This window comes from Callospermophilus lateralis, chromosome 1 (genome assembly GCF_048772815.1).
Source record: "Callospermophilus lateralis isolate mCalLat2 chromosome 1, mCalLat2.hap1, whole genome shotgun sequence".
Classification (NCBI taxonomy): Eukaryota; Metazoa; Chordata; class Mammalia; order Rodentia; family Sciuridae; genus Callospermophilus; species Callospermophilus lateralis.
This window is the reverse complement of record NC_135305.1, coordinates 12,096,595-12,149,101: the sequence shown is the minus strand read 5'-3', so window position 1 is coordinate 12,149,101 and position 52,507 is coordinate 12,096,595. Positions and strand designations below refer to the sequence as shown.

Sequence of the window (52,507 nt, the reverse complement as noted above, 5' to 3'; positions counted from 1 at the left end):
GTGGCTCAGTAATGCTCAAAGCTGAGCAGCCTCTCCTGCGTGCCAGCACTCTTAACTTCTTCTTCTTCTTTTTTTTTTTAATTTCATATTTAAGCTTTATTTTTCTTATATCTTACATTTTGGGGGGGGTATTTTTTTCTTATATCTTACATTAATTGGTTATAACTACAAAATCTTTTATCAAAATAGTCTTTCTTTATACTTCATTTTCTCTAAATATTTTTTCACAGATATTACTCAAACTTTATCCTCTTAGTATTGGCTATACTATGAGTTATCCATACTGGAAATTTTCTTCCTTTTCCTTTCTACTTCTAACTACCTTCTCTTAATTTCCTTACCAGTCTCTACCTCCATCAGCCTCACCCCTATAGTAATGTGCTACATTTGTTCTTAAGACTCTTGAGAGTATTTTAATTGCTCTAAAAGAAGAAAGGCCCTTGCACAGCTTTCACCTTAGAAAAAAGGTGCTTTTTGCAGAGTGAGAGTGCAAAAGTAGGTCTCACATCAACCAAGGCGCTGTCAGTCAGGGATACAAGATGCCTGAGGAATGGAACCACAAAGTAAGAGCAGAATAAAGATCCATTAAGAACTAGGGGATGAAAGACGGTGACTGGTATGGCTTCTGGCTTACGTGGCATTGCTCACTCAAGGTGCCAAACCCTAGACCCTTCCTTCCACCTAGGGGAAAACCATCTATTCTACAAAAGTCAATATATTCTCACTGGACACACATTCTTTGAGGCACTCTGGCAGACAGAAATGATATTACAGTTGATAAATCTAGAGAAATCTGAAGTCCATGAGTCGAGACATCTGGAGAGGAGAGCTGATGTGAAAGCGACCATTGGGTCTATTTATCTCAGCATCAGGTCAAGTGGTCACGTGTGAGTAAGTGGAAAGGAAGATGCACTCATTTCTTATCAAGAGATCAGGGAAGAACTTGCAGAGTAGGCAGCACAAAAACAGCCCTGAAAAACATCTAGGTGTTTGTGGACAAAGGGGTGGGGTGGGCATCACAAGATGAGGCCACATCTTATTTCAAAGCCTGGAGACAAGATGGAAAAGCTTCCTTTGAAAAGGACAGAATGTTCTTTATCACTAAAATTTGCTCATATTTGTTAATAGGAACTTGAGCAATGCTCACTCTAAGAAGCACTTGCTCATATTTGTTAATAGGAACTTGAGCAATGCTCACTCTAAGTCCCCAGGTTTTGAGGGACTTTGGCTGTCCTATCAGAGTTTGGTTGTCTTCTACAGTCTGAAGGCATTTTAAGAAACACCATGTAGCACACACTGTGGTTGCTCCCACAACATCTGTTCCTTACCCCTATTGTCCTATCTTACCAAATCTCATTTTTGTTGAGATAATCTATGCCTCCCTCAAAAGGTTCAGGGGGAAATGAATCCATTTCCGGTTCCTAGGGTGGATATGGGTAAGCTTGAGTCAAGCAGTCTTGCCTAGGCCCTTTGTACTGCCCTGGCTGTGTGTTAGCCATCTTGTCTCTGTGACCGAAATTCCTGACAAGAACAACTGAGAGAAGGAAAACCTTATTTGGGACTCATGGTTTCCAATGTCTCAGTCCACTGTCAGCTGGCTTTCTTGTTCTGGACCCGAGGTGAGGCAGAGGAGAGAGTCAGAAAAGGGTGAGGGATGAAATATGATCCCCTTTTTCCAGCCATGACCCACATGCCTACATTTACCACCCAGTAATCTATTCAAACTCTTAATTGATCCAATGGATTGATTCACTGATTAGGTTATAGTTCTCACAGTTTAATTGTTTCACCTATGAACATTCTTGCATTGTCTAACATGAGCTTTTTAGGGAACACCTCACATCCAAACCACAAGAACTGGCTATTTCTACATTATATAAAATAAATAAATATAAACAACAATATTATACTTACTTTCCCAGAATACACAAGAGGCAAAAATTGGAATTGCTATTTTCACTAGTTGCATGGTCCACATTTGTCAAATAGAGGCCAATCCTTGCAGTAATTCCCATTTATCACTAAACCAAATGCAGGGGTTACTTCATACATAGGCTTCCTAATTGTGGGCTAGAATTAATAGTCCTTGGCCACTTTATCCAATTATTTTTAGTCATGAGTTCAGCTAAAGTAGTCATGAATATTCTTGCCCTTGATAGCCTGGAAAGGATTAGACATACTCTAATTTAGGAATGGAGATGGATGAATCCACCACCGTTGTACAGTCACTGTTCTGGGTCACTGGGAAGGTTGACCAACTCACTATTTAGGATGATCCAGAACAGGTGTCTACAGCTGTTTTGAGAATAAGTGCTGGGGTGGCCTTGAAGAGGCTGATCTCAGGTTTCCAACTGCAGGGTATGGAAGTGCCAGGCGGCCCCAGCTGGTGTGTTCTGGAATCCTCAGTCCCAACGCCATGCTGCCCAACGGTTTCTCAGTTTCTTGAGCGATTTAGAGTGACAGGGATCATAAGGCAGGCCCAATCCTTGGTGACATAGGACCCTTCTAATGGGTAAATTGGGCTCAAGAACTCCCCAGTGACCTTGAAGGGACCTTGAAAGACCTGCACTGTGCTATAGTGTGTAGTGTAGGCTGTTCCCTTGTCCTGTCTCTGCATCCCAAGGGTTAAACCTGCACTGCAGTCCCGGCCTCCCCTGGCCCCTCCTCAATGTCTCCACACAGGCGTTTCCCTTAATAAATCTCTTGCACATCTGATCCTCTCTGGGCTTCTGCCTCCTGGAAGACCCAGAATAACACAAGTACTGTTATAATTATAACTCTTAACATTAAAGTGTTCAAGGGAACTTATTAAAATTGTGTTGTAGTGGAAGTTGAGAGCAGAGTCATTAACTTGAGGGTACTCATTAAAACACTGTTATGTGTTTTGTCCTTTGGTACATTTATGATACCTTTATTGAAATTATAGCATAGGCTATCTGCAAAGGCAAGTTCCTGTCTGCTGCATCATTGAAAGCAATGACACTGGAGTTTTTTACTTGACAGGTGGCTAACCCTAATTCAGTGTCACAAAAGCTTTCATATTTTCCTTTGATGTACTTGTGAAACAAACCTGGGCCCTCATTTTTTTTTAAAGAGAGAGAGAGAGAGAGAGAGAGAGAGAGAGAGAGAGAGAGAGAGAGAGAGAAAGAAAGAGTGTTTTGGGGCGGACACAACAGCTTTGTTTGTATGTGGTGCTGAGGATCGAACCTGGGCCGCACGCATGCCAGGCGAGCGCGCTACCGCTTGAGCCACATCCCCAGCCCATGGGCCCCCATTTTGTTATGTTTATATCACACATGCATAGAAAATCTGTGTGGGAGCCAGAATTATTCCAGCTACAGAGGCTGTCTTGGAGCACATTGTCACCATGCAGTGAGAACTATACTGAGATCTTCTTCCTCCATTACTGGAAGGAAAAGGAAGTAGATCTTCTATTTCCAAACTCTTTCTCCAATCTCAAGTTGGACATAAAATCTCTGGTTTCATTCTGAAGGTTTCACCTGTTGGGCAGCCAGGGAAACTAAGTTAGTTTAAGACTGAGCACGAAGGTTCTTTCTCAGGTTCTGAAATATCAGACTCAAATTGCACAACAGACCTAAATTGCACCTGCACCAGTGTGATGTATATGTCTTCATGCACAATCACACACGGGTTGCAGTTATACAGATACCAGAGAAGATAGGCTATGAGAATCGGGGGGCTGTAGATGGTCAAACCCTGGGAGAAAACTCCTTCAGGGGAAAAGTAAGTCAGAGTTCCTGGACCTACAGAACCAGCACCTATCGTTGCTTTGTTTTTTCTCTATAAATATAAACAATTATTGATTTACTCCAAAGTTCCTGTGACTTCAAGGTAGTTCCTTCCCAAGGCCTTCAATTATATTTTGAGACCTGTGATCCAAAGCTTCTCTAATTTTAACTGAGGACAAATGGGTATCATTCAGGCTAGTGGGGTGAGAGATGGATATGAATGAGAAAGAGAATAACTGAGTCTGATTTCCCAGTACTCTAAACATCTGTCCCAGTAGACTCAATATGTAAGACTGAAACTTTCATTGCTGTGCAAATTTAATTCAGTTGTTTCCAGATAATTCTCTCCATATGAACTTGGTTCCACACTCTACTTGTTATTGGATCCATCAGGCCATTGATAAGGAAACAGAATTTTGTATATAAAAGTTTAGAGTCATGTTTTTTGTTTAGTCCTTTTGGTAGAGGATATAGCAGTATTAAAACCAGCCCATTTTGCTCCTTAGTCCTGGAGGAATTTCAGAGGGCATTTACTATGAGATGTGACTTGATTTTTGAAGTTTCCAGAAGTTGTGACTTTCCTCTAGGTCAGTGTGTTAGCTCTGTCACTGTGAAACATACACTTGAGATACATCAGTTTAAGAGGAGGAAACATTTATTTTGGCTCACAGTTTCAGAAGCTTTACTCCAGGTCAGCTGGCTCCATTGCTTTGGGCCCTGGGAGAGGCAGAACATCATGGCGGGGAACACGTGGTGGAGCAGAACTGCTCGTCCCAAAAGCAGAGAGAGGGAGAGAAAAGGAGGATCCAGACTCTGGGGTTCCAATATCCCCTTCATCACCCTTTATGACCTCTTATCAGCCCCCATCACCTGTCATCAGTGCCATCATCTAGGGACCAAACTTTCAACACAAACACTGCTGGGGAACACTTATGATTCGAACCATACCATCACTGATTTCTGTCATAAGGTCAAGCCAGAAATCTGTGATCAAGCTATACATCTAGGAAAGCAACTCTTTCTATAGGGATGAAACTCACAAATGTCTGCCTTGGCACGTCTTGAACATGACCCACACGTTTGTATCTCCCTTGGCTTTAGATGGTCTGCGTGGTTTGCTCTATTAGTCCTTTTAAGAATGTACTCAATGTCACCTCATCAGACAGGCTTTCCAGGATCTCATTACATAAAATAGCAGGTATGCTCATTCTGTAGCCACTCACCCCAAACACACTCTTCCCCATCCTTACCTAATTTTTCTTCACAGCACTTACCAGTCCCACTTGTTCATTTTTATGTTCAGAGTGCAACATAAGCACCATAGGACAAGATCTTTGTTTATTTTGTATTTCTAGACCTTAAACAGTGAGTAGCTTATAGTGGGTGTGAAATAAGTCCACATAATATAGATTTATAGGTGGCCCAATTGCTAGATTGGAAGAGGATGTTCAGGTTGTGGGATATGCGTGTTACAGAAGCCAAATATGAATGTTTAAGAATGTTTAAGAAACGTTTGTGTGAATGTTTCCTAAAGGACGGCAGATAAGAAGCATTTTAATTTAACTTGGGAATACAATTTCCTTAGTGGCTCCATCTAGTTTTGTGTTAAAAGATGAGTCTTGATGAGGCTATAGACCTTTACTAGCTTAATTTCCCATTACACAGAGATTATAAATTCCATGAGGGAGGTTTAGCACCCCAAGAAGTTGTTTTCTGCTACTTCTTTAACCAAAACATTATACTACAATGGAAAGGCATCTTTCAGTTTTATTTTATATTTCAAGTCCTTCTGTGTGGATTATACAGCAGTTAGCAAGTGAAATCACGTGGACACTACAGATGTAGCTATTCCTTCTACGTACAAGCAGGCTGCTGGCCTACTAACTTCTCCCTGTTCCTCCTTGGAATGGCTGAAGGAATCTATTTGAGAAATGGGGATGTCTTACACAATAAGCAAGTGGCCCATAAATATTGACTTACAGCCTCAATTTCATTTTGGTTTACCCCAAGTCTTCTGTCAAATGGAAGCATCCTTTCCCAGAGTACCCACTACAGATCTTGTGATGTATGTATGGTTTGTCTCTTGTGTTATGGCAAGAAGAATGTAGCTGTGAATCATTCTAAGAGGAGCCAGCTCTTCCTCAAATCTTTTGTATTGAGAAATTAAAAAAGGCGATCCCTAACATGCAAGAATTTGTCTGGCACTCACAAGTAGGCCATGTTTTCCTATTGTACTTAAATGATTTCATAGAACATCAGCATCACAATAGTCACTATGAAATAGATGAATGGATAAAAACTGTGGCATATATACACAATGGAATATTACTCAACAATAAAAGAGTATAAAATCATGGCATTTGCAGGTTTGGATGGAGTTAGAGAAGATAATGCTAAGTGAAGTTAGCCAATCCCATAAAACCAAATGACAAATGTTTTCTTTGATATGTGCAGGCTGATTCATAGTGGGATAGGGATGGGGGGGGCGTGGGAGGAATAGATGAACTCTACATAGGGCAGAGGGGTCAGAGGGGAAGGGAGGGGGCATGGCGTATTTAATGATGGTGGAATGTGATGATCATTATTATCCAAAGTACAGGTATGAAGACATGAATTGGTGTGAATATATTTTGTATACAACCAGAGATATGAAAAATTGTGCTCAATATGTGTAATAAGAATTGTAATGCATTCTGCTGTCATATATAAATAAAATAAATATTTTTTTAAAAAGAAAATTCTGTAAAAAAAAAAGAATAGTGACTCTAAGATCATAAAGTGCGACACAAACAAGTTTACTGTGCAACCCACAAACATACTCCTCTCTTCTCTATAGCCAGTATCTACTACTTTAAAAAAAAATAAATCAGGTGCAAACACATACTAGCATATGCAAGGACCTGGGTTCAATCTCTAGCACATAGACACACATTATAAGATCATGGTCATTTTTGTAAGCAAAAATAACCCAAAAGGTTTCAGCACCATGATGAAAACACAAATAACTAGGATGGGAGCAGACTTCATGGATCAGCTGTGCCTTTTATTCAGCAGTGGAGTCAGTCAGTCAGGCATCGGAGGGGCTCACTTTCTGGGTAGAAATGGCCTCTGGTTACAGGAGGAATCTGTGCTTACATAGGTTACACTGAGAAGTGATTTAACCATTGAAGATTTTAAGAGAAATATCAGTTGGGGCACTCAGGAAACAGGCTGTGAGAATTTGAAACTTGTTTTAACTGGGCAATGATATTTACTCTTCCCCCTGGGCAAGGATGGAGGGTCCCGAGTTCAGCATTCAGTGCGTATCTCTTTCCCTCCAGGGTCTATTGCACTGTCACTGGGAAAGCGTTTATTGGGAAAAGATTAATGCTTGTCCTTTTCCCAGAGGTTGTCTTGTCACTGGATGATGTTTGGTTCCTTCACAGGGATTTTCTTGTCACTGGGAAACGATGTATTGGAAAATGATTAAAGTTATCCATCTTTTGTCTTCTTCCTCCCTCCCTCTTCTCAGACCACACTGCTTTGGGGGTTGTCATGGTCATATTCTTCAACTTTCAGTACCCTGGATAGATGGATAAGATGTACTGAGATCTCAACCATTATAGAATTGCCCCTGTTTCTTGACAGTATCTAATCCAGAATAAAGCCTGGCTTCCTGAGACTCTCCCCCAAATTGTTTACCCGAATCTCCAAACCTATAGTAGGTTCTGTTCAACACCCTTTGGCAGAGATGCCCCCAATTACAGAGTGCATTTTTCCTGTCTGCAATGAGTAGTAGATCCAACTTGTCCAACTCCAGGTGTGTTCTTACAGGTTCTGGATGGTGGTTCTGCAATCACTTCTATTCTCCTCTTATTTATTTATCCATTCATCTATTCAGCAATTCTGAGAGTATTCTCCCTCCACATTAAGAGGCCCTTCTGTTCCCACGACTGGGGATCCATTAGGCTTTATGCCAAAGGCCCCTCTTGCACTACAGATGTGAGTCAGCTGCTTATCTTTTTATAGATTATTGTGGTTCCCATGAGGACCCAGGATTTAAGTCTGCTCTAGGTATTGAGAGCAAGCCACAAACACCATCTCTTTGTGTCAGTTTTCTTGTGAGTAAATGATAAAGGCCTTAATTATGGTTTATTATCAGTTTCTTTATAATTCTTTGTCTCGAAGGCTACAAAGACAGCTAGAATAAAAGGAGAAACCCTATGTTTATAAAAAGTGCTGGAGTTGCCACTCCAACCTCTATTTACTTTGGTGAAGAGTAAAGAAAGTTAGGACCTCGCTCCAGGTTCTTGGCTCGTGTTGAAAGCACACACCCTACAGACAGCAGGCCCAGGCATAGGTTCAGCCCAGTGTGCGTGCTGGGGCCCAATCTACGAGTTTCATATGAGATCGTAAAAAAAAATATGAGTTTCATTCAGGAAGGGGAGGGGTCGTTTTTCCATGTAGTGGGGCCTCCTCTGGACCCCTTGAAAGATTATTTGTGTATTGCATCTTTGATCATTTCACCCTCCTCCCTCCCACCCTTTGGGCACTGTCTCAGACTTTAAACTAAAAATTTGGATAGTTTGTGAAAATGAGCATTATGTCAAAATTCAGACAATTAATGATTTTTAGTGCCTACATGTTCATATTTCTTAAATAATTATGTATATTTAAGTTTCTATGAACAGATGGAACTTTAATGGCCCTTGGGTGCCCAGACTTGTATTAATATTAACCTTGGTTCCTGACATTGTCATTACTGGTCAAAACATGGCTTTTTTTTGTTGGTTGATTTTTAATCACTTCTATTCTCCTCTTATTTATTTGTTCATTCATTTATTCAGCATTTCTCTATTGAATGAGCAGTTAGGAAACCAATGACCCAGCCTGAGGTAGGATATTGAGTTACTTAAACTGCCCTAGATCTCCTCTCAAAGAAATTCGTCTTCTATACAGCACTGAAATGTGCCAGAATCCAAAGACATAAATACCATTTCTGTATTGTCTCAATTTAGATGTAGTATTTTGTGCACGTTTGTGGTTAGAACAAATATCTTTAGGAAGCTGAGAATTTTCCACTACCCATTCTCTACTGTATTTGGAAGATTGATCCTGACAATGTGGGAGATCGAAGGAAGAAACCCTTTTCAAATTGGAAGCCAATAGGGAATTTATCCACTAAGTATATTAGAGGTTGATCCTATGGAGAGTGGAGAGAAAGGGTTTGTTACAAATGCTCCTGTTGAAGGTTGGCTGTGAGGTTAGTACTCATTAGAGAGCTTCATTTGATCTTGGGAGTGAGACAATAGGGAAAAAGAAGCTAATGGTATATTTCAGTTTCCTTTCACAGGAATGCAGACTAACTGGTGTGGTGGAAGACAAAAAAGAATTTTGGTTTTTGCTGTGACAGTAACAACCTGGGAATGACTCTCATTTGTGAGAGTAAATCTCGGTTCCAGATCCTGATACATGGATCATAGGAGAGATGCTAACTCAGGTGTGTGGTGGGGAGGTCTTCTATGTAAATATTTATTTTAAGACAGAAATGTTGGAAGGATGGAGAAGGAACAGCTACTAAAGTAGTAGGGACAGTAGGGCACAAGAAACTTGGTAGCCTGTTTCTCTCAAGTTCAGGAGAAAAATAGGTGAAACAGATGATAATGCACAGGGAAAGTGGCAAGGGACCTAGGAATGGGCTGACAGGTGGACAGAAATCCTCTGACACCACCAGCTGGTCTTCTGTAGGACTAAAATTTGTTAAAGCTGTCAAGTGAATAAGAGTGCAGAAAAGGTTCCAGCCCTAGTGGTTCTTCTTGAAGTATTTCCCAGAATAGGGGTGGACTTCACAGCCTTGAAAAGAACACTAGCTGGCAATCTTCATCCAATGCCTCCTTGAGCATTCTTTCATTTAATAAATATTGCAAACCTGCTGGACAGCAAGCTTAATCACTAGGCATGGTGAGGCCAGCAGAAGGCTTGCTTTCTGTGGACCACCTGTAGAAACAAGGGAAAGCGAAGTGTGCTTGAATTGTTGGCATATATTTGTGTGGTTAGAACTGCAGAGTAATGGGGACATGTGACGATGAGCCTGAAGATATCGGGGGATCCATATGGTTGAGGGCCTTGTAAGCTATGTTAAGGGTTTGGTTTGATTGATTGTATCTTAGCCAATGTGAAGCCACAGAAGGATTTTTATTTGACTTTATTAAAAATGTTTCAAAGTAATACATGCACAAGGTAAAAAATTAAATAGTACAGAAGGACTTAAAATGAAAATCACAGTTTCCCACCCGACCCCTTAAACCCTAGTCCAGTTCCCTAGATACTTTTAACAATATTTTTTGGATCTTCTGGTAACTAACTTTCTACTTTAAATAATGTTTGAACAATAATTTCTTGATTAACTTTAGACAATCTTTGATAATTACCCATTACAAAAGATAAGGATTTAGCTTACACTCTCTGTACTTTTCCTTTGCCCATACTTCTCCAAATATTTGATAGATATGTTATTTTTAATACTTTTGTTGGTTTAATTTATAGCTTTGATCAATGCACTAATTGTCTATTTTTTTGTTTTATTAATTGAATACCTTATCTTTTTAACCCCCACTTTGAACATATAAGTAGCCCTAAACGTCCTTTCTACTTTTCTTGCCTCAGCTAATTCTCGACCTCTTTCTGGTTTCTTTTACCCTAATTTGTCAGCATTACATTTAGCTTTAGTTCTGAATAAAAACACTTCAGCCATTTTTACTTTGTCAGTTAGTTGATCAGAACACTGGAGACAATAAATGGCATCTCCAAGATTTGGGGTACGAAAATACTTTATATTGAGAGCCAAGTAGCAGCCAGGATGTCTTTTCACCACACCCCTAATGTCATGGTGCCTGGATCACTGGAAAGGAGACATACCTACCGTCAATGTCAACTCAAGTCTTCCTCCACACTCTGAGTAACCAAAATCATGCCCCATTTTATTTTGCTTCATAATTGGACTGGAATTTCTTGACATTTTCTATTCAACTTTCTTTTTTGTTGACTAAAGACTGTGTTTCTTCTCAAACATTCCAGCTTCTCAATGATACTACCTATGGCCCTGAATGCACATTCTCCATAGAGCCGAAGACTATGCTCTCTCATCCAAAAAGGGTCTGCTGGACAACTGTCACTCAGAGAGATGTCCTTCCAGGTGACCATCACTCTGGAGTGAGACATCCTTCCAGATGAACATCACTCTAGAGTGAGACATCTTGGGGTGAGGTCCATATGGATCCTATTTCATCTTCTTTCCTGGGTTTCATCATTTTTTTCTGGGAAACTTCCTCAAGGTACTTCCTCAGTGAGGGTAAAAGAAGGTAGACTTTGAAACTTGCATGCCAGAACATGTCTTCATGTTGCTGTTCTTCTTGACCGCCTGCCTTCTACGGAATTCCCAAAACCAAGGTTTTCTAGAAGTTGTGTGAAAACATTGTTCCCATGACTTCTTGCATTCAGGGTCCCTGATGAAAACTCTGCTGTCAGTCTATTTCTCATCCGATTTTAGTTGAACTAATTTTAGTTTTTTTCTCCTTGGACACATTTCTTAAGAATCCAAAATTCTGGAAGGCTGTCTAGGTGTAGGTAGAACTGGGGTTCCTCAACCTGTTCATCTACTGTTCAATTCTTTCTCTATGTTCTCCCTTCTAGGAATGGCTAGTGGTTGATATTGATTGTCTAGGTCTCTCCTTCCTTCATATTTTCTCTTTCTTTTTGCTCTACATCTGGGGAGACCCTCAACTTCACTTTCCAGCCTGTCCACGGAGGACTTTTCAGTTTTATTTTGCTTTCAAGGGGCTTTTGTTATCCACAGCTTTCCCTTTCTTTGCAGTGTCCCGTTACCATTTTACAAATGCACCTCTAATCTCTCTGAAGATAGGGTGTGAATTTTCAGTTATTCTTTCCCTCTGGAGTTCATAGTACGTTCAACACCCCTAATTCTACATGGTTAGTTTTCTTATGTTTCGTCCCTGCTCTTGCCTCCTGCCCTCTGTGTGTGGGATTTCCTAGCTAAAAGTTCACATCCCAGAATCAATATTAACTACTGACTTTGGTAGGCGTCGGTGGGTTTCCTCTGCTGTCATGTGGACAGGTCTGTTTCTCCGGCTGCTTCTCTGCATGGAAGCCCTGGGCTCTTGGGTAGCGGTCTCAACTTTCCGAAGAAAATTAGCTGATTTAGGCTGGCAGGGGGTTGGGGGGGGCACTTGTTTCCACAAAAAGAGCAATTTTATTTGGAGCACCGACTCTTACCTCTCCTCAGGCAGTTTATTCAATTTCTTTATACAAACAACAATGACAACAACAACAACAAGGAATCTTTAACTGGCACTGACAGCAGGCGCCTGTGTTCTGTGCACGGGGGTGGGGGATGGGGGGATGGGGGTCAGTTATACAGCGGGTACAGTTCTTTAGTTGATGGACTCCTTTGATGCTCGAGTCTCTTTGGGGTCATGTTGCTCAGATCAGCTTCTATTCTGTCTGAAAGGTACCTTCGCTCTCATCAAGCTGCTTCCACTTTTTCTCTTCCAGAAAGGTGCTGAGATCATCTTCACATATCACCAAATGCCTTTGTCTTTGCCGAGATGTGCCGGTTCTCTTCCCATCTCTTGACTTCAATTTCAGTGGGGCCTGGGGAAGGAGGGGAGGTAAACTGACATGTTCAGTCCATCATCTTAAGTTGCAAGTCCCATTGGAGGCTTCAGACAGGGGAGTAACATGGATAACTCTGTATTTTTAAAAGATCCCCGGGGCTTTACCGCTAAACTTAAAGAGGGCAAGGACAGATACAATTTTATCCTAAAAGATTGGGCATCTAATTTTCTCACTGAGAATATGCAGTGTGGGAGACTTTTGGGAGTAAGGCTCGTTATCAAACTAGCCCATCACTCAAAATCCAATAAACTAGAGTCTGCTCTCCGGGGACCCAGGGGACAGTGACTGAGACTTGAAAAACTTTGAACCTAAAAGACTTGCTGGGTCCACAGCACTCACCCAGCCACCTGGAAAGTGCCTCGGGAGGAGGCTACCTTAAGTCCTTCCTTTGTGCTGGCATTGGGGATCAACAAAGGAACCTTTGTTCTAATGAAATTAGATGAGGAGTACAGGAGCCAAAGCTCTCGTAAGTAGGGACAGAACTCCCTCTGTTGGCTGCTTGGCTTCTTTATTACTCACTCATTTGGCCATTCAGCACTGTAGTTATGAACCCCCCATTCTGTAATCAGAATGCCTGGGTTCAAATCCCAGTTCTACCACTTGTTAGCAATATAGCTTTAGATAATTTACTGAATCTCCATAATATTCAGTTCTCTCTTTCATCAGATGGTAGTGATAATAGTTTCCATCTCATAAAATTATGGTGAGGATTAAGTGAAACACTCTGTAAAAAAGAACTAGTAGTACAGTACCTGGCACACAGTCAACACCTTACAGTTGACAGCAGTTATTTAAAATGTAGAATCAATATTCAGCATCTGTGTTTGAAGGATTTGGACCATGGATATTCATGGAATAAGGGGAAGTAATTCTAGGAGGGAGAAGTGGAATGAAATCCAGAGGAAAGCAGGGTGTAGGTCAAATCTTATTTTCTACACAGCCACCCATTTACCAACTAAGTAAATGGAAGGGTCCATTAAAATAAATGTGAGCTAAATAAAGGAAACTGTCTGGATATGCACATCGGCCTTGGAGACCGGAAAGCTATAAAAAATGGGAAGTTCTGAACAAAACTAGAAGTAAACAGGAGACTCTATGAACGTGTGCTACTTAAAGAAGCTGGATGAGCTCTATCTAGTTGTCTTGTTCCAAAGTGATGTTTTGTAGGCATGTGTGGTAGGTAACTCCACAATGACTGTCTAGTTAGTGCCACTGGGGACATACGAACTCCACTGGAGGCTGATGCCTACTGTTTGCTAAGGACAAACAGCATTATGGAATTGTTTTGTTTTTAAGACTCACTTTTGATTTAATCAAAAAGGGGATTTGACTCCTTTTTAAAATTCCTTTGGTTCCTTTCTTTTCCTGAAAAATAGAACTGAGTAAAAAGTCTACACTGTTAGTAGTTTTAAAAGACACCATTGTGAATTGAGAGTCCTTCTTTGGGATTCATAAATCAATGTACCACAAGCCTTTCAGAGGCTGGTGTATAAAACATAGGATAAGATAGAATAGGTAATAATTACATACCGAATATCTTAAAATGCCAAAGGAAAGGATTTTGAATGTTTTCACCATGAAGGAATGATAGACATTTGAGGCAACAGATACGTTCACCTCATTTAAATGCACACTACATGCATATATTGCAACCATGCAGGATATGTCATTAATACTATAATTTTTATATTTTTATGCATCTGTTAAAAATTATGACTGTATTTACCAAACTTCATCTAAACTGAAGTCTATTCCTAAAATAATTATAAAATAATCAGTGAGCTAATTATATAATAACAATGGCAATTGACGTTCTCTCTAAACCTACTAGCTGCCAGGTACTTTTCTAATGACTTTTAGAGTCAGGGAAAACTGAATCCTCACAATAATTCTGTGAACTAGGTCCCATTTTATGGGAGGAAACTGAGTCACAGAGAAGGTAAGAAAACTGCCAGGAACAATAGATGGAAGATCTAGAATTTGAACACAAGGAGTCTACTAGTTGGAATGATGATTGTAACCACTAAGCTATGGGCAGAGAATGGGAAGCAGTGAACTCACTATTCTGCACACAAGTCCCTTAAATGGCATGCATTATATAGATTACAAGGCTTCACAATTATCACTGCAAATCTTCATGACAACCCTGTGAGGCAGGGACTTTTATCCCCATTTCATACACAAGGAAATGGGAATGCAGGGTCAAATGACTTTCCCAAGAGCAAACCCTAGCTCTGGCTCTTCCTGCTATACCAGACTGCGTTTAAAGTGCTTTGACAACTATGCAGGACACAAAATACATGAGTCGTCAGAGAGCTGTCTAGCTGTCATGGTGGATTTGTGCAGTAACCTTCTATCACCAGATTTTTAGAACAACTAATAAAAAATAAAAGCCCAGAGAGAGTCTGCAGGATGTCAAAGTAAGAGCCACTATTGATGGGCTATGGCCATATTCCAAGGGCCGGTCTAGAAACTGGTGCCCAAGCTCTCAGGACCGGGCTGATAGCAGTCAGGAGGGAATCTGACAACTGAGAGCAGAGGAGCAGGATCATGGACAGGAGGCCTTGTTCCCGAGACATTCTGACTTCACTTTTGTTGTGTTCTTAACCCACTTCCTAGAGACAGAAGTCAGTAATGAGATACGGCAGTGAGCTAAGAGGACAAGGCCAGAACCCTAGCAGACAGAGGTAGAGGACTGAACCCCCACCTCTGCCTACCTCCCCAAACCTCTCTACCTGCCACCTCGATGGGCACTCCTTACATCTGTGTGAGGAGGTATAATTTCATAATATTTTCCTTCCATTCAGGCAGATAGGCCAGGCTGGTAGCCACTTCCTTCTGGATGGGCCAGGCCCAGGCCTCAAAGAACGGAGCCAGGTTCTTCTGCACTTGGTGGGAGAACATCTTGACCCACAGATTCATTTTGTCGACATTGTCTGTGGGCAGGTTGGTCTGGTTCCTGTACTCTGTGAAGAGACGGATGAATGGCTCCCAGCCAAAGGCTTCCTGGAGCTAGAAAGAGAAAGAGGAAACCAGGTGAGACGTCTAACCCACAAAAAAGAGGGCCCCGCAAACGACACAAGTGTAATGTGCTTAACTCCCTGAGCATGGGCTTCATGTCCACCCTTGGCCTTCCCTCCTGTTCTGCACACTGCCCTCATGTCCTGTTCTCCCACTTTCTGATCTTAAGAAGGGCCTTGGGGCAGACAGCAGGCAGACATGGCTGTGGTGATTGCTGCAATAATTAAAATTGATATTTTCTACCAATATCATTATTCATCTAACTCACAAGATCACGGAAATAATGATGCGAGTTACGCAGGGTCTTAAAACCGACCCAAGTGGACCCATCCTTGTTATCTTTCCTAGTTACAAGGTGAAACTCCAGCAATTGGGAAACTCCCACCCCTATGCCGCAATCCTCAATAATCAGAGGTCTATGTCAGCTCACAAGGGCTACCCAAATGGCCTTTGGGGGCAGGGGGAGTGACTCAGGTAGAAGTGGGAGACCACACGTAGTCTAGTCAGCCAGAACTAAGAAGTCATAGTTTTAGAAATAGGCAGCCGTCCCAAGGCCATGCCTAGAGTCCATGCTAGCCAGGATTTCAGAGTTTTTGGGCACACAGGCCCTTGGGAAGTTCCCTAGACTGACTTAACGTTACTTCATGGACGAGGAACGTTTGCTCCTGCACCTAACAATAAAGTGAAAATAGAGCCTCCCTGATGATTTCACACCATTGCCCTGGCAGTGAGAACGAGCAGAGAGGAACTTGAGCAGGTGGAAGAACCAGAATAGAGCAGGCCTGGCCTGACCCAAGGCGATGCCACACCCCACTGTGAGCCAGGAACTGATCCAGGCACTGGGGGCAGCGGTCTAGGGCATGGAGCATTCAGAGGCAAAGCCGATCTCTGTGCCTGGGGCAGTGAGGATGCCGCGTGGATTGCCTATTGAGGTGGGGTCTGAGGCACAGCCAGGTCATAATGAGGAGAGGGTACACTCAATGAGGGGAAGACAGATCATAACCTGGAGTAGTACGTGAATGGGGTGGTTTGGTGCTAACTGTTTGGTAGAAAGTTTGGCTTCAATTGAAGGTCTGTCTGCCTTTAAGACCAGAGAGAAAGAGAGTATATTTTTATAGTACTGTGTTTGCCTCCAAGGGTTTTAAGATTTCTCACCTCTCTTGGGGTGCAGCTGAGGCTACTAAGTCCACTCTAGGGTCATGCAAAGTGAGGTCCGAGAGGCCTCACCCAATAGGACTTTTACATTTGGTCTTGTCTGCATCTCCCTCGGCTGAGTGTGGGAGACAGATGCAGTGGGGGTCTCCTGGGTGGCTAGAAGATCACCTAACACTTGGCCTTGTTGGTCCTCACAGCTAGGGTCTCCCTCCCATTGCCCTCCCCCACCTCCTGTCCAGTACCTGTAAATACGTCTCCAGTGCGGTCCACGCATTCCAGTTTTTCACATTGGGTCCCTTGCCCAGGTAGATTCGGACACGCTTCTCCCGAACTGGGGGCCACAGGGCAATATTGGCACGGCCTCGAGGAATGCCCAGGACTGTTTCATGCACATAAACACACCACAGGTTGCAGGTGGCCTCGGTGGTGTGCGGTGGGAACTCCCACTCCTGCCGCTGCTGGTTGCGGCCCAGCTCGTGCACGGGGCCCCACAGCCCCTTGGTTCTGATGAGCTTCTCATTGATGAGCTCCTGCACGGACTCCAGATGGCACATGATGGGGTACCCAGCATGCATCCAGCCTGGGAAATACAGGAGGGGAGAGGAAGGGTTAGGGTCCTCCTATCCACCTGGTGAAACTTCCACAAGAATCAGTAGCCCCAGGCTACCTCCTGCACCCTACCACTCAGGAGGGCAAACCAAGCCCAAACTCTCCAGGCTCTCCTTCTCAAGGCCTCTGTGCGAATGCTCTCATTGCACTCTGACTTGCAGGGCCTCAGGAGGGGGCGTGGGTTGTAGGGAGCCATTTGTGCCACCATTGCAGTTTTTTGTTTTTATGAGGATGCCTTATCCATGTGTCTCATTTTTTTTTTTTTTTTTATAATTCAGAATTTGTTGAAGGTGGTTTCTCCTCCCATTATCACATTGACACTACTTTACACTGGTGATTTATTCATCCCAAGAAAACAAGGGTCTAGAGAAATTTCTTTGGTTCTTTGAGGTCTAGACATTCCCTGTTCCATTTTCTGGGCTCCGTCACCCATAGGCAAAGGAGTCTTCATTCAGTGTCTCTCAGTGACTCTGAGCTAATTCAAGGTCCTCTGCTGTCTCTACCCACTTCTTGATGTCTCCATTTGGACACTTGTGAAGGATCAGGTAGCATCCCTTGATATCTCTGATGACATCTCTTGACATGCTGATGGACATGGCTATTTATTTCTTACATAACCTTTTCCCTATCTATTTAAATAGCAGGAAGTATGTCTACATGTCTTGCTAGCAAAGCATGTGTACCCTCCTGGCTGCCTGCTGCATGGCTATGGAAAGAAAGGCACTTTGTGTCTGTGTGCAGAGGGATCAGGGCACCCACCAACTGAGATCTGCACGTCAGCGACAATCCTCTGAGGCAGTCGTAAGGGGAAGGGTTCGGCTCCCAGTCGTGCCACCGCCTGCATCACCTCATCCCAGAGGCGGAGCAGTGGCTCAGGGTTCTCCAGAGCACGCAGATTTGCAGTTGGCACTGTCAGGATAATGTTGTCCGTGGCCAGCTCTCCCCAGGGACCTGGATTCTCCTGGATACGCCTCTTCCACTCCTCCTGGGATGTCTCCCCTAGAAGAGAGGCCAGCGGGGCTTGGAACATGCTTTCCCAAATACCTTAAGTCAAAGCATCAACTCAGACCCCAGGAGGGGAACGACAAGACCATGAGCAATACATCCCTCCTCTTTATCCTGTGAAGTCCCCATGGATATGGTGTGGTGTTTATCTCCTGGCCCCGGAGAAGAATTTAAGGAGGCCACCCTCCTTCCCACCAGGCTGTGTCTCTCTCTCCTACATCAAACAGCCCTCAAGCCCCTCCTCGTCCCAGTCCTCCACCTCCCTCGGGATGCACCCCACAGCTTCCACTCACCCAGCTTGTAGTAGGGAGCATGCACGGCTCCCTTAACGGTGATGGGCACAGAACCCAGTTTGCTGCTCTGAGGCACAATGATATAGAGGAGGCCACCCCAGAGGCAGGTGATTGACTTTGTGGGTTTGTCCAAGCAGCACCGGTTAATCACCAGGGGACCTCGGAACAGCTTGCTGGCCCTGGTCAGGTCATCCGTGTGGCAGCCAATCTGGATCTGAAGCAGAGAAATCCCCCCAACACAGTCACCACAGGGCAAGGGTGGGTGAAAGGAGAGAGTGCAGGAGGTGGAGGCTCAGGAGGGTCATAGGGCCACGACCCCATGTACCATCAATGAGTTGTGTCAGAGAGCCCATGAAATCACAGCTCTCCACAGGTCATATGACTAATTATGGGTGAATTGTTCTCGAGAGGGATTCCAATATCTCTGCAGTGGGTTGTGCAGAATCATTAACATAAGGAGCAGCAGGTGTAACCAGTAAGGTAAATTCCAAGGAGCGCTGACTCCACAAATGGTCCCTTAGTGTCTTTTAAGATAAGGGTCCTAGGTTGCAGATTCTGCAGTGGTGGACCTGGCACTGATGAGTGGAGGGGACCCTATGTTTTTCAGTGGGATCCCGCTGATGAAGTGGAGGGTTGGTTCAGTCCTGCCTCTCTCTCCAAGGCCCCCCTTCCTGGGAAGGTGAAATGACTCCTGTACCTGGTGATCATGGGATTGTTTCCCTGGTTTATGCTAAACAAGTGCCAGGATAGGTAGGGCATAGACTAGGCTCCACCAGCCAATGGCCGTCTGGGGAGGTAAAGCAAGATGGGGTATCTGCATGTGGAAGTGAAAAAGCAGACCATGGACTCCAGCAATCAAGATTACCACCTTTGGTGTTATGGGGAAGAAGCCAGGGTGAGAAGGAGCTTGTGCTACAACCAGAGAAATATATGGGCATAGAAAGTGAACTGAGATTTATTCAATCCCTGTGGAGGGGTAGGTTAACTTCCGTTTGATGCCTCTATTCCTCCCTCTCTGACACAAGTCAAAAGGACAATACTTAAGAACCAGCAGTTGGCTAGTTTTGAGTCCTGAGCTCTGAAATGTTTCAGTCTATACGTTGTCTGCAGTGCAACTGGCTTATCCTTATAATGTGGGCATAGATACGTGACTTGTATTGCCAGTAGGGTTTTATGAGGACCAAATACAATACCAGCAGTGAAGGCAAGAGTCTTGGTTGCATGTTATGTGGTGGGCAGGGTGTGGCCTCACCTTCAGATCTGCAGAGGCAGCAGATTCCGGCAATGAGACTTCAATGATTTGCCTTCCAGGTATGTAGAGCCCGGTGCTCATCCAGCAGTATCGGGTGCCTGCCAAAAGCACAGAAGGGTATACTTTATCCCTACTCCATGACTCTACCGGACCTGGCACTCCATAGATCCTTCAAGAGCTCTGCCCAGCCTTTCCTTTCTGTGCTACCCTGACCCATCTCTTCCAAACAGCACTGCAAGCTTCAGCCCCTGTCTTCTCAAAGTCAATGGCAAAGGATAGAGACCATCATCTGCAGAAGTCAGACCCCCAAAATGAGGTGCTGCAATCACATGCTTCAATCCCAGCAGTTCCCAAGATGCTCCCACGCTCATTCCATACTCCATACCTGGATTGGTACAGTTGACCTCCACGGTGATGGGAGACTCGGAAGGGCGCAGATAGGGGCTGCTGTACATGTCTTCAATTTCCGGGACTAACAGAGAGAGGTCGCTTCCAGAGTGGGCCAGACCAGTGGCCAGGGAAAGCATGGCCCCCCTGCAGCAGTCATTGATAACGGGGTTCTCTCGGGTGGCTACGGGGAGCCGATAGCGACTGAGCAGCTTCCTCAGGAGTCGGTGCACGGACATGTAGGCAGGGATCTCTTCTGCAGGGATCTGGAGGAAGGCTGCACCGTCTGGGCCCAGCTTGGCCAACCAGCCCTTCTCCACATTCCCTCTCTTTCTGCCCATTATAACCTGGAACTCAGCCAGGGTGGAACGGAAGTGATAGGTCCTTATCCCTGCTTTAGGGGTACGGAAGGGCCCTGGATTGAGGCTTTGGCTTGTGATGCTGATGCCAAAGGGATTGAGGAGGAGGTTTCCAGGGAATCGAGCCAAAGGGGACACCCCTGGGTTCTTGAAGGCCCACCACCAGGCTTGGGCTCCAACAAATAGCCCGCCGCCCTCTGCTACAAACTCCTGCAGCTCCTTGACCCCCACTTCACTCACAGGCTCAAAGCAATAGACACTCGCATCACTGGTGAGATTGGGCTCAATGCTGGTGTCTATGCCCCCCACTGCAAGCAGGCCGCTCAGCGTTCTCAGCTCTGTCTGCACCACGATCTTGCCTCTGCGGCCCCCATCCAGCCAGCGGACAGCATTGAGCAGAAAGGGGCCCAGTTTCCCCACTGTGAATAACACCTTATGGCCAGTCACAACCACCCGGCCCCGGCCATAGCGGGCAGCTGCTATCACACAGCCATGGTAGGAATCTAACCCCAGGGGAAAGGCTAAGGCCCCGTGCACTAGCAGCTGGGATGGGAAGCAATCGGAGTTGCTGATGTCCAGCTCTGAAATCCCATGCAGGAGCTCGTCTCTGTCCTCGGAGAGGTCATCTTCACAACTGCAAAAGACACACCACTCTGGATTAGAGGAAGGCCCTGCACAAGGCTTCCGAGCAGCGCCTGAGCACAGCAGGACTGGAGACCTGTGGCCTTTGCTCATACTGATACTGTAGGTCCTGCAGGAGAGTTAGGAGAACAGAGTGGGCAGACCTCACCTCCCTGGGTGTGGAGATGTGTTAGAAGGAGGACAGAACGACTTGGCATGAATTCTGCTCTGCACAAATTTAGAGCACAAGTTCTCTAAAGGAACATTGCAAAGGAAATCCTGAGATGCTTACTGCACACTCTACCTTAAATATTCCAGATTGAAGTTCATGTTTATTTATTTTAGTACAAAATTAATGGGAAATCATATTTCTATTCTTATAAGGAGTCTTCTTTATAAACTTTGTACCCTTTCTCCAGATAAAGTCTACAGAAAGCCAAACTCTTAGTGCTAGCAAAGAATCATTACTATCTCAAATGGTGCAGCAGGAGAGTTCACTGGCCTTAACTCCAGTGAGCCCCTTTGCTACCTGACCCACAAGGACTTGAACACCTAGAACTGCACCCCATCATTGCCTGCCCAACAGTAGTGACACATGCTAGGGGGTTTTGCTTAGCACCATGGGTTTACTTTTGATGGGTCACCCATCCTTTTAGGAGCTCAAGATACCCATAAGCCCAAAGTGGGAGATGGAGACCTGGACACTTAGTGGGATTATCAGGGATAGAGTGACCTCGGTAAGCTTAAGATCCCAGAGCTGGTTCTGGCATAGTGTTAGGTAGAGCTATGCCAATTGGAAGAAGGCAGCTTTTAGAAAACATCAAAAAAACAGAGGTCAGTCGACAACATATTCAGTGTTTGTGCTGTTCTTTCTGTGGCTGGCAGAGCTCCAACTGATGGCAGAACCATGGTCCTCACAGCAGATCCTTTCCAGAAGATAAAGGTATCACCCTACAACTTGGAGACGACACTCTTTCTCCTTGAAACACTAGCCATTAAAATCATCAACTAGTTCTTCTTGCTCTGATTCCAGGCTGACCAAATATCCTATGACTATAATCTTGCTTCTCATGTCCACATGCCTAATGACAGTAGAAGTCATTAGCTAGGCCAAACAGAATATTTGGGTTCTTTGACATTTATTTTTCTCAAGCAACACCTAGACAGTCTATCCTTAATTTGATAATTATAAAAAATAATTTTTTAAAAAATTAGTACTTTATGTATACAAAATTAAATGAAAAATGTTTTAATCTTATGAGGACTTGTATTTATAAATTTCATGCAATTAATTTTTTTAATAAATGAATTCAGTGAAAAGGTGGGCTATTGTGGTCTAAATCAATGAATGAGCATCAGAATCTCTCCACTAGCCAACATGACAAGATGAGAAATACTGAACCTGCAAAGCTAAGACTCAGACCCCAAGTCCCTAGAATTTCATCTAGACAAGAGAGCACTATCTGAGGTTCAGTGCTGAGCCAGGGGACACCCTCGGAGACACGGGTCTGTGGACTGCTGTAGCCATGCATACATACAGGGGGAGCTAAACAATAACTGGATGGTTTAAAAAGTTTCAATGGGGTTTTCTCTTTCTCACAGTGGGGTACAGATAGAGCATATAAAGTGAATGGAATCCGATGGATCAGAGATTCTTGAGAACAGAAGAATCTGGAGCTGCATGTGTGTGAAAGAGAAGATCAAGTACATGAAATGACCAGGACGATCATTTGCGCTGAGAAAATGCACTGCAAAAATCGATGATGTTCAATCTAGACTTTCAATTCTATTCAAAACTTAAATAGGAAATAATCCTCAAACAGGTGTTGACAACTAAAAGCATGAAACAGAAGCACCAAACTAATGACAGAGAAAATCAACTTCCAAGGAAACAGTGATCCAGGAAAAGGAGGCTCTGAAGATGGTTTATCATTGGTGAATTTTAAGAAGATATGTTATAAAAAAAGTGACAGGCTGGTATAAAAAGTTACTAATTATGATAAAAATTTATTACCAAATCAATAATCTCAGTTTTAACACAGGGGAAGAAGATATGTTTTGGCATATCTGTCAACTTTGCAGAAAGTTGAGTAAAGTGAATCTTCAGAGAGCAGTTCTATAGGCCAAAAAGACGATTATCAGAAAGAAAATATGGTATATATAAACAATGGAATATTACTCAGCCATAAAGAAGAATGAAATTATGGCATTTGTCAGTAAACAGATGGAACTGGAGATTATCATGCTAAGTAAAATAAGCCAGTCCCCCAAAACCAAAGGCAGAATGTTCTCTCTGATATGTGGATGCTAGCCCACAACAAGGGAGGGGAGATTAGAAGCTCACTGGACTAGAGAAAGGGGAATGAAGGGAAGGGAGGATGGCTGGTAATAGGAAAGACAGTAGAATGAATCAGGCATGTCTTTCCTATCTTCACATACAAATACACGATCAGTTCATGTTCAACCACAGTATTGGGATCCTAATTGAAACAAGCTGTACTTACTCAATGCATGTATAACATTTCAAATTATACTCTGCTGTCATGTAAAAAAAAAAAAAAAAAAAAAAAGATGATTATCTGAAAAGAGTTAAGAAGTCCAGATCAGAAGATCCAGCATCTAGCTGGCAGGAATTTCAAACAGAAAGAACAGAGAGAAACAAGAAGAAACCAGTACAAAATGAGGAGCATTTCCTTAGACTGCAAACAGAACCAAGTCACTGACTGAATGCAGAGCAGGGGAAGCGAGAAAGCATCCCGCCAGTTACAGGAAACTTGTGAACTCCACATGAAAAGAAAAAACCTTAAAGGATCCCACAGAGGAAGACAAATGACCCACAAATACATAAACATTTCAACTACGTAAGACTTCTGAGCACACGAGGATACGAAAATTACCACACAGGAAACTTTGCCAAAAACATGATTTGAGCTTAGGTCGGAAGTCCAGAAAAACAAAAATGAGTACAATAGAGGAATAAGTTGGCTACAAAAACGTGCAGTGGGCAGGGATGGAGTAAGATTGATCACTAATGCTGAAAACGGCTGATCAAGGCCTGGACACCCACAGTAAGTTAGTAGAGACAGATGAGAAAAACAAAGCGAACTAGAGAAAAAAAAAAAAAAAGTCAAACAAAAGTAGTAAAAATACCAGTTGAAACCAAATGCCACACACCAAATGTGAATTTTAAAAATAAGACCATACAAGTTGCTAGAAGAAAATAGGTAATTTTTAAAATAATATGGCTGTGGGGAAAGCTTGCTAACTATGACTCAAAATCAGATGTAATAGTGAAAAGATTGATAAGATCAACTAGTTATAGATAAACATTTTTGGCAAAAATATGAAACATTTAAAAAATCAAATGTGATACAAATCACAAATACAGGGATAATATTCTTAGTATGCAAAAAAAAAAGTCATAAAATGGAGAGAACACCAAGAACTTAACAAGAAAAATGATCAAAATGAACAGGCAGTTCACAAATAGCAAACAATAAGTGGCCTTTAGACCCCCCAAAAGATAACCAATAAAATTACTCGTTATAAGAATAATGCAAATTAGGGCTGGGGTGGTGGCTCAGCGGTAGAGCGCATGCCTAGCAGATGCAAGGCCCTGGGTTTGATCCTCAGCACCACATTAAAAAAATAAGTAAAATTAAGGTATTGTGCCCAACTAAAAAAAAAATAAATATTAAAAAAATAATGTAAATTAAAACTATATTGGAATACTCTTTCCTGGCCATCGAAATCAGCAAAAACACAAGTCAGACAGCTGTGCTATTGGGCATGTCCTCACATGGCTGATGGGAATTCCAAATGGCACAAACCTGAATGGAGAAGACTGGAAATTTCTAACAAAAGTATACACACAATTACCCTACTACTAAAATAATGACCCCCAAAGTATAGCTCCTACAGAGTATGAAAACATAAGCAGAGTTATTAACTTCAACACCACTTATAACAGCAAAATGTTGAAAACAGCTTAAATGCCCACTTGTTAGAGACTGGCTGAATAAAGCGTGGTATATTCACGGAATTCAACACTATGTGACCATAGTAAAAAATGAGGAAAACTTCAATGTATTGTCAAGAATGATGACGACTATATATTAATAGGAAAAAAAAAAAAAAAGGCAGGCATGAAGGCACATGCCTGTAGTTCCAGCTACTCTGGAGGTTTCAGTGGAAGGATCACTTAAGCCCAGGGATTTGAGACCAGTCTGGGTAACACAGTGAGACCCTCATCTCAAACAAACAAACAACAATAGCAAAAAAAAAAAAAAAAAAAAAGAAAAAGAAAGAAAGAAAAAAGGAAGGAAAAAACCGTACATACAACACATACAAAAATTAACTCAAAACAGGTTCAAAACCTAGCCTGAAACTATAAAATTTCTAAAATAAAACAGGGGAAAAGCTGCTTGATGCTGGCCTTAGCAATGACTTTTTAAGTATCACACCGAAAGCTCAGGCAGTAAAAGCAAAAAATAGACAAATGAGGGTACCTCCAACGAACATGTTTCCCCATAGTCAAAGACACAATCAACAGAGTGAAAAGTCACCAATGTTTGTGGAGAAAAATATGTGTAGATCATATATCCGCAAGGGGTTAATATCCAGAATATATAATGAAGTCACACAACTCTTCATCAAAAATAAAATAACCGCACTGAAACATGGGCAAAGCACCTGAATTGACATTTTCAGTCAAATATAAATGTCAAAAAAAACCCAAAACAAAAATAAATAGTCAACGCATTTCTGAAATGCTGCTCAACATCATGAATCACCAAGGAAATGGAAACCGAAACCACAATGATATATCTCCTTGTACTTGCTAGAGTGGCTATCATCAAAAAGTCAAGAGATAACAAGGGTTATCGGGGTATGGAGTAAGAGGAATTTGTGTATGCTGTTGGTGGGAATGTAACTTGGTACCGCCTTGACAGAAAACAACTTGGAAGTTCCTTGAAAAATTAAAAATAGGACTAACACATGACCCAGCAATCCCTCTGCTGGGCATCCGCCAAAAGCAAATGGAACCAGTAACTTGTAGAGATAACTGCACTCTAAAGCTCATTGCATTGTTCATTTTCCACAGAAGCCAAGAAATGGAGATGATCTGAATGCTCATCAGTGTTTTAACGCCATTTTGAACACACACAATTTCCATCACCCCCAAAATGTACTATTTGCCCTGTTACGTTCAATCCAGCCTAATGCACTTTCTATACATATGGATTAGACTGGGATTTCACATGCATGTAACCATAAACAAGTACTCTTCTGAGCTCAGCTACTTTCACTGAGGACAGTTTTTTAAGAACCCGTCCAGATTGTTGAGTCTTATCAGTCATTCACCCCTTTACTGCTGAGTAGGTTGCTCTTCTGTGGATATTCCATAATTTACTTATCCATTCTTCTGATGATGGAAATTTAGGTAGCCTCCTATTTTGGACCTGCTGCCATGAATGTTGATGTATAAGTTTTGGCATGGACATGTTTTCATCACTCATGGACACTCAGGGATGAGTTGGCTGAGTTGAATGCTAAATGCCCCCGAACTTTGTTAAAAATTGTTAAGTCATTTTCCAAAGTCATTGTGTCATTTGATGTCCCCAATGGCAATATATAAAAATGCCAGCTGCTCCACATTCTTGTCAATACTTGGTACAGTGAATCTTTAATTTCAGCTATTTTTTGATGTTAGAGGTGTGTGATATTTCACTGTGATTTAAATTTACATTTTCCTAATGACCTCTGTTTTTGAGAAACACTTCATGGGCTTTGGTTTCTTGTCTGTCATCTTTTGTGAAGGAAGTTAAGTATTTTGCTTTTTTCTTTAACTGTCTTATTATTATTGGGATTAAGAGTTCTCTATTTACACTCAATGCAAGTCCACATTCCTTTTGTGGCCATTCATTTTTTGTCTTATGTTGTCAATCTTTACCTACTCAGTGGCAGATACTTTCTTCTCTGCTGTCGTTTAGGAAGTTTATGAATTTTTGTTTTTGCGTTCAGGTCTAGATCTATTTCTAGGTATTTGTTTTGTATGGAGAGGGGTAAGGGTCAGAATTCATTTTGTTCCCTTCTAACACTGTCCAGTTATTTCAGAACAATATGTTGAAAAGACTATCCTTTCCTCATTGAATTACCTTGGTCACCTCATCAAAAAAAAAAAAAAAAAAAAACGATCATAAATTTAAAAATTTATCTCTGAACTTATTTATCCAGCGTGTTTCTTACTCTTATGCCAATACCATAGTGTTTTGATTACTTCATAGAAGTTTTGAAATCAGGTAGTATAGATCATCTTTGTTCTTCATTTGCAAAGTAAGTTTGGTTGTTTTAGTTCCTTTTCATTTGTATTTTAATTTGAATACTGCATGCTTTCCCTTAGAAACAGAAAAAAAAGAAAGATTGGAACTGCATTGAGAATATAAGTCATTTTGGTAAAACTGTCTTCAAGAATATTGAGTGTTCTGATCCATTAGCACAGTGCATTTCACAACTTCCTTGTTTCATTTAATTTCTCTTGGTAATATTTCGTAGCTTTCAATTTATAGGTTTTGTTAAAATTAACCCTTAGTGCCTCATAGTTTGGGGTTCTATTTTAAATGATGATGTATTTTAATTCAATTACCAATTGTTAGTTGTTAGTATAAAATGTGATTGATTTTCTGTCTGGCATAGCAGTTTTTCTGTACTTTTTTTTTAAAATAACTTTTTACACCCATGATCACATTTTATGCAAATACTTCTAGAGATAAAATAACTCCACTCTAGAAAATCCTTTGCTAAACTTATGTTCAAGTGAATCTTGTCACTTACAAATCTTCTAAATCCCCCAAATAATTTTTGGTTTTTTGTGTCTTTTTAATTTTTTTACTTTTTTTTTCTTTTGCAGTAATGTAAATAGAACCCAAAACCATTACAACTGAGATACATATGCAGCCATTTTTAACTTTTTATTTTGAGTCAGGTCTAAGTTGCTCAGGCTGGACTCAAACATGCAATCTTCCTGCCTGAGCCTCCTGAATTGCTGGGATTACAGGTGTGTGTCACTACTGTAATTTGTTTTCTAACAGGACAGGTCAAATTTTTCCAGTTTCTTTCACTCAGTGTTCTAGGAAATCTACAGTATCCTCAACCCCATCCATGATTTTGCTTTCTACAGTTTCACTTACCTGCAGTTAACTGCAGTCCAAAAATATTAATTGGAAAACTTTAGAAATAAATAATTCAAAAGTATTAAATTGTGCACCATTATGAGTAGCATGATAAAATTTCAAACCATCCTGCTCTCTGTGGATTATGAATCATCTTTGTCCGGTGTATTCCTGCTATACCCACCATTAACTTCTTACTAGCCATCTTGGTTATCAGATTGACTGTTGCAATACTTCTGTGTATTCAAGTGACCCTTACATGGTAATACTATGTACCAGTACCCTCGTCACTCACCTTACTTCATCTCATCACAAAGGCACTGTATTATCTCACATCATCACCAGAAGAAATGTGAATGCAGTACAACAAGATATTATGAGAGAGACATCATTCACATAACTTTTTACTATGTATTTTATGCTTCCTTATTTCATTATTAATTGTTATTATTCTTTTATTATTATTCTTTTGCCTATACATTAAACTTTATTAAAGGTATTTATGTATAGGAAAAAGCATTGTATAAATACAATTTAGTACTATCTGGTTTTATGAATCCACTGGGGATCTTGGAATGTAAGCCTCAGAGATAAGGGGCAACTATTGCAGTGTGAAGTAAAACAACCAAAATTCATTCTCTCTCTCTCTCTCTCTCTCTCTCACATACACACACACACTTATTTCTTATTTTCCAATCTGTGTACCTTCTTTTTCTTGCCTTATTGCATTGGCTACTACTTTTAGTGAAATGTTGAAGAGAAGGATGAGAGCAGGTATCCTTCCTTGCCTTGCCTCATTCTAGGGGGAAAGAATGCAGTATTTCACCATTAAGAATGCCTTTACCTAGATGCCACTTAACAGATTGAAGTTCCTTTTTTTAGTTGAAATTATGTTATGATTCTGTATTAAATTTTGTCAATTTTTTCGATACATTAATTGAAATGATATAGTTTTCTTTTTTTCTATTAATATGGTAAATTAATTTTGTTTTTCAATATTAAACCAGCTATGTATGTGCAATGTAGATGTACTTGGTTATGATCTATTATCATTTTCATATATTGTTATATTCTATCTATAGTATTATTAAGAACTTGCATCCATATTCAAGAGGGATATTGTCCTGAAGTTTTGTTTCTTTTTCTTAAAATGTCTTTCTATGGTTTTGGTATCATAGAAGTGCTAGTTTAATAAATCAATTTTTGGAAAATTTTCTTTCTCTTCAATTTTTTTGGAAGAGTTTGTATGTAGCATTGCTATTATTTATTTCTTGAATGTCTGGTAAAATAATTTGTAAAACTATTGGGTTTTATTCATGTTGTTGCTGGTTTTAAATAAAATTTTTATTTTTGAAATTAAAAAAATTGAAAATTTGCAAATATAGTACAAGAGAGCTTTTATATGCCTTTGACACAGTTTTCTGTAATGTTCCTATTATATAGCCATGGTATGCTGCTAAGAAGTTAATACTGGTCAAATACTACTAACTAAACTCCAGAATTTGTATAAATTTCACCTGTTTTTCAACTAATGTCTTCTAGAATCCAATCTAGGATGCCACACTGCACTTAGTGTTGGGGTATTTAATTATAATTCAACTTACGTATTTTATATTTGCTCTTGTGCCAATTTTGGTTATTTGTGTATGTCAGGAAATCTGTCCATTTTATCTTAGTTGTCAAATTCATTGGCATAAAGTTGTAGTAAACTTTATTATCCTTTTAATGTCTGTACAATCTGTACTAATGTTTTATTCTCCATCCCTGAAATTCATAATTTGTGTTATTATGTCTTTTTTGTTGTGTTAGATAATCTAGAGGTCAATCACGTTTGCTGATTTTTTTCAACTAAAAGCTTTCGGTTTTACTAATTTACTCTCTATTCACTATATATCTAACTTCTAACTAGCAATGCCCTCCAAGGGTGTGCAGATCCTAAATAAACTCATGAATACCTGCTCAGATATTATTTTCAAACTACGTAGGGAATCGCATTTATCTTTGAGATGCTCAATTTTTAAAACTCTGAAATCTCCTTGTAACCTGGAAGTTAAAAAGGACTACTGTGGAAAATATCCATGTGCTTTGTTCTGAGGATGCTGAGAATTTTAACGTACTATGGTTGTTGCCCAGTGTATTTTTTTCTAAACCTGGGATGACCCGAGCTTTTAACCCTCCTTATTCATCCATCTAATTTTACATCTGAGGTAAATGTGTGTGAGCATCAGTGAATCTGTAATGTGTTCAGCACCATCTGTGGGCAGCACAGGCTGGGCTGTGTTCTCCACACTGCACCCCCACCTGCATTCTCCATTACCTGGGCCTTCGCCCCCAGAGGTAAAATTCCTTCCTAAGTTCAACACTTAGCATACTGTACCATCATTTTTGCTGTTCTGACTTCTGAATCCTCACTTCCTATTTCCATCCTAAGCACATCTGACTTCCTACGGCTCTCTAGACTTTGGCCTATAGGGCCCTTCCCATGTTCCTTTGCCTCACATTTCCACTGAAGGACACCTTCTCCCATGAGCCTTTTTGGGTTAAGTCCTCCATAAATTTATGGAGGACTCCAGGGGCTGGTAAGCTGGACCCTGGGGGATATCATGGCCAATACAGAGTTCCTCCCGTCAAACATCTAAGGGGTCTAGCCTGGGAAGGTAGAGGCATTGAGGACCTTGTCCCTCCCATGATAAGGACTGTTTTAAAAACTGAGCTGGGGTTGGTGGATGTGGCGATGTGGATCCACATCTGAGTACCCGATTTTCTTCCATGAGGCTGGAAGCACCCAGGAGATAAGAGCCACATCTGCTTCTTAACTTGAGGCCCACTCCACTCTGGGGTAAGGTACTCACCTAACTAAGACCGGGATCTTGGGCATCTTCTTGGAGACTTTAAAGAAACTTGTGTCCCCTTTATTGTCAGTGAAGTATACCCCAGCCACGCTGGTCACCAGGTTCCCAGGGAACGTGAACAGAACCCTTTCATCATCGCCCTGGTTGGCCCAATCCCAGGCTTGGCCTCCAATGAGCAAGCCCCCTCCTCTCTTCATGAACTGGACCAGCTTCTCAGTCATGGTTTCGTTGTAGGCATCGATACAGTAAACTCCCAGGGAGTCATTCACCTCTGGCTCAATCTTTGCCTCTACTCCAGAGCCCTCGAGGATTTTGAGCAAAGGTGCCAGCGATGGGTGCACACCAATGGGAGCCCCAGGGGAAGAACAAAGCCACCCCACCGCGTTGAGGAGAAAGGGAGTGAGCTGGGCTTCCACCAAGTAGTCCTCATGGGACAGGACCACGAGGCGGCCTCGACCATAGGAGGAGGCAGCAATGAGGACCTGGCCCATGTCATTCACCATCACGGGAAAGGAGGCCTCTCCAATAAGCAGCAGTTCACACGGGACGGCATCTTCAGGGAGATCCCAACTTGTGACTCCATTCATCAGGGCCTCAAAGGCAGCAGAGGGAGTCGCCATGGCTCTGTTGGTTTCTGCAGAGAAGAAAACAAAGGCTCAGCTTGGTGGAGAATGGGCAAATACGCAAACAAACAAAAACCAGCAGAGCGTTCTCTCTTCTACTAACTGGGGCAATTCTCCCAACCATGAGGATGAGTCTATTCCAACCACCAAGGGATCCGAGCTCTGAGTGTCTGCTGTCCAGGGGACCTCCCCCCACCCCCACCCCGTGTCCCGTCCTCTTTAGACTCTTATGGTCAGAATTGGAGAGTCTGAGACTTTTCTACCACAAAACAAAACAACAACAACAACAAAAGGAGGGATGAAGGTGGAATTGTGTTCCTCAAAGAGATATTTTGAGATCCTACTTCTTTGTATCTGTGGATGTGATCTTATTTGGAAATAGGCTTCTGCAGATGTAATCACATAACCACATTAAGATGAGGTCATACTGGATTAAGGCGGGCCTTGTCCAATGACCGATATTATACAAAGAGGAAATTTGGGCACAGACTGATGAAGATAACCGGGAAGGATGCTGAGGAGAGGGAGGCGGAGGGTGGAGTGATGTGTCTACAAGGCAAGGGATACCAAGGACTGCGGGCAAAACCCAGACCTAAAAGGAACCCACACTGCTGACCCTGGATCTGAACTCGTAAGTGTGAGTGAATAAAAATCCTTTTACTTTAAGCCAGTCTATTTGTTGTCATCTGATACAGCAGCCTCTGGGACTAATACCCTGGTGCCACATGCTGTCCCCAGATGCCCATTCTGCTTTCTTGGCCCCCACCCTGATTTTATTAATCTCAGCTCGGTGAAGTTATAACTGAAGTATGAACAGTCTGGGCTCCTAGAGAAAGCTGTTCATTGGGCACAGTCTCAGGCTGCATCAGCGGGAAGCAGAAGCCCTCTGTGGCTTCAATGCAAGTCCCAGACAGCCAGGAACCACACGTTCTGAAATGCTGACAGATTTTTACTTGCACGGGGACACAGCTGAGGGAAGTAAGTGTCTGTGGATGTGAACACAGTGTCCTCGGCTTCTTCACCATGAGCTCTGCCTCCAGGATGGCCCACAGGCTGACTTCTGCTGCAGGCACTTGATTGAGACTGTCCTCCAAAACCAGATACCTCCATTATCAGGACACCTCGGGCTTCATGTCCTCACTGACCAATCAGTGGCAGTGCACGTGGCGGCTCTTCCTATCCTTGGGGCTCACCATACCCTAAGCGTGACCCAGGCAGCTTCTTGTTTTTAATCTTCAAGCCCTGAGACCAGTTAACTTTCTCTCCTTTATCTCCTCTTGGTATATGTGAGTCCTTAAGAATTTTTTTGTTTGTCTTTTGTTTTCATCTTTATTCTACTCTTTTTATGTCTCTTATCAGAGAATATGCTGCCCGTCTTGATCCATCTTGTGCACCTATTGTTATAGGTGCACCTATTGTTATAGCGTCACCTGAGGCTGAAAATTTATAAAGAACAAGGATCTATTTCTTAGAATCACAGAGGTTGGGAAGTGCAAGATTGAGAGGCCCACATGTGGAGAGGGCCTTCAGGCTGCGTTATCCCATGCTGGAAGGCAGAAGGGCAGAGAACACATGTGAAAGGGTGAGGAAGGGGATTGAAGTCATCGTTTTATCAGAGACCCACTCCCGGGACAAGTCCATGACCCACTACCCTGATAATGGCATCGATCCACTCTCAAGGGCAGGGCCACTGGCAATTAAGATTACAACACACCAACACTGAAGGACCCATTTAAACCGTAACAGTGACTTTCAAGGTAATGTGCAAAATGATGACAAGCTCAGGAGTTAAGGCTGTCTGGATTAATGTTTCATGTATTATCAGCTGTGAGACCCCAGAAACAGAACTCAGACATGGTCTCTGCATTCATTAGGTAGGAATGATCCCATAGTCACATAAGGTTTTCCTGAGGATTAAAGGAAAAACAAAGGTCAAACACCCTTTCCCATAACATTTCCATATATATAGACCACTTGGTTAAGAGTAAATCATTCAAATATATGAATAATAGGGGATTTTTATAAAGTAAAAAAATAATGTTAGGTTTTACAAACAACAAATTTTTATTGATTCTGATCTTATAGTTTTCCTGGGTTTCAGTTCATATTAAGACTAATGTTAAGGCTGGTGCTAATGATTCTCATGTTTATTTCCTAAGTGTCTTGATGGGCCCTCAACAAGTCCTCGGCCTGGGCCCAGTGTCTTCCACCTCCATGGATAAAACGGCCTTGGTCTCAAGGTGACTAAAAAGTTCAAGACCTAGAATGAATGCATTCCATAGCCATTTATCACTGATCTTTAACACTAAAGAAGTCAAATTCATTATTTCCCTCAACAATAGCTGTTCTAAGTTTCACAAGCATCAACTACCTTCCTATCTCAAAGAACTACTGCCAAGATATGGCCAGTCAACACAGGGTTAATAAGAAGTTTTCCCCTTCCCTGCCCATCCTGGGCCCACAAATGACCAGGAGAGTAAACCACAGAGTCACAGAATGTCCTTGTTTCCTGTCCTTCTCAAATCCAGCAGGTCAATATCCTATCAACGTCCTTTCTAAGCATATTGAGCCTAGTTCAGGGCCTCACTGATTCACGTCTGGAATAAACCAATCCAGCTTCTACTTTACTAGGATCTGTTCCTACTTCTATTCTTTTAAATCCCACCTAATCATATCATTGACCTGAAGGAAAAACCACAGAACTTCTCTGGTGTCCACAGGGGAAAATCGGACTCCCTTCTCCTGGTCTGGGAGGCCACCGCAGCTGGCAACTCCTTAAGTTTTCCAGCTTTATCTCCTGTCCCTGCTCCCGTAGCTTCCAGACTGTCTGGCGCCCCTGGACAGGGCCTGCTTCCATTTCAGATTCTCTTTCCATTCTCCTTCCTTCCCGTCCCCTCTCCCACATCTTTCTATCTACAGAAATACCACCTTTCTAAGTGAATGTGTGCATAGAGAACAAAATTTAAATGACCCTGTCTATGAAGCAGTGCTCAATATCACTAATCAAGCAATGAAAGATATACTGCATATTATCCATGAGATTGTCAATAAATAACTAGATAGATAAAAAAAAAACTAGGAGAAAGAGAAGGAGACACAGAAAAGAAGGTGAAGAAGATGAGGGCTACTAACAATGTATACTGGTGGAAGGGATCTGGGGACACTATAGCTGTCTGAGCAATGACCAAGAATGTCTGCACTCTTGAAAGTGACTGACAGTGGCAACCTGTATTCAAAGGCGAACCTATTCTTCAACATAGCGATTCCTCTTCTAGAAAGTTTTTACAGAAATTGACAGCATTGAAGACAAATGCTCAAGGATGCTACTGCCACATGAAACTACAAATACAGACAGAAAAATGAAGAACCAGAAGTGGACCAAGAGGATAGAAGCATTCCTTGAGTGCCAGGTTTTTACATACAGAGAAAATTTATGGTGGCCACGTTTGAATGTGCTAACCTTGACCGCATTAGGAAGGGAAAAAGTGAATAGTTTTTTTTTTTTTTTTAATCTTTATACAAGTCTGAATCTTTTGAAATGCTGTATATGTTATTATTACAAGTACAAAGAATACTGAGATAATATAAGTTCAACCAAGCAAGTAAACATATATTAAATGACTAAGTATGTAAAAGATTAGGTAGATTGATCAAGTGATCCTATCTTACTGGCCCTAAAAGTCTTCTTTCGCCTACTGTCTGGCTGTCCATCTGCCCACATGTATCTCTGATTCCCTCTTCTATGGGGGTTCCTTGAACTCTGTAGCCAGTTTTGTTCTTACTGTAACCAGCTATCAGTGAACACAACATCTGGTTTTGAACGAAATGCTCTGTCTTTGTCCTGAATTCCTGTTTGTTCTCCCAGGGGGAGTGACCTAGCTTCTGCTTTCTCTCCTCTGGGTCCACTTTTGCCCCTTCTTGCTTGCTACAATTGAAGTTCCGTCCAAAGCAAAAGACACCATGCAAACCTGTAACTCAGGGAGAGAACAGATTTTCTACTCCTACCATAAAGTACTCCACAGGATGCAAACAGGATTTTCCCTGTGAGAAATGTATGGAAGGGAAGATGGGGCTAGGCCCTTTACTGTAGCTGATTTTAGATACTGATATGCACAGTGTCTGAAGTCATAAAACGCAGTTTATTCTTTGAATTCTCCAGGAGAATGAACAGGTGTTCTGTGGATGGGTGACTGAAAGATGGATTTGAAGGTAAGGGCAATCACAGGACCACTTCTTCAGTAAACAGCTTGAACTTCAAAACTCATTAATAGCACACACACCCAATTCTTTGTTTTTTCTTCTCCATGCCATTTTCTTCTATGAACCTTTATTTCTTTTTTCTTATAAACCTTATATCTTTTTCACTGTCCATGAACTTCGACTAAGCCAGAATTGGAGCTATTCAACCACTTCTTTTGCATTCAACTCGAAACTCCCTGCTAAATCTTATTTAATTTTAACTTGAAATTTCTTTTTGTTTAATTCATGCATATAAAATATGGAATGTTCATGGAAGGATAGAGAAGTTCAAATAATAATAATAATAATAATTTAAAAATTTTAAAATTAAGTAAAACTGCTTATACTTACCATGCTGCTTAAAAGTAAAAAACGCACCCCCCCCATACCTTTGCTAGTATCTCTGAAACCTCTCTAGTGGGCCTCCTCATTCAATCCTTCCCCACTACCATAGTAGTAAAGCTTCAAAACTTCGCTTTTTTCTATTTCCCTTACTCCCTCTCTTTCACTCATATTTGCTCACTTCCGCTGGGTGACTTTCAGGAGAGCTATATAATCGAGGAGCCCTTGCCCACAGCAAGAAGACCCTCTTCTTTCTTTCCTCCTTTCCGATTTTTTTGCCCCCGCTCCCGCCCCCCCCCGCGCACTCGCTAGCGCGCAGTCTCACCACCACCCCGCCCCCCCCCCCCCCCCGCCGCTCCCTCCCTGCTGGTCTCTATCTCTCTCCGCTTCTCCTACGCGTTGGTCTGCTAGCCTCACGGGATTTCTTTCAAAGGAACAATGTGTGAGAAAGGTCCTCCAGATCTCCCAAAGGCTGTCAGTAATAAGCTTGGAGTCCGGTGCCGGCTCCCCTCTCCCCTCCTTAGCTCCCAGGCCCAGAGCCAGTCTGCACAGAGCGAGTGGGTGACGTCAGAAGTGGAGCAGAGGGGGCCTGGGGCGGGGGCGGGGGGCGGCCAGCCAGGGAGGAGGGTAGCGGCAGAAAATCTCTTCGCTGGGCTGGAAGAGAATTCTCCAGGCAGGGGACACCGCATTCTGTGCCTGAGGTGGGGTATCTCACCTGGGTCCCCTCCTCCGCCCCACCCTCCCCCACACCAGTCTCCAGGGGACATTTCGAGCGGGTGAAAGATCTCAGTCTTAGAGACCCTGTTTGCAGAGGTCAAAGCGCAGTAGGGCAGGATGATGCTCCATCACCAGCTACCGGTGTGGTCCTGAGCTAGCCCTCCTCCACCCTGGCCTTCGGCATTCTCCAGGTATTCTCCACGCGTAACGCCGCGGTCGGTGCCAGGCCGGTCGGAAGTCGACCACACAAAGCAGGCGCACGCCAACATCAATGTCAGAACCCGCGGAGTGGGGCACTGCGGCACGGGTGCACAGCCGAGAGCAGGGAAAGTCGCCCCCAGAAACAGGGACCCTCAGTCCCCGAGTAGGGTACACCCAGGCCCCCGCGCGCTTCTGTAGGTCGGCCAGCTACCCCAGCGCGGCCCCCGGTCCTCGGGCCTCGTCCGCCTTCATCAGCCGGGCGGAGGCCACCGCCACCAGCCCCTTCCCCAGCCCGCGAGGCTTTCCGATGGGCCCACTCACCAGGTCACCCTGCAGTTTCCACAGCTGGGAGGGGGCAGGGCCTGGCGCTTAGAGGGACTCAGGTTCGGAGGGGAAGGGGCTTCCCTGCAGAGCACTGACCGCACGAACGACCGGTGAGCTGGGATCCTGATCCAGGAGATCCGAGTGGGAGGGGAGGAGCGGCTCCCGACGAGTCTCCTCCTCCCCACTTCCTCCCGGGCAGGAGTGGGAGACCAAGGGGGCGGCGCTTGGCAGGGGACAGCGCTTCTTTGTGTCGCCGGGCCTGCTAGGCATTGCGGCAGATTAGGGACGCCCAGCGGTCCCATCCTAGGAGTGAGGACGTCCGTTTTTATTAAAGACAAACTTCTCTAGTTTATTTCTATTTATTAGGAAAAAGATGGACAAATTATGGGACCTACGCTCTACGAACTACAATTCTTACGAAGAGTTTAATTCTCTAGTATTGGGGGAATGCACCTTGACACGTTGGAAAAGGAAAAATACAAATGTACAAATTGTTAAATACGCTTTCGATTTTATCAGGGGAAAAAGGAAACCATGTATATATTCGTATTATGGCGGGGAAGGATAGATGTTTACCAGTTAATAATTTTTAGCCTGAGAAATAGGAGAAAGGCAACTTTTTACATAATTCTGCATTGATTGTATTGTTACATGCATTACTTTCGAGACGCATAAAAATACTTATTATCAAAATCCGTTTGTGAAACAATGGGTAGCTAAATCATATGAATGTACAGTTCTTTCTCTCTGATAAATCATTTGACAGTTGCTCTCCCCTCTTTGAATTGCTTGTCCTGGCAGACCACACCTCTGTTACAGGTGCCAGCTCTAGCATGTGAAATATGGGATTGTATAATGGTTAGATACTCAGACTGTCGGATGATGGACTGGATTCAAATCTCAGTGCTACCAGCTGTGTGACTGAACAAGCTACCTAATTCCATTGTGCCTCAGTTTGATTCTCTGCAAAATGGGGATAAAACTAAGACCTATATTATAGATTTATTTTAGGGCTTCAATTCAGTAGGCTTGTCCTTTACCTTCTCCAGGCTTCAGGTTTCTCAGCTAAATGAGAAGGGCTGTGGACATGCCAAGTCCCTTCCGGATCTGAAATGTCAGGACTAATAGTAGGGCAGGTTAAAACCTCGCGATGAGTTTCATGAAAGAAATACTAAATTCAGAATAAAGGTACAGATATTACATAAAAATAACAAAGGACAAAAATGTACCCTGGAAAGATACAATCTAACTTAACCTCTGAGGATGGCGCCGGAAAAAGGGTTAGAAAAAGGGTTTTAGCTGCTTATTTTAGGGAGGGGAGGGCGGAGTGCTGAAGAAAGGTGGTAAAAATGTTGGCATCTGATATATTATTTTCTGTACGCAGCTTTAAAATGAAAAAAAAGAGAAGATGTCTAAAAAGGGGCGAGATGTATTAGTCTCTTGGTGGTTGGGTTCCGGGAGGAAAGAAGTTCAGCACGAAATAACTAAGAGCCAGAATGGCAGAAAGGGGCAGAAAGAGCAGAGGTGGATAGCCTCAAGGCACCCTCGTTGAGAGACCTCTCTGTCTGGGGCCCGGCGCTCCCGGTCCTGGAACCCGCCCACCTTCGCAGCTCCGCGGGCGCCCGGCCGCCGCGCCCGGGACTCGGCCCGGTGCCTCTCTCCCACCAGGGCCGCCGTGACCTGCGCCCGGAGCTGCCCCTAATTCGATGGGTGCGCTCGGGCCTGCTCCCGTTCCAGAAACCATCTTTGGACAAGACTCACCGTTGGACCAGCAATTTCCACACCCCGCTATTTCAGAGGAGGGAGGGCGTTTTCCGTAGCGGATGGGGCAAGGAGAGGGGGCAGACGGCCCGGGGATTCGAAAATTAGTGGTGGAAAGAGTGGTGGGAGGCCTGCAGCGGGGAGGTGGGCAGCGGCGCAGACGGGGAGAGGAGGGGGCCGTCCCGGGAGCTGATTGGCAGCTGCACACTAGGGGCGGAGCTTGGCCTGCAACCCCGGGATGCAAAGGTCCTGCTTTGTGTGTGTTTCTGCCCCAATATGCGGTCCCAAACCCTCTATAGAGACTCTGGCACCCGCCTTAGGAGTGCAGCGGGGAAATTTCTAACCAAAAACAAACAAACAAAAAAAAATCGGTGAGAATAGATCTTTATATAGAATAATAAATAACTATTTCCAAGGAAGGATTAATTATATGCATATATATATATATATATATATATATATATATATATGTATAACGTGTATGTATGCATGTGTATGTACATACACATCATACATACACGTTATACATACACATATACATATGTACTATAAGGAAAAAGAAATAAAGGTTCATAGAAGAATGCACATATACACGTTATACATACACATATACATATGTACTCATATATTTATGTAAGTATATATATATATATATAAATGTACAAATATATACATATATATGTTAGGTGTGTGTTCTTTCCCATTACATATATATGTGTATATATGTATATTAAATATAAAATGTTACATAGTTTTATATCATTATACTTAATATAATGTTATAAGAGTATGCATTTTTATACAATTTTAAATTATTTTATATTCTTGTATAAAGACAAAAATTATGTAGATTCTAATAATAAAATATATTTTAATATTTTAAATTATATACCAAAGTATTAGAATCGGTTACTTTAGATAATAAATGGATTATTTATTTATAATTATTTATCTGAAGTATTCCTTGTAGATGGTTTAGTTTGAAGTATTTTTCTTCATATACCTTATTATCATTTTGATAGTTACATATATTATTTTGTAATTTAATAAATTTAATCAACTAAAAAACTAAATAAAAATCATAAATAGTTGGTTGACTTTGCTCTAAATAGAATTTCTTGCTATGTGGGAGTTTCTTGGACTGGTCCTAGATCTGACCCATTTTAACCAAGGGTGTGATTCAACATCTGACCTTGGAGCCATGACCTGGCTTCATGCCTGACTAGGTCTTGCTTGAATCTCATTTGTGTCTAGCTTGGTGAGCTCAAGAATATAACCTGGAGAAAGCCACCTGAGCCTTTTTATGGCTGATCCCAAAGGCCGGGAGGACACTTGTGTGGCCCCCATGAATTCCCCAGCTTCACCTCTATTTGCCCTTGTCCCTATTTGCTAAGTACCAAAGGAGAAGGTGTCTCTAGCCCAAATTGGCTGTAGGAGGGCACCACTGTAAAGGTTTGTTCCCCTGTTATAAAACAGCACCCACACTATACCTTCCAGAAGAGGGTGGATTCAGTAGTGAAGGGGACAGAACACTTCTTGTAGTATTTAAGGGTTTCATTGCAATTCCCCAAAGTAGAGGATGCATGAGCTCCAAACTGTGCTTAATTCTTTCAATTCTCCATTTCACTAGGTCACAACTAGGTGCTCCATAATGCCCACTGGATGGATGGACAGGAAAGGCAAATGAGGGGAAGAAAGGAAGTCCCTAGGATCATTTCTCAACAGCTTAACATAAAAAAAAAAAAAAAAAACTGATCAAATCGCAAGTTTCCTGTGTTGCAAGTTTTCTATATGCTCTTTTCTTTTGATTTTACCCCTTAAATTTTTGTTTACTTTCTATAACTCCTAATGTTTTCCTCAAAACATGAGTTGATTCTACCTACTCTCTCTGATCAAATGCCACATTATTAGCTCTGTCTTTAACTCCCTTGTCATTTTTATTTCTACTTTTCCTTGAGTTTGATTTTCTTCTAGGTTTCTGTTCTAAGTGGCCTTAAGGTAGTCTGCCATGAAATCCTGAAAGTATTGAAATAGAAATTGAGATAAGAATGAATGAACAATTTATTAAAAATTCATCCTATGAAACATTATGCTGTTCTTTAAAAAGAATTAGTTCAACTTGTACATTGAGGAATTGACCTGTATTTTTTTCCTTAGACACTTTGCCTTTAAAAAATGTTACAAGTATATTTTGAAATTAAAGTCTATTTACCACTCTTAGGTCTATACCCAATGGAAATGTTAGCTAAAAGATTCATACTAGAATTTTCTCACCAGCACCATCCAAACAGTATACAACTGGAAGCCACTAAATATTACTGTTCTTGTTTCTTCATTCCGGGTGCCACCCTGGTCTCTGTCATCTTGGTAGAATCAGCAGTAGAATATTTAAATAAGTTCTGATATATTCATAATGAAATATTGTACAGCAATGAGAAAAAACAAATTACATTATACACAATATGGTTGAATCTCACCAATGTGTTGGAGAATGAAAGAAACTAGAAACAGAAGATTACATACAGAAGGATTATAGTTACTTAAATTTAAAAAAACCACAGAAAACTAACCATTGAAATTAAAACTCACAATAATATTGACCCTTGGAAAACTAGTGACTGGCCCAAGAGAGCTTTTTCAATATTGTTGGTGTTTTCTCAGTTAATTTAAATATTGGTTCAAGAATGTATTAAATTCATAAAAATTCATAAAGCTATATATTTATGCTACACCGATATATGTTTCCATGTAAGTGTCATATGTTAATAAGATGTCAACATAGCATTTTGATTCTAGAAATTTAGCTGATTAGATACCTTGAATCAAACTACTGATGAAGCAGTAAACACAAAATATTATTAATGCATAAATGAAATGACATAAAAACAAGTAATCCACAAAACTGAAAACAAAACTAAAACCAGGAAATATAGAGGGAAGCAAGCAGAAAAGCTGGCTTTCACCATAATTTTTCTGCAAAACCCTAGAAAATGTATGAGGAGTGACTATGTGAAGTTTCCAGTCTAGAATATTGAAACGTACTCCCATATAAAGGGTTTAATTTAAAAGGTGACCCCTGACAAAGCTCAGACACCATAGTGGTACTTCTATAGGGTAAAAGTAAATGAGAAAAACAATTGCCTAACACAGAAGAAATCAATGCAACCTGCTTGTTTTAACCCTACTGGAGAGTGGGGGGGTGGGGGGCGGAATCCCTGAGAATCAGTAACTAACCACAAGATTTAACCACATAGATTTGCAATTGAGTTCATGCTGCTTCTGTGGGTTGAAGAGCCCTAAGCAAATAATATAATTTGAAGTGGTCACATTTTGGCAGTGTTTCTGGTTGGTAGAAGCAAATGCAGATCATTTCTGGAAAACTTAACTTCAATGCATCTATAAAGAATTTCTAGGGAAAAAAAATTCCACACACAAAAGAGCACAAAAATCACATAACAATCAAGGAAACAAAGTACCATGAAAGACAGCCATAACACACAGACTCTGGCTGACTTCAGATATTAGAATTAATGGACATAAAATACAAAATAACCATAGCATGTTAAAAATTTTAAAAATGAAAGAGAAGCTTGGTAACTTTAACAGAAAATAAGTATATTTTTAAAGCAACCCAAACAGAACTAGAAATGAAAAATATAATAGCTGAAAGAGAATAGTTCAAAATAAAAATTCATTGAAGAGATGGAAGATTAAATAAAATTGAAGAAAAATTATTGAACTGGATCTTAAAACAGAGAAAATTAATCACAATTTAGGCAAAATCTATTAAAAAGATAGAAAATGTGAATAAGGATAGAAGATATGGAGGGTTCAGTAAGAAGAGCTGACATACACTTGATCTGATTTCCAAATGGATAAAATAGAAAAATTGCAGATGAGTTATTATTGGAAAAAATTGCTAACATATTTTCCAGAGATGTTAAATGACTCCAGTCCTCTGGCCCTGGAAACCTAATGAATTCAAACAAGATAAATACAAAGAAAAATACTCATTTAGATATAGCATAGAAAAATGAAGAACAGAGTATTTTAAAGGGGGAAAATAAATAAAAGTATTCCAAGGGAGAAAAACACTGGAACAGATCATGTAAATAACTGATGTTTAAACTCCTGTCTTCTGAGTAGAAAAAAAGAAAAAGAAAGAAAGAAAATATTTTCAACATATAGTGAGGAAATAAACAATATAGAATTCTACATCCTGCAAAATGATATTCAACTACTCTCTTAAGAAGTGCCATTTTCAAACTGACAAATGCTGAGAATTTATTAAAAGATGTACATTTAAAAATTCTAAAAGATGTTTTTGGGGAGTGGGTACTGGGGATTAAACCCAAGGATGTACTACTACTGTTAGTTACACACTGGGGATTGAACCCAAGGATGTTCTACTACTTTGTTACACACTGAGCCTTTTTTATTTCGTATTTTGAAAAAGGGTCTTGCTAAATTGACCAGCCTAGCCTGGAATTTACAGTCCTCCCATCTCAGCCTCCAGAGTAGCTGGGATTAGAGGTGTGCTTCACCACTCCCAGATAAAAAAAATGTACATTAAAAAAAAAGGAAAAAATTAGGCAAGAAGACAAATGGAACAAGACTCACATACAAACCCACATACAGTTACCTCATACTAGACAAAGGCACCAAAAACACTGAAGAAAAGATAGCCTCTTCAACAAATGGCGCTAGGAAAATTGGAAATCCATATGTAATAGAATGAAAGTTAACACCTACCTCTCACCCTGCACAAAACTCAGCTCTAAGGGGATCAAAGACCTAAGATACTTAAGATACCCTGCACTGATTAGAAGAAAGGAGGGCCAACCAATACCTCAACATATTGGTACAGGAACTGACTTCTTGAACAAGACTTTCAAAGCAAAAGAAATAAAATAAAAAATCAATACATGAGATGGTATCAAACTAAAAAGCTTCTTCACAGAAAATGAAGCAATTAAGAGCATGAAGAGAGAACCTACAGAATGGGAGAAAATCTTTGCCACCTTGCTTCTCAGATAAGGTGTTAATATGCAGGATATATAAATAACTCAAAAAGCTTATAACCATCAAAAACAAAAAACAAAACACAAAGACCAAAAACAAAATAACCCTCCAAAAAACAAATAACCAAATCAATAAATGGGCAAAGGAACTGAACAGACACTTCTCAAAAGAAGAAATATGAATAATCAACAAATGTATTGAAAAAAAATGTTCAATATCTCTAGCAAGTAGAGGAATGCAAATTAAAACTACACTGAGATTTCATCTCACTCCAGTCACAGTGGCAGTTGTAAAGAATTCAAGTAACAACAGATATTGGCAAGGATATGGGGAAAAGAGAATGCTGGTACATTGTTGATGGGCTGCAAATCCTACAATCCTTCTGGAAAGCAGTATGGAGAATCCTCAAAAAATTAAGAGTGCAACCACCATTTGACCCAATTTTCCCACTCCTTAGCATATATTCAAAGGATTTTAAATCATAATACTACAGTGACATAGCCACATCAATGTTTATAGCAGCACAGTTTACAATAGTTAAGCTATTTGCATGCCCATCCACAGATGAGTGGATAAAGAAATTGTGATATATATATATATATATATATATATATATATATATATATATATATAAATATAGTAATATTACCCAGTGATAAGGAAGAATGACTTCATGACATTTGCCAGTACAAGAATAGGGTCCTCATTAGAATAAAATATATTCATGCTTGAGTAATTTTACCAAAATGGACTTAGTTATTATGTATAACTAAGGAGAACCAATACAATTTTAAAAAAGAAAAAGGAAAATGATTTGAGGTATAAAACAAAATGCTGAGAGACTTCCAGTTCTGGTATTTACAGAATCTCTTTGGAACATCAGTAATAACAGCTGGAAAAAAATACAGAAAGTAACTGATAAATAAGCAATACTCTGATAAGAAAGCACCTGAGGTCTTTGGAAGAGGACTAGAGGAGGTACAATCCTCCAGGGACAGAAAATGAAGGAAGGACATGAGCTCCACCTTCCTTGTGGTTTTTTCCTTTTTTTGGGGGGGGGATATTCTCTATTTTTTAGAAAATAATAATAATCATACATGTATATAGGATACTAATAATTATCCTATATACATGTATGATTACATACTGGAATATAAACCAATAACATAGTAGGGTCGTGGGGTTTATTTAAATTTCATTTAATGAATAATTAAATAACTTGCAGAAAACAACAGATGTACTAACCCTGAGAATAAAGAGATAGAGACAAAGGGAGCCAATTAAGAACTATGCTAAGAAGGGAAGATCAATGAGGCTAACTTCTGATAGGGTCTCCTGGAATCATTGTATAGTTAGGATTTATGGCCCTATGTTTCTCAATGTCCTTAAGAAGGGAAATTTCCTTCCTAGCATAGGTGTACTAAGATAAAGTTTGCCTCATCATTGACCCCCCAGCACTCAGATTAATCTAGGATTGCTTTGTAGATGAAGCCCCTCAAAATCAAGAATCAATAAATGGATGGTTTCAAACTAGAAAGTTCTTCTCAACAAAGGAAACTATCAATAATATGAAGAGAGTGTTCACAGAGTGGGAGAACAAAAAAAAAAAAAGCACTAATCTCCAGGACATACAAAGGACTGAAAAAAAAAGAAACAAAAAAACCACACCCAAAAATAAACAAAGAACTGAACAGACACTTCTCAGAAAAAGATATACAATTGATCAACAAATATATGAAAAAATTGTTCAAATTTTCTAGTAATCAGAGAAATGCAAATCAAAACTACTCTAAGATATCATCTCACTCCAGTCAGAATGGTAGTTATCAAGAATACAAGCAATGATAGGTGCAGCTCAATTCACAATAGCTAAACTAAGGAACCAACCTATGGATGTAGAGAAAAAGGTATACTCATACATTGCTGGTGGCACTGCAAATTGGTTCAACCACTATGGAAAGCAGTATCTAGATTCCTTAGAAAACTTAGAATGGGACCACTATTTGACCCAGCTATCCCATTCCTTGGTCTATACCCAAAGGACTTAAAATCAGCCTACTGTAGTGACATAGCCACCTCAATGTTCATAGCAGCACAATTCACAATAGCTACACTGTGGAACCAACCTAGATGCCCTTCAACAGATGAATGTATGAAGTAACTGTGGTACATAAACACAATAGGATATTACTCAGCATTAAAAGAGAATAAAATTATGGCACTTGCAGGTAAATGTATGGAGTTAGAGAATATCATGCGAAGTAAAGTAAGCCAATCTCCTCCAAAAGAGGCAGAATGTTCTCTCTGAGAAGTGAATGCTGACCCATAGTGAAGGAGGGGTGTGAGGGAAGAATGGAGGAACTTTGGGCAAACAGGTTGGAGGGAGGGGGTAGGAAAACTGATGGAATGAGATCAACATCATTACTGTAGGGACATGTGTGACTGCAGATTTGGTGTGACTATATCATGTACAACAAGAGAAATGAAAAGTTGTACTGCAGTTGTGTACAATGTATCAAAATGCATTCTGTTATCATGTATAACTAATTAAAATAAAAAATAATTCATCTTCTTCTTCTCCCTTTTTTTTTTTTAAGAGAACCACTCCTTAAGAGTAAGGATTATACTTTTAGAGAAAGGGTAAACCTGAAGTGGATCAATCCTAACAAAATCTAAAACTAACCTTTGGTAGAAGGGAAATTATCTGTTGGTACTTTATCGACACCCATTCATTCCCAATCTTCTTGAAAAACAATAACATCTACCAGAATTCTTATAGTTGTTCTCCACTACATCTAGAATTAAACCAAAAATTAAAAGGGAGGTTAAAAAGCAGGATAAATTGCCAAAACCTAAGAGAAACAACAGACAATAAAAATAGAATAACCAATGGTTCAGATATTTGAATTCTTAAACCAGGAAATTTAAAAAAAAACTGTGACTAAAATATTCAAAGAAAATTATAAAGACAAGATTGGAGAATTTCAGCATGGAACTAAACTATAAAAGAGTAAAATGTAAATTCAAAAAATAAAAAGATTGAGATTTATAATTTAATAGATGGCATTAACAGTATTTGAGACACAAAAATCCAATAATTGGCAAAGTATAACAAAGATCATTAGGACTTAAAATCACCATATTACAGTCATGCAGTGATATCAATATTTAGAGCAGCTCAATTCACAATAGCTAAACTATGGAATCAACCTAGATGACCTTCAACAGATAAATGGATAAAGAAAATGTGATACATATACACAATGGAACGTTATCACCTTAAAGAAGAATGAAATTATAGAATTTGCAGCTAAATGGATGGAGGTGGAAAATATCATGCTAAGCAAAATAAGTCAAACCTAGAAAACCAAAGGCAAAATATATATATATTTTTTGTTAGTGGATGCTAATCCATAATGGGGCTGGATGGGGAAGAATATAGAACCTTTGAATTGTTTATAGAGGAGTGAGGGGAGTGGGTGTGGGAATGGGAAGGATGGTGGAATGAGATGGACATTATTATCCTATATACATGTATGATTACATACTGGTGTGACTCTGTACCATGTGCTGGCAGAGGAAGGAGAAGTTGTGCTCCATTTGTGTACATTGTGTCAAAATACATTCTACTATTATGTATGACTAATTAGAACAAATTTTTAAAAAGAGAATTCCTAGAAACTCAAAATAAAATAAACCCTCATGAATAACAACAAAAAAGAGAAAAAATATATGAAAATAACACAGAGGGAAGAAAATATGATGCTTAGAAGATTAAAAATGTAGAAAGAACATAATAATTATAGAGAAATGGTGAAGTTATGACATATGCATCATCAAAATTTTATAAGGCAAAGTAGAAATCAAACAGAAGAAATATATTAACAGTGAATGATTGAACATTGCCAAAAAGAGATGAAAACCACACATTGAAAAAACAGTCTTCAAACAGAACCAATACCGAGAAATATATGCTCAGGCATTTCACAACTGGTGAATTTATAGAGAAGACTTAATAATAGTCAAAGATAAAGGATACTTCCATTTAAAGAAACAAAATACAGCTTATTTTTCAAAGGAAATGATGAAAGCAAGAACATGATGGAATTCCAAAATCATCATCATCATCATCATCATCATCATCATTATCTCTGATAACCAAGACATCTTTGAACAACAAAGTATCACTCAAAAATAAAGACAAAAAGTAGAAAACAAATTTAGATACACAAAACTAAGGGAATTGTTGAATGGCAAACACAGTGTAAGAACTAATGAAAGGAATTTTTCAGAATTATGTAATATTATTCCATATAGGAGCACAGAACTACGGGAAGGAATAGAGTACCCCGGAAAGAGTAAATAAATAAACAAATGCAAGTGAATATTGGCTGTTCAAGTCAACAAATACAATGTCTTGTGAAATATAAAACATGAAAAAATGAAATATTTAACAATAGCACAACTGCAAGGTGGGGGTTAATAGATATAAACTATTTTAATGTTTTGGATTATTTTAGAATAGGTAAAAGTAATGATTAAGGTAGATTGTAGTAAGTCGGCAAGGCAGATTTGAATATGTATAGTAATTATTAAAAGTAACAAAATTTTAAAAATTCATAAATAATATAGAAGGGAAAATTTTAAAAGTATTTAAATTCGAAAGAAAGCAAGAAAAGAAAACAATGTACAACTTGGAAGACTTTAACTCAATTGTTATGGACTGCATATATGCATCCTTCCAAAATTCCTATGTTGAAACCCTAACCTCTTGAGCGAATGCTACCAAGTAGAACCTTTGTGATGTGTTTACATTAAAATTAGGTCATGACTATGAGCACCCATGATTACAGCAGTGTCCTCATAAGAAGAGAAAGAGACAAAAGCTCCTTCTCTGGGCCATGTGGAGACACAGTGAGAAAGGGGCTGTCGATGAAGCCAGCCCTCACCACAGGAGATTGCTGGCATCTTTATTTTAGAACTCCCAGCCTCTAGAACTGTGAGGAATAAAGGTCTGCTGTTTACGACACCCTGTCTAGGGCACTTTTGATATGGCAGCCTGCTGAGAGCCATTAGCCAAGTAGGTATGACAATTTCCTTGCCAGCGCTAGCTTCTAACTAGAAGATAGAAATAAGATAAAAAATGGTTGAAAATGTCAAGTAAGGTATTTCAGATAGAAAATGCAAAAAGCTAAGACAACTATTAGATACAGACATGTACTTATTAAAGCAAAAAGAGGGAATTGGAAAGGGGTATATATCCCCCAAAGATAAACTTAAAATAACGCTTTTTACTCTAAACTTTTTAAATTTGGATTCATCAGGACTTAGTGCTGCGGAAAGGCATATGTATCCAAAAAATGTACATAAGCCTAAGGTACTTTGGAAAGATATTCTAACAGGACAATGGAAAGGTCCTGACCCAGTGATTGTCTGGAGTCGGGGTTCTGTTTGTGTTTTTCCACAGGGAGAACAGCAGCCGATTTGGATTCCAGAGAGATTAACCAAAACAATTTCTACAGATCAAAAAGAAGATGATTTGACTCAAATCCATAACAGCTGATATCCAGAGCTCCAGCTTGGCTATTCTTACATCTGAGACAGTGATTAACCAGGATGCTTTTTTCAATATCTATTTTATTATTTCCTTTCCCCACATCATAAAGTTCTATTTTATTTTTTGAGCTCATACAAACCTAGGTTAATGTTTTTCTGATCAGTTTTATTTTTTGACTGGAGTTTTTAAACATTGCAATGGAGATTTCACCTAGGTAAAGCTACAAGGCCTTTACTATTGTCTTATGTGTTGTAGTTTGTGTGCACTCTTGTGTTTTGTGTTGTATGTCTATGTGTGTGTATGTCCATATTTCATATATGAGGAGCGCTCATGAAAAAATGGATCCGTTTTTTTTTTTTTTTTTTTAGATTCAAACAGCAATTCTTTATTCCCGAACTCACACCGGCCCTCTATAAACACGTTCTGGGGAAATCCACGTTTTTTGCCCAAAAACTCTCTGAATCCCGTGAGAACTCAATGGGAACTCCAGAAGTGGGCACGCCTGAGGCAGCAGGATACGCCCTATTCCCAGAAGGGTACACCTTAAACCTGGAACCGCCCTAAACCCAAGGAGAGCCCTAAACCCTGATCCGCCCTAAACCCGGATCCGTCCTGGTCCTTGAGCAAGGTCACCTTACATGCAATGTCACTGCAATGACCTGGGCAAGTCCATTTCCACGAGTCCTTCCTCTAAGCAACATGGGGTACGCTGGCAAGGAAATTGTCATACCTACTTGGCTAATGGCTCTCAGCAGCAGCCTAAACCAAAACACTAATCAACAATCTTTTAAAATGTAAATGAATTACAAATCCAATTAGAAGACAAAGTATTTAAAAGAGAGATACTTTAGATGTGAGTGCACAGAGAAGCTCCTACAGTTTGGATCTTACATCAAAGGCGCATTTGTTAAATGCTCATTCCTCAGAGGGGGCTGTTAGGAGGCTGTGGACACTAAGGGGCGGGGCCTAGTGGGAGGTCTTCTGGTTACTGGGATGTGCCTTGGAAGAGGACGGTGGGAGCCTGGCCCACTCATCTTTCTCTCTTTTCCATCCTGGCTCTGAGGTAAGCAGTTCTGCTCTGCCATGTTCTCTCTGCCATTATGTATGGCCTTGTCACAAGCCCCAAATCAACAGTTGAAGATTTAAGTGCATCTTTTTGAGTAATCTGCTTAAACAAGTGCATAAAAATCAGTAAGGAGACACATGATTTGAACATCATAAATAACAAATTTGACCTTATTAACTTGTATAGTATAGATATATCCCCAACAAGTGAGAATATACATGATTTTAAGTACATGTTAAACATTAAAAAAACCCTTTATATTGAGCATAAAGAAAGTCTCAAAAGCTCAGCATATAGAATATATTATGTATAGTAATATTCTCTGATAATAATTGGGATTAAAATAGAAATCAGTAATCAAAAATAAATTAGAAAATTACCATGATTTGAAATTAAAGAACACAACCCTTAGAGAAGAAATCATAATGGAGATTAGGAAATGTTTTTAACTCAGTAATCATTAAAATGCAATGTATAAAAATTTGTGGGAGGCAGCAAAATCAACTACTAGAGAGAAATTATAGCTTTAAACATATATATTAGTAAAAGAAGAAAGGCTGAAAGAAAAATATCTAAACTTGCACCTTAAGGTATTAGGAAAAAAATAACAAATTAAAGCTAAAGGAGGTAGATGGCAGGAGATAATAAACACAAGCAGTAATCAAATTAACAAAAAGGTGGAGAAATTCACAAAAAACTAAAGATTGTTTTTAATTAGCCAAAGTAAGATTGATCAATAGAGAGAGAAGGGATGAGAAGATATATAAGATGATCAGAAATAAAAAGGCAATACTATTATAGTCCAAAAATCAAATGAAAAATAACAAAGTAACAATATGAATAACCATAAATCTGACAAAATCTATGTGAATTTTCAAATTCCTTCAAATCTTAATTTATCTAGAATGACACAAGAAGAAATAGAAAATACAATCTTATCCATTGCAGTAATTAAGTCAAAAATCAAAATTAAAAACATTTCTCCCAAAAGAACTTTAGATCTATAAGGGTTTCTGTGATAAGTTTTCCTAAACATTTAGAAAAATGTAATTCTATTAAATATTATTTGCAAAAATAATTCTCAGCATGACTCTGATACCAAATCTGGTAAGTGCACTTCAAGAACAAAATATAGGAGTCTAGTACCACTCAATAACATAGATTCAAAAATCCTAATCAACATATAAGCAAGTAAATATTCAAGTTCAATGATATATATAAAAAGAATAGTCTAAAATATACTCACATGTGTACAGTTATCTGTTTTACAATAATATAATCCAGCGGTGTCCAGATGTTTTTTTCAATAGTTCTTTACTGATTACATATCTATGTGGAAAAAAATGAACCCTGATCCACACCTCATGCCATACCATACCCCCCTCCACACACACACACATGCATGCATACACACAGTAATATGAGGTGAATTGTAGGTCAAAATGAAAATGATAAAACAGTTAAGCATAGAGTAAAGTTTTGTGACTAAGGGAGAGAAAAAAATTTT

The 52,507-nt window shown here is 40.5% G+C and overlaps 1 protein-coding gene across 3 annotated transcripts; it reads right to left on the bottom strand.

The window, feature by feature from the left end:
* Positions 1 to 9,918: 9,918 nt before the first annotated feature.
* Tcaf1 (TRPM8 channel associated factor 1) lies at positions 9,919 to 39,495 on the bottom strand. 3 transcript variants are annotated; one of them, XM_076832373.2, is made up of 9 exons: positions 39,356 to 39,495; positions 31,149 to 31,782; positions 20,143 to 21,137; positions 19,758 to 19,855; positions 18,506 to 18,719; positions 17,967 to 18,206; positions 16,841 to 17,178; positions 15,184 to 15,434; positions 9,919 to 12,398 (listed from the first exon to the last, which is right to left on the bottom strand). In XM_076832373.2, the coding sequence occupies exons 2-9, from the start codon at positions 31,766 to 31,768 to the stop codon at positions 12,389 to 12,391; spliced, it is 2,766 nt and encodes a 921-aa protein (XP_076688488.1). In that variant the 5' UTR covers positions 31,769 to 31,782; positions 39,356 to 39,495; the 3' UTR covers positions 9,919 to 12,388. The 3 variants fall into 3 exon arrangements, with proteins under 3 accessions (XP_076688488.1, XP_076688498.1, XP_076688478.1); XM_076832383.2 differs by lacking the exon at positions 39,356 to 39,495 and adding an exon at positions 37,592 to 37,767 and having other exon boundaries at positions 15,158 to 15,434; XM_076832363.2 differs by lacking the exon at positions 39,356 to 39,495 and adding an exon at positions 37,592 to 37,767.
* Between the last annotated feature and the right edge of the window lie 13,012 nt (positions 39,496 to 52,507).

Coding starts and splice junctions, on each gene's coding strand:
- Tcaf1 (XM_076832373.2), bottom strand. CDS start 31,768: ATGGCGACTCCCTCTGCTGCCTTTGAGGCCCTGATGAATGGAGTCACA. Junction 18,207..18,505: donor TGCTCCCTACTACAAGCTGG/GTGAGTGGAAGC, acceptor CCTCTCTTCTAG/GGGAGACATCCCAGGAGGAG. Junction 15,435..16,840: donor CACTGGAGACGTATTTACAG/GTACTGGACAGG, acceptor TTCTCTTTCTAG/CTCCAGGAAGCCTTTGGCTG.